Below are 72,089 nucleotides of genomic sequence, written 5' to 3' on the forward strand. Positions count from 1 at the left end.
AAATTATCTGTAGTATGATCACATTTATTCTCACTAGGGCTAATATACAATTATCAGCCATGGGATAGGTAAGACCAATCAGGAAATGTTAATTGAAGCACCAAAGTGAAATTGGCTAAGTTTAAAATGTCCCCCAAGTGAACCTATGTTGTGGTAGTAAATAGTTTTAAAAAAATACCCTTTTTAGATCACTAAGTGCCCCTCACACCTTCCGCCCCCTCCCCCCAGTCTTCAACAGCTTCCTGCACCTCTGGGTCTTCATGAACCATGTAACTAGCATATGATAGCTAACCATGTAGAGTTCCCCGCCTCCACTTGTAAGTTTAACATCAAAATCTCAATCATTCCTGCTCTCTTCCTCACTTTCATAAGACTCCTCAAATATATGCCTTTAACCTTTCCTGGGCAAATACTGTTGTACCTTACCCTATGCTACTCTCTTTTACCCCTTCATATACACACAATGCAGACTATGCCATTCCATGTCAGTCCCTGCCTCCTGCGACTTATCCTTGAATTACAGTTGTCATGTCAGCCTTTCTGTGCATAAGCACTGTATACATTGTACTCCTTTTATCATCTATAATACTTGGAACTGCACAGTTCCCTCCTTTGACTACTTTAATATCACACAGTTCTCATTAAGAGACCACTTTTGCTGTTCTCAGCCACCCCAACAGTTTTTTTTCTTTCCCCAAATTGCATTTTATTTTATGGGGACAACAATCTCTATACCTTTCCAAACTTTCTTTCAGTGCACATCTGCTTTATTTCCCCTACAATAGATTGTAAAATAGAATTGCAAACACGCTTGTCATTCATAACTGAAACACAGTTCACCTAAAGTGTCACTGCAGTACTCAAACCCACTCCATTTCCCTTACTTATACTGTCCCTTTGGGTATACAACAGTGGAAAAAGGGGGGAAAAACAATGCACTACACAGGTGTCTCTCACACAAGTATTTATGTTGCAGTGCCTAAGTTACAATGGTATGAGCAATTTTAACCTCAAAGAAATGAGATCAGGCAGAGGGAAAAAGTGAAATTGCCACTCAATGAAGATTAGGGAACCAGCTTGTTCTCTATGCATAGGTGGAGTCCATCAAGTCCTAGAATTCCTGATGGGTAGTCTGATCCCCCTATTCTTACTGTTAAGCATTTGATCAGTTGTGACTTTTGATCTCCATTGTCAGGAATGTAGCAGTTGTGCAAGCTTCCTTACTCCCTGCCTGGAAAAAGGTGAGCATGCCAGAGACCGTTTTCCATGGTTATCCTCTTTTACATGTTTTAATTACACTCTGGTCATCAGCAGTGCAGCTGAACTTCCTATATCTGTGCGTCAGTCAGGCTGGTTTTAAATATTAAAAAGTTGGGTCTCAACTGGTACATTTCCAGATACTCTTTCACCTTCTATCTACACTTGTAAAAGTATCACAGTATACACAAATATAACTCAACCAATGCATTCACATTAAAATGGTTCCCAGTAGGCAGAGGGAATTATGTTTGAGTAATATAATGGTATCAGAGTGAATAGAATGTTGAGTTTAGGCATACCTGAACTTAGCAAAACCACGATTATTATTCCTGCTACTTCATATCTAATAGTATTTCAAAACAGTAACCCAATACTGTGCAACTACGTATCACTATCATATGTAAACACATATGCCATCCTTGTACATGCTTTACCATGTTAAATACTACTGTACAGTCTGTTACTGCATTATACATGCAATGCCAATACTTGACCATGGATTTTATCATGTTAAATGCTATTGGACATATGCTGTTTTGTGGAGCTTTTCTCCCTGGGCCTACATTAAAAAAGGGGGTCTCATTCCCAGTCAGACTAAAGCAGTCGACAAAAGAAGAATAAAAATAAATATTAGCTTTGGCAAAGCTTTTAGTGCAGTTATTTTCCAACTTTTACTTATATAGATTTTTTTCCCTCTTAGCAGGCAGTTTGCTGCTAAGTGTACAGTAGGTATCATGTTGATGTGACTGAGTGACGCAGAGTCAATGAGGTGAGACGCCAAATGTTTTACATGGAGGACAAAACTGTACAAAAGCCATCAAGCAGTAAGATGTGGTTCCCTAGACCCCCCCCCCAAAGTTTTAGTGGTAAAAGCACAGGATCACAGCTCCAAGTTTGAATTCAGTCCTAACTTCTGTTAACTGTAAGTGGCATTTCACATGGTTTCACTTTGCCTGCATAGGCTTTCTACAGTTACTTCAATTTCCTCCCACCTCCCAAAAATGCTGTATGAAATGGTGTTTGTGTCCCACTATATGGTGAAAGTCTGTTAGAGCAAGTGCTCTTATAGCTATTTTTAAGCCTTTCAACTGTTTTCTGTGTGAGAACTCAGAACAAAGGGGAATGGGGATTTGCCCTTTACCCACTGTTGTGCCATCTCACAGTTGGTATATATAATATACAGAGGGTGTGGAGGTACACAGGGCTTGCCCCTGCAAATAAATAAATTAAATAAATAAATATATATTTTTTTGTTATGGATTTTTACCCTATTCAAGCTTTTGAGATTAGCTGTATATCTTTATCTACACACAAACTTATGCTTTTCCTTGTGGCCTGGATTGTGACTGAAAAGGGATTATGGAGATTAACTGGTTAATATATGATAAATATTAAAAAGGTGGCTGCTATATCTTGATTCAAATTAAATGTTTCATCAGTTTTAGCCCAATATATATTAATTTCACTCAATGTGAGGTGCCGAAGAGTAAAGCTCCACAATGTAGGATCAAAACCACTGCTAACATTGTAAACTAGGGCATTTTGATAGCACAAAAAGTGCGTAGGCTAAGTCATTAGAAAAGGATGCAAAAGTCAATCAATGGAGGGAAACTAACTCCATACAATACAGTGACAGCAGTAACAAAAAAAACAGTATCCGTAAAAATTCATAGTGAAAGTGAAAAATAATTAATGGAGAAAAACAAGACGTTACGAAGGAGAAAAATTAGGATAAAAGCTATTTTGTTTAAACTTTGATTTTATTCACTTTTTTCTTCTCCAGTGACATTATTTCTCCCACTTTCTTGGATTCAAAGTGTCAAATTCTGTTATTCTAATGTCTCTCCACGTTTTACTTAAGGATTTGATAAGCTAGCCATTGTTCTGTGATTTGCAATTCACCTGTCTACATTTGCACTCAATATTCCATTGCGCTGGTAGTCTAATTTTGATGCACTCGTGTAACTAGAGCCAACAAAACCTTTTGCCCATTTACATCCGGACTTTCCTCATTCTTTCAGCAAATTACATCTCCTTTCTATTGTGGGATACTGCAAAAACCATACTATAAATTGTGTTGTCCTTTTACCACTGGCTGTATTTAACGATTCGAAGAGCTCAAACAGGTGAACATCTGAACACAGTATATGTGGAGAATATATATATATATATATATATATATATATATATATATATATATATATATATATGAAATTTAAAGCTGTAACCACTCAAATATTGTTTTGCCTATAAAGGCACACTTATGAAGTGGAATAAGTGTGCATTTGTGCATATTTATTTTATTGACATAGGTATGGACGCATGTGTGTACACAACTTCTTTTCTTGCTACACAGGGTATGTGTTCCTGAAAGATACGACTGTATACAGCAATTCAAGTAATGTGACTTTCTGTAATTGTCTTTAAAACCGTAATGAAAGGGAAGTCACCTGATTTAATGAGTGGTACTAAGTGAGTGCATTAATTGCTTTCAGCTTCCATGAAGAAATTTAACCGGATGTATTACAAGGTTGCATTGAAAAAATGAAGGGGCAAGTGGTATATTTGTTTCAGCTTTAGAATTTTACCGAGTCGTAAATCAAAAGGTCATCCCTTCCTCACTGTATCTGCAATCTTTCCTTAACCTTTCACCTATTTTGTCCTTTCTTGACTCCAACCTTTAATTCTCTCTCTACCACCACTTTTCTTACTTTGACAGTTTCATCTGCTGTCTTGCGCCTTGTTACTATTATTGGTTAATGTCATGTCTAAAACACCAATTCATCCAAGCCACATTCAGTGAAAAGGTTTAACACTACATGTCCTTTATGTAGGTCATGGCAACCTATATACCTCCTAAATTTAACCATAACTGTAACAACCCTAAACCCAAAACTTACCCCCAAGTCTTAAATCTAACCAAAAAACACATTTGACTTCTAACCATGAAGTTATTGATTAGCATATATTGCAGAAACACATTTTACCAACCAAGTGATCTTTCCTGCAGTGTGTCGTGTGATTAAAGCAACTTTAACCCAATGGTCTTGACGACACTGTTCAAATCAGCAGTGTCGTCCTGCCCGATTCTCTGCTCCTTGTCTTACTCTTACTTGTTGTAGATGGCTTGACTATGAAGTTACTTACTAGGAACGTATGTGAAAAAAGAGTCCTCAGTAGTTCTAACTACAAATAGAATATCTTGCAAAACAGTGCTAAAAACGTTGCTGCCTTATCTTTTAAAATGAAAGTGACCCAAGGAGTGTACATATAGGTAGAAAACCTTTCAAGACATGAATACAATGAGCTTTTACTTATCACTCGTATATATATATATATATATATATATATATATATATATATATATATATATATATAGGGGTCAGAAGGAAAAGAAACATGAGAAAAGTAGAAGAAAGAGTGCTGATGGGGCAGTCGGTCAACTCGTTCTTTTACCCAAAATGTCTAATGAACAGGGACGTATGATAGAAACACTGTAGCTTGGTTGGTATTTGTACCACATCCAAATGGGGGGGGGGGGGTCCAAATAATGTTTTCCTAAAGAGTCAGAAAATAGGGACATGTCCTATGCACAAGGCATAATGATGTGGTATAGGAGGTTCTTAAAATATTGAAGCAGAGAGCAATAAAGTAGTCAGAGCTTTACAAGACTAAAACTTTTAGTGGCTTCACAGTTTTGTGCCAGAGGTGTGGAGAAACGGAAAAATGACAGACGGGAAATACAAGTGGCTCATGGTATGGTTACATGAACAGTGCAAGTAAGTTACTGGGGAACAGCATGGAAGTGTCAGAGGCTTTATGTCAGGAGCTGCCTACTTTTAAGTATGGCTAGAAAAGTGGTGGTGATACATTAAATGGTAAAAGCAATAGTACCTCTCACTGAATCCTGGGGCAGGTTGATGGAGGCATGAAAAGAAAAAAAAATCATAAGAGATGATGGATAGGAAACTCTAGAGAAAGCAGGGAAAGATAAAAGAACAGGAAGCAAGAAATAAGAAAAAGGAGACATTTGTGAGAGTGGCACTAATGTAGTCTAATGGATGAATAATACCTTAATGCGAGTCTGATTTACAATACTGCAACATAATTGCTAGTTAAAAAGACAAGGCAATGAAAAGAAAATAAAAAAAATGTACACAAGACGACATTAAGAATAGACTGAAAGAGCTTCTAGAAACTTCTGAATGAAGATAACCCCTCAAAAGACATACTACCCCAGATATTGCTATGATGAGAGAGGAAGGAGACGCCACCCTAGAAGAGGTATGAAGTGCACTGAAGAAAATGAAGTCAGGGAAAGTGGTAAGTTTAAAGTCGTGGCATATATGATCAACATGCTGGAGACATTCAGAGAGAAATGGCTCTTGAGGGTAGCTATGGAGGGAGAAGTGAATTACAGATGACTGGAAAATATTCTAGTGCAAGTATACAAAAACAAATGGATTATTCACAACCGTCTCAAAAAACTCCAGCTTTACACCCGTCGCATATTGCCTACTCAGTGATGATCCCTGCATAACATACAAAGCTGTGTCAAACCCGGAGCTGTTGGACATGTTCTACTTAAAGAAATCCCAATCCCTCCATGCTACACGCTCGAGGGACCTAAGCCTTGTCACCACAATAAATAGAACATGAATATAAGAGTTCAAACAAGACAACAGTAGTGACAGCAAATGGGAGAAGTTAGAAGAAGCCAAAAACTGAGATCGAACAGAAAGCAGTGGAACAGGTTAACACCTTCATATATCTGGGAGGAATGGCTGAGTTGAAGGAAAGCCTGAATGAGAAGACTAAAGCTAGAATTCAAGAGGTGCTGTAGCCAAATGGCATGAAGTGTCAGGGGTAGTTATTGAAATCACCACCCAGACATTACCAAAACTTTCTGTGAGGGAAAGGTTGTTTTTGCTTTCTTGTATTTTGAGTTGCTTTATTGACTTCACCTATTTTGTATATTGTGATTCATTTTCTTTACACTGTGTTTTACTTGTAGTCAGCTTTTAATTGCATATTTAAGCTAGGAAAGAGACCACAGCTGCCTTTCTTGTGAGTCACGCAGAAATACATTTTCCCCACCCATCCACTCTGGTGCTGTTGAGTTTTTAAACTGAACTGTCTTTTTAGATGCCTGTCCCTTATGTTAAATTTGACCACATATCCCCTTGTCTTTCATTGGCTATTGTAAGCACAAAATTATTTTGTGAAATCACTTCCCTTCACTTATTTAAATGTATTGACCATCACACTGTATTCCAAAGAACCAGAATAAAAAGTGTTCACCTCTTCCAATCTGTCATGCCTTTTTAAAATTATTGTCTCTCCACTTAGATGGCTGAAGCTTAAGTTACCCTCTCTTTCATATCTGTTTAGTACACACTGCAGCTCTTGGGACATTAACCCATTTTTCAAACGACTTTAAAATCTGCAATATCTTCTGACCTCCAATTATTGGAGAACCAAGATTCTGCCTCAGCAGTAATCTTGGGATTAGCATTTCTGTTTTGCTCCTGGTGAGACAAGGAGCATAGGAACAGTATTTCCTGGGGACTGCTGATCATTGGAATGTTCACTAACTGCTTCTTAGGTGCCAGCTGAGACTTTGTGCTTATATTTTGCTTTGAGTGAGAGAGAGAGCATAGTGTATTGATTCCAGAGTCTTTTCTGGTAGGGGAGTGGGTGTCTGTGCTTGACCTTCCTGATTGGTCTATTTACTATTCAAGGCATCCACCAGAAAAATGCTACAACAAGCCTACAGACTTAACTCATCTAGGACAAGAATGTGAATCAAACAGGCTGTGGCCTGTTTCACATCTTGGGATTGATGCTACTGTTTTGCTTCTGGTTAGAGAAGAAGCAAAGAAGCATTGAACCCAGCAGAGTAAAACTGTGGTGAGAATAGTAGTACACAGGCAGTAGCCATTCAGGTGACTCCACTCATTATTCTTGACAAGCTAATTCATTCTTTTCAGTAAGTGCTGCTTGATTTGCTTCTAACTTCAGAATATCTGCCTAAATACTTTATCCATAAATCATCAGGCCTGCTGATTAGTTACTCCTCAAGTGGTTGGTAGTGCCCTGTATAGCCACAAAAACTTGAATTGACATTTGTCCTGTATAAGCACCATTGAAATTTTACCAATACGTAGTTGCACACGACAACTAGTATGCAGTGACAAGCACTGCCCCCAGAGTTGCAAAATGGATACTCCTGGCATTACTTCATATTCTCATTCCAACTGTTTAATCAATAAAAACGGTCTGTTGTCATGGATATGAACGTTCTCACTATCTCCTTTACCAGCTTGGTGAATATGGGCATCCTCAGGCAATGTAGAAATTGCCTCAGTTTACTGGCAAACAGTTAATTCTCAAACTAATATGGTATGTGAGAGATGCTAAAGCCAATAAAGTTGTTAAAAATGACAAAAAACTATTTTTCGCAACAATTATCTAGTCAAAAAAATAACCCTAAAAAATTCTGGAAATCAGGCTCGTCTCTTCTTAATCCCGGGACCACACAAAACCCATTGCCATTCCCTGATAAAGACCCACAACACAGCCCACATTTTCAACTCCCACTTTATCAACAGCATTCTTAACCTTGTCAAAGAATCCCCACCAATAACACATACCTCCAACAATAACACAAGCACCTCAAATCCAGCTCACAGGAATCCTACCTTACATCACTCACTCCACAAAGAAACCACTAATACCCCAATAACACAATTATTCTTCCTAGAACCAGTGCCACCTCTCTAGTTTTTAAATTTCTCATTAAACTAAGACAATGCTCCTTATCCGCTGATAACCTCCCCTATTGGGGCTGATGCAATAGCCATCCCTATCAGTATTCTAATTAACCTTTCTATCTCAGAATCCACAGTCCCTCAAATTTGGAAGAAATCCATCAGAACTCCATTGTATAAAGGCAGAAATACTAATAATTTAACTATCGACCCATTTCCATTCTCTCACCATTATCCAAAATATTGGAAAATGTAGACACACTTAACTACTAAAACACCTCTCTGACAATCTCCTAGCCCCTATACAACATGGCTTTTGTCCTACACATAGCACTACTATGGCCTTACCATCTTTCACTGATACTGTGACAAAGTTCTGGACTCTGGTCTATTGACATTAGTCTTATTAGAAAAATCCAAAGCTTAACACAGTATCACATATTAAACAACTTCAACAACTAGCAACAATAGGATGCGCTGAACATACCCTTACCTGTTTCGCCAACTACCTGAACAACAGGCAACAATCTGTCAAACAGCAACACAATCAATCTGTTTAATAAGACAGAAGTCCCCCAGGGGCCCATTCTTGGACCTTTGTTTTTTAATGTATTTATAAATAATCTAGAGACTTTTGTTTCTAATTTATAAATCTCCACACAGTCTCCTTAAAAAGTTTTATTATTATATCCTCCTGTAGCAACTTCCCAGATCTCCTAAAAACACAAAATGCCTTCTCAACCATAGAAACCTGGCTAAATGAAGGACAATTCCTACTAAATCCCAAAACAACTAAGCTACTACTATTTTCATCTAAACCACCTCCATATGACAAACATTTTCTCCCAAAACAAGACTGAGATTGAAGTAGTGAAAACAGCAGAATTACTGGGAATTATTATAGACAAACTATCCTTTGAACATATTCTTAATACCATAAAAAAAAAACATTTTAAACTCGGCAAAATCTACATGGATAAACCCACATAAATCAAACTGGCAAACACACTCCTACTCCCTTCCATCCTCTATAGTTCCCCCATCTTTACCAACCTTCAAACTCATCTCTAAACAACAAACTAAAATCATGCTATTAAAAAATTTCAAAATTTGCCTCTGGTCTACCAAACCATACACACCATTACCAGGCCATTAGGGAATTGAAATGGTATGAATCCCCCCACTATCTTCATTCCATCCAAGTAACTCTTGCTCATAAATTAATGTACAACCCAGACAATTGCCCTACACTTCATTCTATCCTACATCCCCACTCAGTATCTTTGATCTGCTAATAAACAGCTTCTTAGCTTATCTAAACACACTAAAAGAGCTGAACAAAGCTTGTACTCCCACTCCATAACAAAATTATGGAATGCCCAGCTTTACCCCCTATCACATAACTTAATTCCATAAATAAAACCTTCAAACTCGCCCTAAAAAAAGCCACTTTCTTGACAATCAAATCTGTCCTTGTGCCCAAAATTATAGACCTCCATAAACAAATGTTAAGACTTTGCATAGTAGTATGACTACTTTCAATCTCCAGTAATAAATTGTAAATCCTTTGAACTTCATTGACTTTTCTACATCAATGTATGTCAATCGTTGTCATGGCTTTTGAATTATTATTTAGGCAAAATCCTAAATGAAGTGTTTACTAAGAATGTATCTACTGTCTTTCCATCCAAACAATGAATGCCATTTAAAATTGTGTGCATGCTACTAACTCCTACCCACTCTGTAAAAAATATTGTACTCTGAGTATTACTAATCACTAGGAGATTCTATGTAAAAATTAAAAAAAAATCTGTATTCTGTTTTAATACTGTAAACATTATCTTCTTGCAAAAATTTTGAAGTGTAACTGGAGCTTTTCTCCCCAGGCCTCCACTGAAAATGGGTTTTTGACCCAGTGGACTTTCCCTGTCAACAAACATCAAATAAATTTACACAATATTACTGAAGGCAAAGCTTTCACATAAAGGCACTCCTAATGTCAATAAGGTTTTCAGTAGAACCCACACTGCACCCATCACACACAATTCAAAGTGGGCATATATACCCACTTACGCTGATGCACTTAAATGTGAACTTTCTAAACTCCAAAGACCTCCTAGATGAAGGACACGACATACACCCTCAGCAATCCTGAATGCACTCTTTAAAATCATCATCCATATCAACATAGCCAGACACATTTCATGGAACCTCTGCTTCTAAGCCCATAAGGCAAGCCACCAAGAATCCAACTTTCAAGTCACTGGAGACTCACTTTGAGGCACACTGATGTACCTCTCACCAAGCTAAGGAGAAAGTCATGGTCAGTTGCTCATTAGGGACCAGGATCCACCACATTATGCACACACAGGTCATTGGACCACAAGTACCAGTATGACTCAGTCATACTCTGTGTAGATGGTGTTCCTTGGACTCTGGCTCTAGTGTTATTTTCTTTGAAGGTTTGGTTTTATTATAATGCTACATTTGTGTTTTTATTCCTGGTTATTCTTGTGGTTGGAGCAGGATTATGAATACCCTGGATGAATTTCCATCAGTTCTTTTCCCTATTCATTGTCAGAAAATTGCTCAGATTCAGTCTGGACTTACTATTGCAAAAGGGGAATTAATGCGAGTAATATAACCGTGTTCACAAGTCCCTGGAGACATAGCTATTCCTGACAGTTCTGTACCTTCTACTGCAATTATGGCTGGAAATTATCAGGTTAATTCTTCAGGAGCTGAAGGAGACGGTACTTTCTCCCTGAGTGACTAGAAACTGAAAATAGAGCAAGACCAACATTTTTTTTAAATAAAGCAGGAGAAAATGGCACTGATGTCAAAAATAAAGGTACTGTTTATACTCCTAAAAAGACTTTTGCAGCTGCAACCTCTTTACCAGCCTAGAATTTAAATGAAAAGGAATTGATGTTTGGTGCCCACTGGTGCACATCTAGCACAAAAATTTTTGTTGCTCAAAGTTCTGGGGATAAAATGTGTAACAGTGTTTTCTTGACATAACTTTCAATTTTAATGGTGTTGGTGAACCAAGTAGAGAATAGACTAATTCAAAATGTGAACACTTCTAGTTTTCTTAAAGGAATTCTTTTATTTATGGAAAAAAAGTTGTTTATAATTAAATCTTTACAAGTTGATGATAAATATTTCAGATGCTGCTTACATTTACAAATTGTTCATCAAGGGTTATTTGTTTTTAAACTTTCTTTTGGGCTGGATATGAAAGATGAAATGTATGGGGAATTTATAAAAATGTTTGTCAGGCATGGTTTTGAAGTTATGGAAATGCTTACAAGGTAAATAAATGAATATTAATGTGTTACTTAAACAGGTTGAAAAATTAAACAGTGACATTTAGGCTAATTTAATTTTTGAGCAATGGGAAGGATTTTATGCTAAAGTAATCTCTAATGTTGAGGAAAAATGTGGCAAAACTTTTACATGAAAGCAAAGGAAATTAGAGACATTAAACAGTATGCAAACAATGAGGCATACCCCACTAAAAATAGAGTTTTCAATAAGAACAGGAACACGGTGACTTTTGGTGCAAGTACTAGAGCTGAATATGATAATGGTGTAGATGGCATAAATGAATGGACTTCACATTTTAGTGATATCCATAATAATATTTTTCCCCAGGGAGGTCAGAAAGGCTTACTAATTGGCAGAAAAGATGTATGGATCCCAGGATGGGGTCCTCAACAAGATTTTTCAAAGTACTGGAAATAGTAAATGAAGAACCAGGCGGGATTTAAACATGAAAATGACATTTTCTCTTTTGACAGATATAATATTAATAATTATACAGATAGACCCATCACAGTAGAACATTTCATACTTTTTCAGAAATGTTTGAAGTTTGTACCTTCCAAACACTTTAATATAGTTGACTCCCGAGTGGAATTGAAACTTTTTACTAGAAAATTAAATTTAGCCCTCTGTTTTGAGGAATCACAAGATAGATTAATATCTCCAGAAAAGGGGAATTAGTTAAGAAAAAAGCACTTTTAACCCACAGTTGCATCCCTTACTAAATATCTTTGAGAAAGCAGTTACTGAATATTTATAACTTACAGTCTACCAAGAGTACTAAATTTTTTCACTCCAATTTAAATGAGAGAGAAAAATCTGTTAGAGCCCCAGAGAAATGACAAGACCCTCTGCATAATAAAACTAGATAAGGGGGAGGGTATGGTGCTTTTTGAAACATCAGAATATTCTAACATTATATTTGGTATGTTATACAACACAAACCTACTCACCTGTATCAAGGAATGAAATAAATACATGTTACCAAAGAAATGGCTCTTATTTAGAAGAATATTTATTAGATCAGAGTACAAGTCCTGAATTATACAACACCCTTAACATAGGGAACCCTACAATTCCAATTATATTCAGCACCTCCAAAAATCCACATGAATGTGAACCAACCTCTATTTCGACCCATAGTAGCTGCTCAGGGGTCAGAAACTTACTCCCTGGCAGTTATGTGGATAGGTATTTAAAACAGATATATAAAATTTCACATTTGATTATATTCATGTGGGATTTTTTGGGGATATTAAATGCTGAATTATGGGATCAGGAGTGTATCTTTCTTACAATACATGACATGGACTAATTTATGGTCATCTCGAAGGGATAAGGATTAGAAGCCTTTTATAACTTTATTGTCCAGTATACCACATTTTCAAATAAGATCAATTTAATTTTAGAACTTATGACTATGATCTTAGAAAACAACTTCATTTACTTTGAAGGTGAAATCTTTAAACAGAATAGAGGTGTTGCTATGGGGCTCCTCTTGTGCCCCCATTTTTGCAAATTTGTTTTACTGAACTGGGAGAACAACTTTGTGTTAATTCTGAGTTCTTTACTAACATAATTTTTGAAGGTATCTGTCCAGGACCCACTTCAAAGAAGAAATATATCAAAGTTTGAGTATTTGAATAACACTTCTGATTATCAAAAATTTACTTCTAATATTAGGAAGGATGAGATTAATTATCTCAACACTCTCATTTCTCACATTGACAGAGGATTTTGATGTAAAGTATATAAAAAATCAAGTTTTAGCAACTCATATCTCCATTTTTTCGAGCTGTCACCCCCTAGACCAAAAGAAAAGTTTGGTGAAAGGACACTGCACATGTATAGCAGGAATGACTTCCTACCATGAAGATCTAGGAGGAGAACTCGACAAGCTGGCTAATGTTTTTAGACAGGGGTTATCCTAGCTCCCTGGTAGAGAGCATTAGGCATCAAATGAATGAGGTGCTAGATATAAGTCACTATTGGGTATTAAGTTACCCTCAATATCCAGGCCCCACTAGCAAAAAACTATAACTCTAGTACAGTAGAGTCAATTATCCAAACTAATTGGAGCCTAGGGTAGTTCAGATAATCAAATTGTTCAGATAATCAAACATACATTGAACCAGATAAACTTCTAAAATATTGTTTTTTCTGCATGTAGAGAATTCACTTTTCAACCATTAGGTGATTCCATGGACAATAACAAATATTTTTTGCACACAAATGGGCTACAAGCTCAAAAAACATACACTAGCAAATATGCATATTTACATATTCAGACCTGATTTTTCCTACCCGAAAACTTTGAAAGGCTTAGTTTGGATAACTGACATTTCTGATAATCAATGTTCAGATAATAGACTCTGCTGTAGTTCAATACAGTTCTCAGTCAGTTGAAATTAACATTATTTGAAAAAACTGTAACATTTTTAAGGCTAGTCCAAATGTGCTGAACCACCTAGGGGAAGAACTCTTATTCTTTCACAAGACTGGATTCAATATAAAAAAAAAAGTTTGAGGGACGGTCAAATAGTCTAATTCGAACATGAAAAGATAGGTATTGTAAAATGTGGTACATACAATAAGTGCTCATTCATTCTAGGACAAAAGCTTGGTTTTAGAAAACAGTGTTCACTCAAGTATCCTGTTTTTCCACCTGAGAAATGGTTAAGAAATGACTTACAGTTTCAGAGCAGTCCTTGGTCAGTTGTGATTGTTTCTTAAAACACAAACTTGTCTTTGCTTTGTCTCATTAGCAGCAGTACAAAGAACTGCCTGCTCACACCCTTGTTCTCCCCTCCCCCTTCCCTTTTTATTAGCTTAAGACAATCCCAAAGTTAATAAATATTACCGGTGGCAGGCAAAATTTTTAAAACTACAACCACCCTTGTCACTATCATATGTTCATTTATCAGTTAACTCTGTTACCTGATTGTTTCCAGCCCCCTCATAACAACAACTAACAGGGTCACTACCCGCTACGCTCCCCACCCTGCCCCCTATTCCCTCCCACCCCCAGTGGTCCCACCTTTATTACACTCACAAACCCCTCCCATCTTTCCAGTAGCCAACCACAGCACTAACCCAACACTACCTCCTCCATCTTCCCACTACTATCACACCTCCTCAACTAACATGCACAAGCATACCTTACCTATGCTCACTGCATGCACTCTCCTTGCATATCTTACATCCTACTAAAGCTCCATCATTCCCCCACTCAACCACTACCACTGTACTATTACTCACACCACCACTCATGTCTCACCCTCGCTCAGCTCCCCTCCCACCAACTCAAGAAACATCCCTATGCACCCCCCCACATATTCTACCAACTATATTACTCAAACATAAAGCATCCCTACAACTAACACAGTAACCCTCCCACCATACCTATTACCCAAAGAGCACAATCATAATGTTTCCCTTATAAACAAACACATTCAAAAACTGAGAAAACTAATAACCTCATGCATATCTAAACTAGCCCTAACTGGAGATATCCACCCCAACCCTGGCCCTACCATCTCCAACCTCAATCCTCATAATCAGACTAGAAACCACAACTTATCCCATATTACAGCCAATAGAAAGCCAAGTGACTTCCTTCTACTAAGCCTAAATTTTAGAAGTATATCCAACAAAGTCCATGAACTCCATGCCACCATAGACTTGTACTACCCAGATATAGTCATCCTGACCGAAAATTGGCTAAAACCTCACATTACCAGTGAGCAAATATTCCCTACAGGTTATGACATACTAAGAGTAGACCAGCTAAACAAGAAAGGAGGCGGTGTAGCTATAATATTTAAACAGCATCTAAACATCCAGATCTTAAAATCAACAGCTCCACAAATAGGCAATGAAGAAATAATATATAACAACCTCAAAATAAACCAAAACAAAACCATCAACATAATTGGATGCTACTTCCCACCTGGCCAAAACATCCCTCCACTAGAAAACCTCCTCAGCTGGTCTACCCACCATCTCCCCCAAGAAACTATAATTTTAGGTGATTTCAATAATGACTGGCAATCCTGTTCTGGCAACCATCCAACCCATCATGTAAACCTTCATGGCTTCACCCAACTAGTCCAATCGCCAACCAGGATAAATAAAACCTCCAGCAAGCACACTACCCTGGACTGGATACTAGTCAGTAAGAGCCCCCAGTCATATATAACAGGCTGCTTATCAGATAGTCTCAGTGATCACTCCCCAACATTCCTACTCATAAAACACCTATACTAAGCTAAACCTGTCATCTACCATCAAATACATAAAAAACTAAACTTTAACCCACTCACATTCATCTCATCCCTCAAAGAATGTAACTGGCATTCTCTAAAGTACCTCAGTCTTGATGACGCAGTTGAATTTTTTAATACTACTTTCCTGAGCATCCTTAATTACCATGCCCCCATAAGACTTTCCAGAATCGAAGCACAACCCTTCCCATGGCTACAGAAAACCACTAAGTCAGAAATGAAAAACGGGGATAAAGCCTGGGAGCACTGGCACAAAACCAAAACCCCCTCAACTAGACAGAAATTCCTAGAACTACGCAATAGAGTCAAAAAGCTAATAAAACAGGACAAATTCCAGTACTACCAGTCTGCCCTAGACTCCTCCCAACACAGCCCCAAACAATTCTGGTCCTCCATAAACTCCATCCTCCACCCAGGAAAAGTCAGTAACCCTCCTCCTAGCATCCCTCACTCCTCAGAAAATATTGCTACCTCATTCAACACACACTTCACACAAACCATACTATCACTAGCTAAACAACACAACCCCCCTCCCCTCCAACCCACACCTTCAACTAGTAATCTCCCCACTGCCTTCTCTTTTTCTCCTGTACCTACCTCCAATATAAAAAACTCTTAACTAAACTTAAGCCCACCAGATTAGCAGCAGACAACCTCCCAAGTGAATACCTACAAATCGCAGCTGATGCTCTGGCCTACCCAGTATCCATCTTGATTAACCGATCTCTGTCAGAAAGTTACGTTCCCGCACTGTGGAAAGTATCACATATAATTCCCCTCCACAAAGGCGGACCCTCCACAGAACTAACCAATTACCGCCCCCATAGCTATTCTCTCTCCATTCTCCAAAATACTAGAGAGAGGCATACACTCTCAGGTCTCAGACTACCTCCTTACTAACAACCTCCTTTCCAATACTCAGCATGGTTTCCAACCAAACCATAGCACCACCACTGCCTTACTCTCCTTTACTAACACTATCCTTCAGCATAAAAACAATGGCTATCTCTCCTCTGCTACTTTCCTAGACCTATCTAAAGCATTTGACATGGTCCCACACAAACAACTTATCTCTGTCCTCAATAACCTATCCTTCTTACAATCAGTCACCAACTAGTTTCAGAGTTACCTGTCTGACCGCCAACAATCCGTTGTATGGCAGAATGACATATCTCCCCAACTACCTGTCTCCATAGGGGTTCCCCAGAGATCCATCCTTGGACCCCTACTCTTCTCTGTTTTCACCAATAATCTAGCCTCTGCCACCAAACATGGCATACTCATACAATACGCAGATGACTCAATCATCATCTGCTCAGCCCAGTCCCTACCCAAACTGCAAAAAGTCACAAAGGAAGCCTTTTCCTCTATTGAAACTTGGCTATCCGATGCCCAATTAATACTCAACCCAAACTAAACTACTCATATTCCAACCCACCAAATATACTCAAAACAACTCTCACTTTAACATCACAGCAAAAGACAACACCACTATATACCCAACTGAAAACACCAAATTCTTGGAGTGAAAATAGACAATAAACTAAAATTTGACATTCACATATACATGACCATAACAAAAGTCCACAAAAAAACTAGGAACGCTATACAGAAATAAGCAACGTCTCACCAAAGCAGCAAAGATTTCAATAGCAAATTCCCACCTTATCTCCACCCTACTTTTTGCCTGTCCAATATATACCAACCTAAGGCAATGCGATCTAAACAAGCTAGAGACCTTCTACAACAAAATCGTCAAATTCACCACAGGGGCATCCTACCGTAGTCACCACTGTCTCTCACTTGCTGAACTGGGCTGGCTTGAACTCCCTCACCTCCTTCAATGGTATTAACTCTCACTTGCCCACAAACTAGTAAATCATCCACTAAATGTCCCATCCCTCCAGAATCTACTCCAACCCTATCTCACCACCAGACCACTAAGATCCAGCAACAAAAATCACTTGCAGATCACTAAAGCCAATAACTCTGCTGGTGAAGCACTATTCTCTTGCACCAGAGCCAAATTATGGAACTCCCTCCCACCCACAATTACCTCCATACCATCATGCACCCACTTCAAAACTTTACTAAAAGCGCACCTAAAAACATGCTGGCTATGCCCTTGCAACTCCCACTGTAATATCACCCTCCCCATCCAACCACTACCTTTCTTTCCACTCCACTAACTACCTTGATTATAGCAAGCTCAGATGCTCATAAGCCTAGTACTTATTATACAGCAGGAAATTCTTCTTGTAACATTTGTTAATGTCTGTTATGTACTTCACAGATAAAGATTCTAGTTGTCTACTGATGTACTATGTTCTTCATCTGTAAATATATTGTAATTGCTATGTAAATTGTTAATCGCTATGTAATCCAATGTAACTACTGTCTATTTTAACTGTGGAACTTTTCTCCCCAGGCCTCCGCTGAAAATGGACCTATGTCCAGTCGGATACTCCCAGTCAACAAATATAAATAAATATAAATAAATAAATAAAGTATATTTTTGCCAAGGCAACTGCCATTCAAAACTAGTGGTATAGCTTTGCTAAAAGTTCAGGATGCCCTGCATTTTCTGTAGGGAAAACTGAACACAGTCTTTGTAAAAGAATACACAAACATTGTTATATTTCTAAGCACAATGAAAATCATGCTTTTTTTAAGCACTCAACTTGACTGTCTTTTTCAAAGTTTAAATTTGCAATTTTGGATTATGTCACTTTGAACCTCAGAGGTGGGGATGTTAAAACAGCATTAGAAGACAGAGAATAAATAACTTGGATGGCAACTTATGCTACATGCCATGCATTACCCAGGAATTAATGAGTATGCATCTATTCAGCCTGTTCTGATATTGAGAGCTACTAAACTACAGTAAAGATTCACCTAAGAGGTCATTTTTAAAGTTTATACAAGTATTGATTTAAGTGTTGGTTGAATTTTAATGTATCTAGTCATTGTATTAAAATTATATTTTATGTCTTTAAATCTTTCAAGCAATTATTCAATTAGTTACATTTCTAATCATATAAATTGTAGTCTGTATGGTATTATGGGACATTCTGATGAAGTTCTTTCTGTGAGAGGATGAAAGCCTTAAATAAACATCCTTTTTTATACCTTGAATCTTGCTTGGGAAGTTCCTTGGAAATCTGGATCTAGCATTATTTTGTTTGAATATTTGGTTTTACTATAATTCTACACTTGTGTTTTTACTATGTGGGTGGAAATAACCTGAGATATATTTCCCTAGACTAGACTGCGGTGGTGGTGCTGCGGTAGCGTTGTCGCCTCACAGTTAGACGTTGCCCGTTCGATTCTCAGAGCGTCTACTGTGTGACAACATGCGTGAATGGGCGTTCCTTCGTTGAAGGTTGTGCTTTAGGCCTGGCAAGCCAGCACGTAAAACTCTACTGCCAATCATTAGCGGACCGGAGTTCCGCTGTGGTGACCCCTAACTGGGAAAAGCCGAAAGACACACACAATACTTCCCTAGACTATACGAAGAGAGGGGTCTCCTTCAGATCGAAAGCTCAAAAGACTGAATACCTAAATATCTAAAATTCAAAATATCAAAAATGGAATTTGTCCCTTCTCCACTGTTGTGCAATCTTGGAGTTGGTATAGAGAATTAGCAGGGGGTGTGGGAGACGCAACCACCCCACCACCCCACATGAGGGGAGCAAGAGGGCTTGCTTCCTGCAATAAAATGTTTTCAATATTTTGACTTTTTGATATTTTGATTTTCACTATCTTGAACTTTTGATCTTCTGATAGAACCAGAGAGAGACATCAAGGACCTCTCAAAATGCATGAGCTAGGCTGGTATGAGCCTAGCATTGAGCAGCATTTTACCTTCTCCAGGGATGATGCCACAATATGAACAAAAGATGACTGACTTTAATAAAAGGATTAGTTTCTGGTGTCATTCTAAGGAGGTGCAATATTTGTCAGCATGGAAGAAGACTGTCAGACCATGCTTATTTGCCAGGGATGGTCTGTTCCTCTCCCCGCTAGTCTTTTGAAATTAGCTAAAAAACTGTCCTCCACCATAGTACCTCTTTTAGGCAATACCAAACAAAGTACTCCTGACATAGAAAATCAAAAGCAAGAAAGTCTAAAGGTTTTACTGATCAATGCTAGGAGTCTAAACAAAAAAAAATTCCACTCCCTAGAAGTTCTCTTCACCATAGAGACTGCCGTCATCTGTGTGGTCACTGAGACATGGTTTAAAGCCAAGGACAGCACACTGAGTGCAAGGTTATAATGCGTTCCACACATTTAGACCATCTACTACATAGACAGGGATTAAAGGTGGAGGTGTCTTGATTTACATCAAAAATACGTATACCTCAAGGCTGCTCAAACAGCACAATGTACTTGGGCTTCTAAGTGTTGAAATCACCATAGGCAAAATCCAATGCCACTTCCTAGTAAGCTGCAAGTCTCCTCTATGACCCAGGAAAACATTGCCAAGTATTTAACCTTATTGGAAACACCAGCCATCCAAACTAATAACATATTCATGGGCAACTTTAATTATCCCACTATTAACTGGGAATTATCTACACCACCAAACACAGAGGCCCACAAATTCCTGGATTCTGTAAACGTAAAGCTCCCTGGACCAAATTGCTAATACACCAACAAGGGGTGCAACCTTACTGGATCAGGTCATTATTAATATGGGAGAGTGCTGCACACCCCCTAGTGTAATGTCTTCAATGGTGAGATCAGACCACAAAATGGTCTCTTTTAAAGTAAAAATGCAACCTCAAACCCCAGCTACCACTGGAATACTCAAGAACTACTCCAAGGCTAACTTCCTACTATTAAGTGATAAACCTTGCAAAATGTCAAGCCCCCATACCCCCCCCCCCCGAGGACACTGCTGCCTTGACAGAACTGTTCACAGAAACCCTATACAAGCATTTTAATAAATGCATAGAGCCATCTATACCCACCAGGAAATAGTACAGAACTAACTCGAAATACAAGCCACCCAGGTGGAATCACATCATCCATAGGCTGTATGAAGGAAGAAAATCATGTCATAAATTAGAAGGTCCAGCACCCATCAGGATAAAAGCACACTCAAAACTAAAAACTCAGAAGACAAATAAAGTCTATCAAAGCCAAATTTGAGGTAAACTTGGCCTCTCAGGCCAGGGGCTACCACAAGGCATTCTTTAGCTATGTCAGCAACCTCAAAGGCTATACACAATTGTGTGCAAAGCTCATTGTAAGTGGAGCCACCTATATTGAGGCAGAAGATGAGGCAAACCTACTGGCTGACAAATTCAGCTCCAACTTTACCCTTCTCTCCCCCCTCAACCTTCCCTCAGGAAATACCATCAAATTCAGCTCCCCCTGGTATCATTAGGAAACAGGTCCTTAATGTTCCAAGGCTAAGAGCACTGCATCAGTGGGCCCAGACAATATCCCAGGATGCCTTCTAAATAGCATGAAACATGACCTATCAGGACCTCTAGAACTGCTCTAACTGTAGCCTCCAAACAGACTTAATATGTCTCATGAATGGAGAACAACAGTCATCCCTCTGCACAAAGGTGGGCCATCTACAGACCCGTAATTCTCACTAGTCTCATATACAAAGCCATCGAAACAATTATCATGTAAATAATCAATAATGACATAGGAAACCTCCAGGCTCTGGACCCACCCCATTTGGTTTCACATAAAGGGCAGCTCATGCCTACTCAATGTGGTTGACTTCTTTGAAAAGGTCACCAAAGCAATGGATGATGGCAGAATGGCTCACACTGTTACCTTCACCTGGTCAAAGCATTTGACACAATCTCCCACTCCAGCATTGTCAAACTTCAGAGGTCAAGTACAAACCCTTACCTCACCTGGTGAATAGTAGGCAGACTCACAGACAGGACACAGGAAGTTACAATTGGGAGTCCACCTTTACAAAGAGACCAGACAGAAGTGACATCCCTCAGGGATCAGTCCTTGGACTGCTTTTTTTTGGCATTTACGTCTCTGACATCAAGGCCAATGTTAATGGATTCTAGCTGACTAAATTTGCAGATGATTGCAAATTAGGAGTGGTCACTGAATTGCCCACTAACACAAATGTTTTTCAGGAAGGGCCAACTCAGGCAATCAAATGGTGCCAGAGCCATGGACTAAAACTAAATGCAAAGAAATGCACAATAGTATATTTTGGGAAGGCATCCACCCCTGGTAACTATCATATTGACAACACATTCCTAAGAGTTCACCCAGTACTTAGGGACATGGGGGGGGGGGCACCGACAGTAATTTAGACTGAAATATTCCCAATACTCCGATTCCAGGTGGTAAAAAAGAGCTGGGAAAGCAGTTTATTTCTGACATGGGACAAATGCACTCCAGTCCTACTAGTTGCTTAATGTCGATTTCATTAACTGCAACTTTGCAAATTTTAGCCCTCTTAAAATTGAGTCACATTAATTGCTACAATGCAGCATTCAGAATCAGATTACTATTCCCAATCCTCCCTCTTCTTAACCTTCTATACAAATCTATCACATATCTTCTGAAGGTCCAACCACTATGTTTTCTCCTAGGAAGCAAATTAAATATTTTGCTACAGATCACACCAGTGGGTATACAAATGAGTTCCCTACATTAGACCAACAGCTCGGAAGATCGACACTTAACACAGACGCCAGAAGAACGAAACCTCAAAAACACGAAAGTTCACATGCCCGACACAGCACAATCCTGACACTTAACAAAACAAAAAGTTCACTGTTACACACAACACAAGCACACTAACAACCTAAAAACCTACACTACACCTTACACAAAACTATCTATGCACTAACCTTAACCCAAACCCTAACCCTTAGGTCCGTAACTATCGCACACTCACCTTACCCGCTCCCTAACCCTAAGGTCCCTAACTATCACACACTCACTTTACCCACACCCTAACCCTAAGTCCCTCACTATCGCACACTAAGCTTACCTGCACCCTAACCCTAAGTCCCTCACTATCGCACACTTATCTTACCCACACCCTAACCCTAAGTCCCTCACTATTGCACACTTACCAGGTCGCGTTCACAAGTTACCCTTGTCAGTGTTTTTGCTGTTGGGATTACGACTTGTCAGTCATCTGCTTCGTCGTTCTTCTGGCGTCAGTGTTTTGAGTGTCAATCTAACGTAGGGAACCCATAAAAACACCCTAAAACACTATCATTTTTCAATTAACCAAATTCATTTTCCAAGCCTATTCAGCCAACACCTTTCTCAGACTACCCAATTCTTTCATGGTTCGAGATGCCTAGATCCCCAAATATTTTTATTCAGCATCTGAGATTGCCAGTCCTACCCCAGCTTTAAATTTACTTTTTTAATCATAAGCACAAACATTTCACACATCTGTTTTGTCAGTAAACAGTTTAAAATGCACAATATCTCTAAGTAAATAATTCCACATCTCCCAGCAACATTACTTTGTAATCCATCAATAGATTACTCCTACTTGTCTTCACTCCTCATCTTTACTGCCCAAGAATGCTTTGCTCCATTGTGCAAGGATCTTCACAAGTATCCAAAAAATAGCACAGATAATGCCCCTTTCCTCTTTTAAAGATACGTGATATTTGACTATGCTCTGACTACCATGATCCACATATTACGGGTACTCACAAACTTGATATATCCTGTAAAACATCCTCCTCTCAGAACTTGCTTCACTATACACAATCACGGTGGACAATGTCATGGGTGTTCAGACTTTGCATAATGGTGATATTTACCATACAGACTGAAGATGCATGGTTTGATTCTTTCTTTTGAGAAGCATGGCTATGTTTAAACAGGCTCCCTAGGGTCATTAGCCTACTAATTACCTATTAACAAATATTTATGTTTATTAGGATTTCTGTCTTCCCTTGATTTTCTGTTTCTGCCTCAGTCATAAAGTTCAATAGCAAAAGCCATTGAACCAATGAGGATCTTCTCATAACAAAGCCTACCTGATAATGGCCTATAACTCTGCATCCAAGCTGTAAGAGCAGTGGTGAAAAAGTTTGCATCAACTTTACATAAACAGACTGGTCTAAATATTACTAGGCCTTCCAGTTCCGTTTTCCTCTTTGTCAGTGCTATTGTTCCATTATAGTATCAGATAGCCACCTCTCCACCATTTTGCTGTGCAGCACACCTATCATGGACTGTCCAGTCTCTAAGCATACAACTTTACAAAACTCGAATCTCATCTCTAAGCATGCTACTTGACAGAACTCAAATCCCATCTCTAAGCATTCTACTTTAAAGAACTCAAAGCCATTCAAGCCTCCTGGCCTGCTTGCTCTCATATGTTTTATAACTTCAAGATTTCCCTACCATCATAGACTTGCTGAGCTCATCTTTCTCCTCTGATGTCAAAGACAGAACCAACAGTCAGAGATCCCTTGTTAGGTTGGCTGCTCTTTATGCAGGTCATCACAGCACTAAAACAAATATCCAGTTTCTTTACTCCTAGTGATGACATTTCTGATTCACCTCTCTCATGCAACTTTTTCTTTTCCATCCTCTTCACCATCATCTTAATATCAACATAATCTTTAATCTCCGAATGCGCTCCTCTCGCCCTGCTTGGACACAAACTGTGCCTCTTTCATACTTTTTATTCACTCTTTAAAATGGATTTGATCCTCTCCATTCACATGCTTCTAATTTCCTTCTCCTGCTCTCTTTTCAATAAACCTCTTCTCTTAATTTGCTTTGCTGTTTCTATGATGCAACTAGCTTTTTATACTGTCCTCTGCTACTTTTATTCCATTCCACTCATTTATAAATCCATCTACTGACCTCTTCATTTATCTGCACCACTCAGTTCACAAATCCTTTTAACCATGCCATCTGACCTGCACATCTCTACTTGGATTCCGTCTCCATTACTAGTCCTTATTTACGCAACCAATCATAACCATCACACAGCATGTCAGATTGCACTATAAAATGGCCACTATCTTCCCTCCTGTGTCAGACATCTACCAATTTCCCATCTCATCTCCCTGCCTCCTGTCTTCTAAGTCTTATAAATATAAATTGGCTTTATACTCCCACTTACACTTCCAGACATCTACAAATCAGAGTTAATTCATAACTTCCCTAAGTAACCTCTTGTCACCCTCTTGTGAAAGGCCACAGCTAACTAAACCTGTCAAACCCCATGGTTGTTCTGATGATTGCTTTACCTTCATTGATAGCTTTTAGAATATATTCCAAATGCCTTTCCAGCATTTTGAAGTCATCCAAATTTGGATCATCGTATGCTTCAAAGCAACCCCCCCCCCTCAAGTCTTACAACATGACACCACCCATCTGTCTTCCTAGCCAGAAAATTCTCTTCTCTTCCTATCCTAACTCATCTCTTATCACAGTCCTCACTCGTTACCCCATCCCACCCCCCATTTGACATGTATGTAATTCAGCCGTGTCTTCTTTTTTATATACTTTCCTCATTTTCATAGGCCTTATTTTTCTCTCTTAATAATGCGACATCCACAGTCTCTGTACAACCTGAATACCCTTTTCTTAATTTGATTTATTCCCTATACTCCAAGTTATAACATGTAAGATATCTTTATCTGTAGATTTGATTAAGCTCCTCACTGTGAGAAGGGCCTTAAAAGCATAGGCACTGGAACCATAGAGTGAGGGGGGGAGACCCCTCACTTTTGCAGATCATAACTATACCTCCCAACTGTCCAGTTTGAATTCTTTTTGTGCGTTTAGCTGATGTGACATCATCGCACACAGCGCGCACATATTTCCGGGCGGGAATGGACGATTTACATTTAGCTGCTGCTATTTCCGGGTTTCCGAGTGCTGTCGTTTAGCAGCTGAGAGAAAGAATGGAATTATTTGTATGCTACTGCAGACGTAGCTGCCAGGATGCATTGTCAGCTGGGAGGAATCAGAGTTGCAGACTCGAGTGAGTACACTCGGTTTTACTTATTATCAGAGGTGTGTGTGTATTTTAGACTACACCAGCTGAATGCCTGCAATCCAATCAAATCAGATTACTAATGTGAAAAGATAAAGTCTGGTTCTGAAAGCCTTCATAAACAGCATTTTCATGTTACTGTTTGTCCTTCTTTCATGCCTTTCCTGTAGACTTATTGAAATGCAGAATCAATAATGCCTCTCAGTCAGCCTAATAACTTTCCATCGATTACAAGTCCAAAGTTTTGCTTCATTTGCTGAGATGATGGTCAGCTTCAGTAAGAAGCTGAGATCCCTCATAAAATCCTCCAAAGCTAGTTATGAAAACAAAATTGCCACTGACTTTAAAGACAACCACAAAGCATTCTATAGCTATGTCAAGAATCTCAATGGCAACACTCAGATCTGCTCTGAGTTACAGTACAATGGCACTAAATATACAGAACCAACTGATATTGCCAACATCCTGGCAGATAGGTTCAGTGCTAACTTTACCCCTCTGTCATCCCCTAAAGGGCCCATCTCTATACCAGAAGAATGCAAAGTTCCTGTAATCATGGCTGCACAGGTAAAAAACACACTATACAAAGCCAAGAACACAGCATCCATGGGACCTGACGACATCCCAGGCTGTGTTCTACATGAACTACAAAACGAACTGGCACCACACCTAAGTACCATGTTCAACCATAGCCTCACCTCAGGCTATGTGCCCACTCCATGGTGCATAGCGACAGTTATCCCACTCCACAAAGGGGGAGCCACCCACCACAGACCCCAGAAACTACCTCCCAATTAGCCTAACGAGCCTGGTCTGCAAGGCTATGGAGCATATCATCATGGAACTTATAAACAATGACATTGGTAATCTCCAAACTCAGGACCCCACCCAGTTCAGGTTTGTAAAAGGCAGATCATGTCTCCTAAACCTGATAGACTTCTTTGAAGCAGTCACCAAAGCTGTAGATGAGGGTAAGGTGGTTCACACAGCCTATCTAGATCTCGCCAAGGCTTTTGACACCATCCCCCACTCTGGAATTATAGATAAACTCACTAAACTAGGTATAAATCCCTATGTCACAAGATGGGTTGCCAACTGGCTCACTGACAGAACCCACACTGTGAAAGTAGCAGACTCCAAATCCAGCTTCAGACCAGTGAAAAATGGAGTACCACAGAGTTCAGTCCTGGGTCCTCTCCTGTTTGGTATCTACTTCTCTGAAGTACAGGCCAACACAGAAGGTCCTTGGCTAATGAAGTTCGCAGATGACTGCAAACTAGGAGCCATAATCAAAACTCCAAAAGATGTGGACATCCCACAAAAGGGCCTTGCTGAGACAGATGCCTGGTGTCAAAGCCATGGCCTCAAGCTCAATGCCAAAAAGTGCATTGTCATTCTTTTTGGTAAAAACTCAGTACCCATGAACTACCACATAGGTGGTAGTCTATTTAACACCGAAAGTGTGATGAGACCTTGGGACACAGGTGGACAGTAGTCTCTCCTTTGATAATCACATCACCACAGTAGTCAGGAAATCCTTCTATGTGGCTCACCTCCTCACAAAAGGTTTCTCATCCAGGAAAAAAGAGGTCATTGTTTTCCTCTACTCGTCACTCATTAGACCCATTATAGAGTACGATGCCCCTTTTGGTATGTACCTCACAAGACATCTACAACAACTGGAAAGGCCACAGAAATACCTCACAAAGAGGATTACCAGCCTCAAAGAGATGCCCTATGCAGACCGTCTCAAAAAACTGCAGCTTTACTCCATTGCATATCGCCTACTCACAAAGCTATGTCAAACACAGAGCTTTTAGACATGCTCCACTTAAAGAAATCCCAATCCCTATGAGCTACATGCTCTAGGGACCCAAACCTTGTCACCACAATAAACAGAACATGCTGGAGGGATAGATTCCTGTCCCAGAGACTTCCCATACTCTGGAACAAACTACCTATCTATATCAAACAAAGCTCCTCATTAGCACTGTTCAAGAAAAATCTTGATGACTGAATGGGAGATAGGAAATTCACCCCGGGGATCACTTCTGTGGCTCTGCTCGACAGTGGCACAGGAAAATAATTTTCTTGGGTGGCGAAAGCCAGGGTACCTTTGGCTAGGCTTGTATAGGCCCTAGGGCCAATAGCCTAGTACCTACCTATGAACCTATGAACCTATGGTGTAAGGTTTCCAATAGGGAAGCAAAGGATTCTGGACTTTTTCTGTTCCACAACCGAATACTTTTTAATTTCTTCTAAGGTAATATCAATAATAGATTCACAAGTTTCCTATGAATAAAAAATGTTAGTAGTTTTTTTATTAATTAAAACTAGGTTACAAAGGGAGACATGACTGGGTAAAGCAACAGACACTGCTGAAATCTGTCTAACAAGGATTTGTTTATGTTGTGCTTGGTCAAAAAATGCCAACATTTCTAGAGGTAAAAAGCTAATTTTTTTGTTCCTTTTCTGCAGAAGTTTTGTTCCCAACACAGCCTAGTGCATTATTAATACATTTCTTGTTGTACTTACCCTAAAATGCACCTATACAAAGAAAGGTACAGTTAATGTTGTAAATATTTTGTCCTGCAATATTATAAATCAAGTAATCTCTGTGGTATCCCTGAAGTCTCAAAACAACCCACTAAAGTGTAGTGGGTCCAAAAACAAAACAGTGTAAGAAACTTCTCTGTGTGGAAGATTTTCAGTCCAGATATTTCTAGTTAATCACTGTATATTAATCAAATCAGACAATAGTAGTAGAAGTAGCGAACGTAAACTCATCTTAAGTCAAAACAAAACAAAAAGTAATAATAAAAAATATATAATTGTACAGCATTACTAAGTATTTGAAAGTAATCCAAGCAAGGCAGGCAGTCTGTTATCAGTCTAAAATCCTTTATTAAGTACACAGACAAGCGATCCAAGTAAAACAAAAATAGAGTAATAATTTCCTCACAAGCTTTCTAAATATATATATACTTTTTATCAGGCATGCGAGTGGTTTATTGTGCTGTAAAACAAAGTGTTATTGGTACACATGTTAAATTCACATCCCTTCCCCCATCAGTGTGACATTCAAGCTGGTTCTGCCCTACTTAGTAGCTGTCATAATAATATATAACCCTTATGTACTTTAAATAAAATTATATAATGATGTGGTACCTCTTATTTAACCAAATTATTAAGTAGATTATTAAGTCTGTGATTTTATCCAAGCAATATACTACATGGCTGGAAATATATCAACCTTAGTTCATTTGGCAATCAACAATATATATAAATATATACATATACATTTTGCATATAAAAATCAGTTTCTATTTTCATAACCTATTGTTAACAAAGATCGCTTTCGTCCTTCTAGACTTCTTCAGGTCTGTGTACAAGAACCCTAAAAACCTATATAATTGTATAATTAGTTAGTATTGTTATTACACATCATTTTGAATAAAGGGGAAAAAAAAAACAGAAAAAAAATAAAAATAAGAAAAAATGTATGCATGATGATGGAAACAAAATATACACTTAAATTTCAACTGATTTAAATGGTATTTAAAACCAATTTGTAGAATAAAATAAAATAAATGTAAACGATGTGGCAATTTTCTAAGTTCCAGTGCACTTATAATTGAACAGTAGTAGTTTAGTCCAGGCTTCCTAAAAGAGTTCAGCTTTAATTGCCACAAGTTCATGTTTCTCCAGAATGTAGGTCTATAGTTACCTGGATCAGTGGTGGGGTCTTCCTTGTGGAGTAGAATGACTACAGCAATGTTCCACACTCCCAGCACAAATCCAGCAGAGAGTCTGAGACAGAACGGTTCACTAATGAATCTATGAGGCTGTGTTGATTCTGACGTGAAGGCAGACTAGCACATTGTCTGACCCATGGAATTAGTGTTTTTGATGCTGGAGGGATCTGTCAGGACTTATTCTGGGGGGATCTGAGAGTGCCTGGACATAATGTGTGTGTGGGAGATAAGGGTGTAAAATAAGTTACATTATTCACTAATATTGTGGCTGTAAGCTCTGTGCATTACTGGGTATTGCTTTTGAGAGTTTTGTCATAGTTGAAAAAGGCCTTGTGGCTTTACTTTACATAGGTGATCATGTTTAGGTCATACTTATCTTTGAAGGATTTGATTTTGCTGCTGAATTCTTTATCCTTTTGAGTTTCAACTATCTTGTATTCAACTTTTTCAAAGGTGAGTATATGAGAAACAGTCATTTAATTTTGTATATGAAAACTACCTCATGAATAATACCCACTGCAATGTTAGAATTCTTCTAAAAATGTAGCCTTTGTTATAGCTTTCATCTGCAGTAATTTAATCTTCTTGTAAAGTGTGACCTAATTATTCTGTAAAACTTGTATTCTACGTATTCTATTTTTTCTCAATAATAACAACTATGCTACACACACAAACATTTACAACCACTGGAATGCACTTTTCACGACCAACATGTGCCCAGAGTCATAAGAAAGCCTTTTTGTACTGCACAGCTTATAAACAAATTGATTGTGACTTGAGCTAGAGATGTTGTTGTCCCCCTTTACAAATCTCTCATTATGTAGATCATTTTGTATAATGCCTGCTTTAGCATGTATCTGTCCAACCCCATGCAACAATTGGAATACCTTCAGAGATACCTTACTAAAAGGATACATGTTCTAAACAATAGGTCTTGTATGGACCACCTCAAAGATTTATTACTATACTCATTATCCTACAGAGTGCTTAGAGGTGACATGTCTGGCATACAAACCATCCTCTGACATAATACAGATGGATCTATTGAACATCAGCGAGTCAAATGGTATCAGAAATACTCAGTCCAGGTATCTAAACTGAATGTTGTGGAGAGATGGATATATATCACAGAGGCTACCACTGTTCCGGAACAGATAATCCATAAAAATAAAGCAAAGCTCATCCACCCATATTCAAATGCCACTTGGATCTAAGGATGGGTAATAGAAAATGTACTCCAGGATTTCTCCTCATGCCACTAATGGATAGAGGCAGTTCCTAAATGCTGCATCCTTTACATGGCCCCCTCAAATTATCTATGGTATGACCACAGTTGTTCTCACTAGGACTAATAAACAATTATCAGTCATGGGGATAGCTAAGATCAATCAGAAAATGTTAATTCAAGCAGCAATAGGGAATTGGCTTAGCTTAAAATGTCCTCCAAGTAAACCTATGTTGTGGTAGCAAATAGTTATAAATAAATTATCCTTTTTAGTTTACTAAGTGCTCCTGTCACCCCCACCCCCCCAGTCTTTAACAGCTTCCGGCACCTCTGCATGAAAGCCATTTTTTTTAGATCCTGTAGGACCACTTACACTATACTCATGCACATGGAAGATCTTTGGACTCTAGCAGCCTTCCCCACAAGAATGAACTCCAAATCGCTCTTCCGGTCATTTCACTGCTTCAGTGTGCGTTCCCACAACCTGCTCTTACTTCTTAGCCAAGCACTGAAGTTTTATCCTTTATCTAGCTAAATTAGCCCTTTTTAACCTAGTCTGCCCATTGCAACTGCTTTCCAATGTACCTATAACTTCCCCCTCAAAACCAGCAATCCACTGCTAGCACCTTTTCTGAAGAAAGCTGAAGTCACAAAACAATGCTCAAAACTGCTGCTTGCTACACACAAACATCTTTATACCACCTTTATTTCTGACAAAATCTGAATCACTCCTCTTTTTTAGTAAGCACATCATCCAAATCAAATTTTAGTCTGGATAATCTCCTTACTATCTTAAATGTTTCCATCTACTCCCTACCCAGCCCTTCTCTGGGACACCCCACGAGTCTGCTACTAAGTTTCTATAAATGATTTTTCCATCAAAATTTACCACCACTTTCATTATGGCAGCTCCTTCAGACTGCAGCTGCCTCCTATTAAGCCAACTGAGAATGCATGTCCTCTGGTTTGAGCCTACGTTAAGATCACTTCTTAAATACACTGGCTTCTAGACATGCTGTTCATCTTGTGCATTTCTGACACATCCATAGCTCTTGCAGTTTTGAGAATCATATAATACAGTTCCCCTAGTTTAACCCCCCAATCACTTCTTTCTTGAGAATGTCCCTTAAAATAGAGGGGTCTCCCTCACATTCTGGCCATGCTCACTTGGTTTGGATGCACTTCTCTCTTGTGCCCCATTAGCCACTTTTGGATATATCAGCCTCTTTCTGATCTGGACTGGAACTGAATTCGGACTACCTTGTGACCTTTATCTTAGTGCACTGCCTATATATGCCTACATTTGCATATCTTATCTGGCTCTAGCTTCCCACAGTTCATTATTTCCATGAAATCATTTGGTGTAACCAATAGTAACATTTGTTTGCATAATAAAGATGAATGAATAATGGATTTGGAAATAGTTTTCCTACTTTAAGTCTAACAGTATTCTTTATTAATGCAGTGATAAAAGCACTACTTCATGAAATGTATTATAACATACATTTGTTCCATAATACCCTTTTGCCCAATACACACTAATACCATCATGGTTTTGTGCAATATAAATTAAACTATTCCATATTGAAATAAAACAGCAGTATTATTCTAATGGTACAGTGCCAAAACCCAGTTTTCCACAGCAGACATACAACCATCATACTAAACTATGGGTCTGTATCGAACGCTTAGGTGATCGAACACCTAAACACCAAACTTGTAAAATTAAAAGCAAAAAACAGCAAACAGCTGATTTAACGCAGGGAAAGAATTCCCTTGGCTATTTGCCGGATTTTGACGTTTTGTCTACTAAAGAGCGATCTCGGAGTTGGTATATTTAGTTAGGGGTGTGTGTGGGGGGCACAGCCCCCCACATTAGGGTGGGTGGGTGGAAAAGCTCCCCACTTAGTTTGGGTATAAAGTTATTTTTTTCCCTGTGGCCGACTGATGTGTTTTCCTGCACCATTCAATGTTTTTGGGTTTGATATTACAAGTTTGATGTTTAGGTGTTCGATCACCTAAACATTCACTATTGTAATATAGATGCTAAACTAGGATATCCTTTAGCTAAATGCACATGAACAGTAGCATTACTTTGTACCACACAAGAATGATTTGAGCCAAAAACAAATTCAAAGTAATTCAGGAAACCAACATTTTATGGAGGAGTTCTTGTATGACAGAAAAACAATATGCAGCATTACTAAACATGCTTAAAATGTGACAAAATGGCTTCCAGATTGCAACTGCAATATTTTGTGGTCCATTTTACATTGACATGTATTTGCACTTCATGGTGTCAGGAAACAGAAATGCACTCCTTAAAAATATTTCAGGAAGCATTTTAAAATGTACAATTAAATTAAAGAAAAAATAATATACCAGTGGCAAACAAAATGGCAGCAACTTCCCTTTCAACTACATACAAGATAACTGCTCTGGAATATTAGTGCATTACTGCTTCTTACCATAACTACCAAATGTATTAAACATCCTTTGTCACAATCCATGCTGAAAGATCTGATGTTACTGTTGCAGCTGTGTGGCCGTAACTTTAAATTTAGAACTTTCAGTTCACTTTCAAAGGAATTTGTTGCTTTTTTTTATAAGTGTTTTGTGCAATTTTCTTTTTTTGTGAGTGCATGTTATAATGTCCAATAAGTTTGTATTTTGGAATTTGCTTACATGGGTTCATAGGTAGGTACTAGGTTATCGGCCCAAGGGCCCATGTAAGCCTAGCCAACAAGGTTGCCTGGCTTATGCCACCCAAGAAAGTTAATTTCCTGTGCCCCTGTTGAGCAGAGCCACAGAAGTGATCCCCAGGGTGTATTTCTTATTTCCCATCCACTCATCAAGATTTTTCTTGAAGAGTGCTAATGAGAAACTTTGCTTGACATAGATGGGTAGCTTGTTCCACAGTATAGGAAGTCTCTGGGACAGGAATCTATCCCTCCAGCATGTCCTATTTATTGTGGTGACAAGGTTTAGGTCCCTAGAGCGGGTAAGCTCAGAGGGATTGGGATTTCTTTAGGTGTAGCCTGTCCAACAGCTCTGGGTTTAACATAGCTTTATATGTTAGGCAGAGATCTCCTCGGAGTAGGCAATATGCTACAGAGTAAAGCTGGAGTTTCTTGAGACTCACTGTAGGGCATCTGTTTGAGGCCAGTAATCCTCTTTGTGACATACTTCTGTGGCATTTAATGCTGCTGCAGATGTCTTGTGAGGTACATTCCAAAAGGGGCTTTATACTCTATAATGGGTCTAATGAGTGCCGAGTAGAGGGGAACAATGACCTCTTTTTTCCTGGATGAGAACACTTTTGTGATGAGGTGTGCCACATAAAAGGATTTCCTGACTACTGTGACAATGTGATTATCAAAGGAGAGACTACTCTCCACTTGGGTCCCAAGGTCTCCTATCACACATTTGGCATTATGTAGACTGCCATTTATGTGACAGTTCATGGGTACAGAGCTTTTACCAAAAGGGATGGCAATGCACTTTTTGGCACTGAGCTTGAGGCCATGCCTCTAACACCAGACATTGGTCTCAGTGAGGCCCTTCTGTAGGATGTCCACATCAATTGGAGACTCTACTATGGCTCCTAGTTTGCAGTCATCTGCGAACTTCATTAGCCAGAGGCCTTCTGTGTTAGCCTGTACTTCAGAGAAGTAGATACCAAACAGGAGAGGTTCTAGGACTGAACCCTGTGGTACTCCACTTAAACTCCACTTGTCACTGGTTTAAAGTCAGATTTGGAGTCTGCAATTTTTACAGTGTGGGTTCCGTCAGTGAGCCAGTTGGCAACCCATCTTGTGACATAGGGATTTATATATATATATATATATATATATATATATATATATATATCAGGTTCATAAGGCATGATTTGCCTTTCACAAACCTGAACTGGGTGGGGTCCAAAGTTTGGAGGTTACCAATGTCTTTGTTTGTGATTTCCATGATGATACTTTTAGTACTTAATAAATAAGCACCTATCCAGGCATGTCTAAGGGTCAGCTCCCAGTGTTTTCTCCTGTCTACCTGATGAATCTGGGCATCTTGGGGCAATGCAGCAATTGCCTCATGTACACAGACAACCCTCTCCTCCTATCACCCAACACTACAACCTGTGAGAGATGCACTTATATTGCCAAACTGGAAGCAAAGCTCTCTTCAACCAAGACTGTACTAGACAGTCAAGAGGAGAGGGTAAACACTTGCACCACACCACACTCATCACATAGTCCCTCAAAACCTACACCACCAAAACACACATATAGAAACACAAAAACACACCTACATTCGCGGAGGCTCTCAAAAAAAATCTACCCAAGCAACAAGGACCTCCAAAGCAGAAACACAAGCAACCTCCACCCCCCAACAGAACCCAAATGACACATAGCCCACAAACTCAATGTGCCACTCAACCACAGCCCATAAGGCATAACAATGTACCCAACACTCTAGTCATAGGTGACTCTATAGTCAGGCACACTAATGTTCCACTCACCAGGCTAAACAAGGAGAAAGTTACTGTCAGCTGCCTGTCAGGTGCCAGGATCCGCCACATAACCCATGCACTCAAGTCACTCCACAACAAGTACAAATATGACTCTGTCATTGTCCATGTTAGTGTGAATGACCTGAGATGTACCTCCTTGGACTACATGAAAAGAGACATGGAGGAACTGTTTGATCTTGTAGCCCAGGCACGTATGACCCTAGCCCTGAGTAGCATCTTGCCATCACCCAGAATGATACCACAGTACAAGGACAAAATGATTGACTTCAACAATTGGCTAAACTTCTAGTGTCATTCTAAAGGGATCCAGTATCTGTCTGCATGGGATGACATGATCGACAAACCACGATGCTTTGCCAGAGATGGCCTGCACCTGTCGCCCCTATAATGCCTTTTTTAGGCAAGATTAAAATGACAAATTCACCACTGTAATAGGTACAAGCAAGCAAAATTGCAAAACAGTCTATATGTTAGTGTACAACTGTCAATCCTGTACAGACTCATATTGACATATGAAACTCACAATCTCTATTAGTATTGTGAAATTCTTCTGTATTCTGCCTTTTTGTAAGTTTACACATTTCTGTACTTATGTTGAAAATTTCTCTACTTTATAAATTTATCTATTGTTGCAAAACTCTGTATTTTTTAATATGTACCGGAGCTTTTATCCTCAGGTCTCCACTGAAAATGGGCCACAAGCCCAGCTGGACTAACCCGGTTAACAAACAATAATAAATAAATAAATAAAATAAATAAAATCTGAGGGCAATGCTACTTAATGCTAGAAGTCTACACCTCAAAATGCACTCACTCGAGGCACTCCTCAAAATGGAGAACATTGACATCTGTGCAGTGACAGAGACTTGGTTCAAGGCTCCAGAAAGCACCCCTGTAATTCATACCACACCTTTTGGCCACCTAACCTGGACTGATGCACTAAAGGTGGAGGCGTGTCCATATTCATTAAGGATATCCACACCTCCAGGCTAGTTGCTCAGCATAATGCAACTAACTCTGGGCAAGACCGCAATCCAAATTGTAGCTTGCTACAGATCCCCCGCCATGCCCCAGGATTCCCACTCCTCATTTCCTGATACACTGGAAAATATTAGGGTACAACCTAACACCCTAATAATGGGCAGTTTCAACTACCCCACCATTAACTGGGAAAACTACTCATGTACCAACTTGTTGTGCTCAACATTTTCTGGAATTCATAAATTCCAATGCCTTGGATCAACTTATCCACACCCCCACCAGGGGCAGCAATATCCTAGACCTGGTCATTACCAACATGGGTGACCGGTGTTCCACACCAGAGGTCAATTCCTTGTTGGTCAGATCCGACCACAAGCAAATCACCCTAGACATCCACATCCCACCCCCACCCCCCATTAGGGAAGCCACCGTAAAAAATTTCTCCAAAGCCAACTTCACGCTTCTTAAGACAGAAGTGGCAAACTTCACAACACCCATGCTGATGGGCAATAGAGGTACGACTGCTGAATCCTATGCAATTGCATTTTATAAGCACTTACACGAGTGCATGGATCGTGCATTCCCTAACAGAATCAAGATGCTATCCTCCAAAAAAAGGAAGCCAATCTGGTGGTCCCCTACTATAAACAAGCTCTACAACAGAAGAAAGAAACTGTTGCAAAAAGTGTAAAATACCATGATTGGAGAAACTCCATGGTCAGCCTCAGTAAGAAGCTGAGATCCCTCATAAAATCCTCCAAAGCTAGTTAGGAAAACAAAATCACCAGTGATTCTAAAGACAACCACAAAGCATTCTATAGCTGTGTCAAAAATCTCAAAGGCAAAACTCATATCTGCTCTGAGTTACAGCACAATGGCACTAAATATACAGAACCAACTGATATTGCCAACATCCTGGCAGATAGGTTCAGTGCTAACTTTACCCCTCTCTCATCCCCTATCTCTATACCAGAAGAATGCAAAGTTCCTGTAATCACGGCTGCACAGGTAAAAAAAAATCACACTCTCCAAAGCCAAGAACACAGCATCCATGGGACCTGACAACATCCCAGGCTGCATTCTACTTGAACTACAGAACAAACTGGCACTCCATCTAAGTACCATGTTCAGTCATAGCCTCACCTCAGGCTTTGTGCCCACTGAATGGCACACAGCAACAGTTATCCCACTCCACAAAGGGGGAGCCACCATGGACCCCGGGAACTACCGCCTCATTAGCCTGACGAGCTTGGTCTGCAAGGCTATGGAACATATCATCATGGAACTTATAAACAATGACATTGGTAGTCTCCAAACTCTAGACCCTACCCAGTTCGGGTTTGTAAAAGGCAGATCATGTCTCAAACCTGATAGACTTCTTTGAAGTGGTCACCAAAGCCGTAGATGAGGTTAAGGTGGTTCACACAGCCTATCTAGATCTCACTAAGGCTTTTGACACCATCCCCCACTCTGGAATTATAGATAAACTCACTAAACTAGGTATAAATCCCTGTGTCACAAGATAGGTTGCCAGCTGGATCACTGACAGAACCCACACTGTGAAAGCAGCAGACAATAAATCCAACTTCAGACAAGTGAAGTACCATGGGGTTCAGTCCTAGGTCCTCTCCTGTTTGGTATCTACTTCTCTGAAGTACAGGCTAACACAGAAGGCCTCTGGCTAATGAAGTTCGTGGATAACTGCAAACTAGGAGCCATAGTAGAGTCTCCAATTGATGTGGACATCCTACAGAAGGGCCTCACTGAGACAGATGCTTGGTGTCAAAGCCATGGCCTCAAGCTCAATGCCAAAAAGTGCATTGTCATCCCTTTTGGTAAAAACTCTGTATCCATGAACTGCTACATAGTCAGTAGTCTACTTAACACTGAAAGTGTGATAAGAGACCTTGGGACACAGGTGGACAGTAGTCTCTGCTTTGATAATCACATCGCCACAGTAGTCAGGAAATCCTTCTACGTAGCACACCATCGCAAAAGGTTTCTCATCCAGGAAAAAAGAGGTCATTGTTCCCCTCTACTCATCACTCATTAGACCCATTATAGAGTACAACGCCCCTTTTGGTATGTACCTCACAAGACATCTACAGCAACTGGAAAGGCCACAGAAATACCTCAAAAACAGGATTACCAGCCTCAAACAGATGCCCTACGCAGACTGTCTCAAAAAACTCCAGCTTTACTCTGTCGCATATCACCTACTCAAAGGCGAGCTCTGCCTAACATACAAAGCTATGTCAAAACCAGAGCTGTTGGACATGGTCCACGTAAAGAAATCCCAATCCCTCCAAGCTACATGCTCTAGGGACCTAAACCTTGTCACCACAATAAAAAGAACATGCTGGAGGGATAGATTCCTGTCCCAGAGACTTCCCATACTCTGGAACAAACTACCTATCTATATCAAACAAAGCTCCTCATTAGCACTCAAAGAAAAAATCTTGATGATTGGATGGGAGATAGGAAATTCACCCCGGGGATCGCTTCTGTGGCTCTGCTTGACAGGGGCACAGGAAAATGATTTTCTTGGGTGGCAAAAGCCAGGGTACTGTTTGACTAGACTTATATAGGCCCTAGGACCAATAGCCTAGTACCTACCTATGAAGCCATACCTTCCATGGCCTTGCAGGCCAGGCTCGTCAGGCTAATAGGGTGATAGTTCAGAGGATAAGTGGTGGCTCCCCCTTTGTGGACTGGGATAACTGTTGCTGTGTGCCATTCATTGGGCACAAAGCCTGACAAGAGACTATGATTGAACATGGTGCTTAGGTGGGGAGCCAGTTCATTCTGAAGTTCATGTAAAACGGAGCCTGGGATGTTGTCCTGTCCCATGGATGCTGTGTTTTTGGTTTTAGAGAGTGCAGCTTTTAACCTGCATAGATGTGATTACAGGGACACTGCATTCTTCCTGTATAGATATGGGCCCATTCAGGGGTAAGAGGGGGGTAAAGGTAGCACTGAACCTATCTGCCAGGATGTTGGCAATATTAGTTGGTTCTGTACTTTTTTGAGCCATTGTGATGCAACTCAGAGCAGATCTGGGTGTTGCCATCGAGATTCTTGACGTAGCTATAGAATGCTTTGTGGTTGCCCTTAGAATCAGTGGTGATTTTGTTTTCGTAGCTAGCTTTAGAGGATCTTATAAGGGATCTCAGCTTCTTACTGAGGCTGACCAGGGAGCTCCTCCACTCATGGGTTTTTACTCTTTTGCAACAGTTTCTTCCTTTTGTTGTAGAGTTTGTTTATGGTAGGGGACCACCAGATTGGCTTCCTTTTTTTGGAGGATAGCATCTTGCTTCTGTTAGGGATAGATGATCCATGCACTCATGTAAGTGCTTATAGAGTGCATTTGTGCAGGATTCAGCAGTCGTAACTGTATTGTCCATCTGCATGGGTGTCATGACGTTCGCCACTTCTGTCTTAAGAAGCATGAAGTTGGCTTTGGAGAAATTTTTTACCATGGTTTCCTTAATGGTGAGTGAGGTCAGGATGCAGATGTCTAGGGTGATTAGCTTAAGGTCGGATCTGACCAACGAGGAGTTGACTTTAGGTGTGGAACACCGGTCACTCATGTTGGTAATGACTAGGTCTAGGATATTGTTGGCCCTGGTGGGGGTGTGGAGAAGTTGATCCAGGGCATTGGAATTTATGAATTCCAGAAAGCATTGAGCGAAGGAGTTGGTACATGAGTAGTTTTCCCAGTTAATGGTGGGGTAGTTGAAATCGCCCATTATTAGGGTGTTTGGTTGAACCCTAAGAAGATCTCTTTAAGCATTTCACTACTCTTACAGCCCACAAAGTATACTCTCTTACTCTTTCCTGTTTAGGCATCATTCGGACAAGTACCTTTCAGTGTGCATTGGTTCTGTAGCAGTTACAGGTTTTATGGGCTAATGTTGCTAGCCCAAGGCCCGAACCTCCTTAGAGGGTACATGACAGACACAAGCACACACTCACACCTAGGGCCAATTTAGTGTGTCCAGTCCACCTACTGCATTGTCTTTGGAATGTGAGAGGAAACCAGAGCTTACGGATGAAACCCAAGCAAACACAGAGAGTACATGCATACTCTGTACAGAAGGCACCCTAGCCAAGAATTGAACTGGAGAACTTCTTGCTGTGAGGTGACAGTGCTAACCAATACACCACTATGCCAGCCAACAAAGTATACTAGAGCAATGAATTGCTTGCACAGTGTACAAGTCCGCACAAAAAAGATGTGGCTTTATAACTCAGTACCTGCTACATGTGTGTAATTAGCTCTCCCTCTGCCTTTAAAGGAAATCTAACCCAAGGATGAAATTAAAAAAACTGCCATGTTCTTGGAATCTTTTAGATGTAGGGGGATGATCCTGACTTGGCTTGTTGTGCTTATTCTGGTGTTAGTTGAAATAATCTCAGTACCCTCCCATACCTTTTGCCTAGATTGTGTGTACACAATGGCCATTGTGTTTAATGCAAATAGAATAATCAGCTGGTTTGTAAAGACTGTACTTCAGTTGCCATCTTTCAGGTATTAAACACATGTGCCTTTGTGGTTTCTTCCTTAATGTAGAGTGCTATGCAATTAACATGGTTGTATAGGGTAAAAAAGTAAACATATTATTTAAAGTTTTCCATTAAAGGAGTCTGACTCACTTCATTAGAGTTCCTTTTATAAAAGCACATTCCAATGAGCAAAATAAATGCTGCTCGGTAATGTAACTATGCAGACCAAAAGGTCTCCTGGAGGAATAAAGCTACAGATCCAATTCATTTTGAATCAGATTGGCTAGACAGAGGAACCAAGCTAGGAAAAAATGTGCAGCAGGTAAAGGTGATAAAGGATAATGAGGGAAACCATACTTACAAGCAAGAAAAGTGTATTGAGCCGATGGAAAGAGTACTTTGAGGGGTTGACGAATGAAGAGAATGAGAGGGAGAGAAGGTTGGATGATGTGGGGATAGTGAATCATGAAGTGCAATGGATTAGCAAGTAGGAAGTAAGGATAGCTATGAAGAGGATGAGGAATGGAAAGGCTGTTGGTCCAGATGACACACCTGTGGAAGCATGGAGGTGTTTAGGTGAAATGGCAGTGGAGTTTTTAACCAGATTATTTAATGAAATTTTGGAAAGTGAGAGGATGCCTGAGAAATTGGAAAAAGTGTTTTGGTACCGATTTTTAAGAATAAGAGTGATGTGCAGAGCTGTAGTAACTACATAGGGATTAAATTGATCAGTCACAGCATGAAATTATGGGAAAGAGTAGTGGAAGCTAGGTTAAGAAGGGACATGATGATTAGTGATCAGCAGTATGGTTTCATGCCAGGAAAGTGCACTACAGATGCGATGTTTGCTCTGAGAGTGTTGATGGAGAAGTACAGAGAAGGTCAGAAGGAGGTGCATTGTGTTTTTGTAGACTTAGAGAAAGCATATGACAGGGTGCCTAGAGAGGAGTTGTGGTATTGTATGAGGAAGTCGGGAGTGTCAGAGAAGTATGTAAGAGTGGTACAGGATATGTACGAGGGTAGTGTGACAGCGGTGAGGTCTGCGGTGGGAGTGATGGATGCATTTAAGGTGGAGGTGGGATTACATCAAGGATCAGCTCTGAGCCCTTTCTTATTTGCAATGGTGATGGACAGGTTGACAGACGAGATCAGACAGGAGTCCCCGTGGACTATGATGTTTGCAGATGACATTGTGATCTGTAGTGAGAGAAGGAAGCAGGTGTAAGAGACCCTGGAGAGATAGAGATAGAGATATGCTCTAGAGAGAAGAGGAATGAAGGTCAGCAGGACTAAGACAGAATATATGTGTGTGAATGAGAGGGAGGATAGAGGAATGGTGAGGATGCAAGAAGTAGAGGTGGCAAAGGTGGATGAGTTTAAATACTTGAGATCAATAGTTCAGAGTAATGGTGAGTGAGGAAGAGAGGTGAAGAAGAGGGTACAGGCAGGATTGAGGGGTGGAGTGATTTGTGACAGACTAGTACCAGTGAGAGTGAAAGGGAAGGTCTATAAGAGGGTAGTGAGACCAGCTATGTTATATGGGTTGGAGACAGTGGCATTGACAAAAAGGCAGGAGTTAGAGCTAGATGTGGCAGAGTTAAAGATGTTAAGATTTGCACTGGGTGTGACAAGGGTGGACAGGATTAGGAATAAGTATATTAGAGGGTCAGCCCAGGTTGGAAGGTTTGGAGACAAAGCCAGAGAGGCAAGATTACAGTGGCTTGGACATGTGCTGAGGAGGGATGCTGAGTATTTTGTGAAAAAGATAATGATGAAGCTACCAGGTAACAGGAAAAGAGGAAGGCCTAAGATAAGGTTTATGGATGTGGTGAGAGAGGACATGCAGGTGGGTTGGTGTGACAGAACAAGATGCAGAGGACAGGAAGAAATGGAAACAGATGATCCATTGTGGCGACCCCTAATGGGAACAGCAGAAAGATGATGATGATCCAATTATTCATTTTGTTTGAGAAAAATCAGAACTCCTAAATTTTATTTTATTTGACATTTGTTTACCAGAAAAGTCCGGCTGGACACATGTCCTTTTTTGGTGGAGGCCCAAGCAGAAAAGCACCATATTGAACATAAAGTAATAACTAATTCAGTAGTATACATGGTACAAGTGAAATACATGCTTAGAGTAAGTTAGATAATATACGATAAGTTTAAACAATTGCTAGGGAATCACAAAATTAAACAGATAAATATAATGAACATTACAACAAATTTGCAGTGATCTCGGTTGTACAACTGTTTTTGTCAGCCTTTACACCTCAGATGAACAGAAAAACAACAACCCAACACCTGAAGGGAGTGGAAATGGATCATTGTGGGTTTATCCACTTGAGGGTGGATGTGGGGAAGCAGTCCAGTTTGCAAATGTCTCGGCATCTACTAAAAGGAAAGGTGTACTACAAACAGTATATGGATCAGAGGTATGTTTTAGGTTTTGCTAAAGCACATCTGTGTGGTAGTCTTCATGGGACTTCAGCAGAAGCACACATGTTCTCAAAAGAATGCATAGGAGGGTCTTACATTTGACAGCATGCACATCATTTTCTAGGAGTGGGATTAGAGCTGAAAACTGAAAGCTTCCTCATGGCTGCCTGAACAGCTGGGCCATAATCAGCTCTCTCTGTCTGGTGATCATGAGCAGACTGATGATTGTGGCAGAGCCTACATGGTCAGCAGGAAGACAAAAATAGGATTTACATCTACCTCAGTTTTATGCATCAAACTTACTTATGCATTGTTTCTTGCATTTTCCCAGTTGTAAAATATGTACAATATGTACTCATGGAAGCAGCATTTTGCTTTATTACTGCAGCGATAGTACTAAAACAATTTGCTGGTGAAAGTCTCATGGAAAAGTCTCTTTGATTCATCACTTTCGGGTTGGAACATACAAATGTTGTGTAAATTTTGTGTATTTCCGGTATCATGAAAAGGAAGAGAAATTGAAAATGGCAGTACTTTTCAGTCACAGTTTATGTTAGTGTGAACATTAAGTCCAGCTCTTAATTTTTACTGATGTTTTTACTGGAAAACTTAGTTTCATTGTACTAAGAGTTCTTGTAGTAGTTTCACAAATAACTGACGTAACCTTTTAGTTATTTGGTGGCAGTGGTCTGCTACTGGGGAAATTTAGACTCAGGATTAAAATATTTAAATTGCAACACTTTTAATGGCTGCAACCTTTCATACTGTCTCTGTAATGAAGTGTGAAACTGTGACAGAAAATGTAAAAATGAGGGTTTTACAAAAAACAGATAACTTCCCCTTCCAAAACTGGCAATGCTTAAACCCTCCATCCTTGGATAAAGCAATGGGCTGTCACACATCAGTTGAGGAAACCGCATTAGTTCATCATGAATTAGTAGGGGGTTCAGTTTTCTAGAAATGTTTCAGTTGCACTTGTCCTGTATTTAAGAATTCAAGCCAATATGGTTATGTTGCAATTAAAATGCCAATTGCAAACGAAAAGAGCCACAGTTCATCCCGTTTAAGCAATGCTTTCTTACGTTTCTGCCTGCCCTGATGGAAGTAAACATACTGTTTTAGTGCAGAGTTAGAGAGGATACATGCGAGACTGATAATGAAAACAAGTTAATCTTAAGTAGTAAACATGCAAATGCATGCACAGAAAAGTCAACATACACATGCACCCGAACATAAAATGTACACACCCATACACAATCGCAAGTAGTCGCACAGCACCCGAACATAAAATGTACACACCCATACACAATCGCAAGTAGTCGCACACAAATACTCAAAATTACAAGCTCACTCAACATTAAGCTAAAATACTTGCTGGTATCAGTGAAGATCAAGATATCAAACCTCCTCTCCCAACTTCCCTTTCATTGTGATGCATAAACGGCTAGCTACTTAAACTCCTTATTAACGCCCTCTCTAAAGAGGCATGGAATTATTGCTTACTCTTGTGTTCTCATTATAGAAATCTAAATCTTGACATACCAACTTAGACTCACTACAAATACATAAAAAAACAAAACTAGAAATGTTTAAGTAAAATGAACTAGTGGCTTGTGTTCTTTGAGATGCTGCTTTCCACTCACTCGTCATAGTAATTTAATTAGGTCTTACTTTGCTTGTCTACTCCATATTGCAATGAAAAACTATGGCAGTCATTTAAGGCCATTTTCCATCATTTCCTGATTTCGGTACCACCTTCCAGATATTAATTTCTTTGTCATCTCAGACAGGTTCACAAAGGTGATGAACATCGTAGTATAGAATGTGCAGTCCAAATCTTTCTTAAAGAAATGTGTCAATGCATCCAGCTAATATGGACACTGTCAAAGCACTTGCAGACAGAACATGGCTTGGCAAACTAGACTCAACAACTAAATGGCAGAAACAAAAATGTAACTGTTTAAAGAATATCAGGCTGTGGGATTTCCTGCTAATTACTCACTACTGTATCAATTTGGTCTTCTGAGTGGTCATTTTATCTGTGAGGACAATTCTTTGCTATTCAACTGAATTTACACACCCACAAATTAGAAAATAATGTTCATATGCTTATGCATTCATTCCCCGATGGCCATTTAATCCAATTTGTGATGCAGGAGGACAACTAGAGACTATCCTGGTGCTTGAGGCACCAGGTTTAGAAGCTCATCCTGAGTGAGGTTTGACAGCCAACTGAAGAGCAATACTCATGCCTATGAAAAACCTAAGGCTTGCCAATGTTCGTCCAGCAGAAGCAAAACATAAATTATTTGTGTTGCAGCACATCTCCTTTACAGATACAACGCTGAATGAGATAGATGAGAAATACAATATAGGTGATGCTAATATTAGTGCCACATTCTGGATGGAGCAAAGAAAACATTTAAGTATTCTGCAGTGACAAAAGCAGGGGCAGGTAGTTCACAACAGAATGTTATGTTGATGTCAGTAGAAGAAAAATGCAAGTTTAGGTCTTCATCTTAAGTAATTTAAATTAAATCCCATGAGCTGATCCGCCATCTGTGTAGCATGCGTCACCGCTGCAGCAGAAGACAAATCTCAGCTCCATGGCAGTATGATATCCAGTTCTCCCTCGTCCCACTACTGCCAACTCTGATCAGGCATTAGTGGTACAATCAGTGGAGTTTGATTAATGTACTTTTGTACATATACTTCTAAAGGTAAAATGGACACTGGAGACACGTCACTCAAAGCCTCATTACTCAAGTGAATCACAAATGAAATGAGCAGAATAAAACCATACATAAAGATGATGTATACCACAAAAACAAAATGAGAACTAGATTTGAGAATTTAAAAGCAGATACAAAACTTTTCTGTTTTGTCATTTACGAAACAGAAATATAGTACCCTATAACTATCTTAACATGGGTTTACTGTGAATATATATCTGTGTGTGTGTGTGTGTGTGTGTATGTATGTATGCGTGTGTGTATGTATGCGTGTGTGTATGTATGCATGTGTGTATGTATGTATGTATGTATGTGGGTGTGTGTGTGTGTGTGTGTGTGTGTGTGTGTGTGTGTGTGTGTGTGTGTGTGTGTGTGTGTGTGTGTGTGTGCGTGAATATTCACCTCACCAGCACCCTTCAGACAAGAAATGCTTAATACTCATCTGTTCTAAAAGCTCACTGTAATTGGTAATTTTTGACCCATACATACTTACCTAGCAGTTGTGTTACCGCACTGCTCCATGATGTGCAAATACAAATGTACCCACATTGTACAGCCAGTTACAAGAAGATAAACATAACAGTTTATGCATGGTCTGAGGAGTCGCACTCAGTGTGAATAAGCTGCGAGATGGAGAATGTGACCCACACGTGGAGGTGAAGTCAGAGCTAAACTCTAAGAACATATGGGCTCCACTATTCAGTTATCTAATTCCATGGAATTTAGCTTTCATTTTAAAAAAAATGGCAGAAGCAAATTCAGCCTGCCTTGCTATGGTTGTGATCATGGTAGATGTAGTTAAAAATGGGATAACGCAACTGCTTAGGGTATGAATATACTGGAATAAAGCTTGCAGACAAAATCTAGTAGAAAGAGAATGACAGTGAGCTGGATTAGTAAGAAAAAACAAATTAAGAAATGCCATTAGAGTAGCCATGAGAAGTATTTTAGGGATTAGTAATAAGAGAGTGATTTTCTTTAGATATTGCAAGTCTTTTGACTCAGTAATGCCTAATGGAAAAGGCACAAGGATCCCACTCTGTGTTATTCTGTGGGGTGTGGCAATTTACTGGAAATGCTATTTACTTGCTACTGGGTGATTGTATCTGGCAGATGTTTGGTTTCATAACAAAACATAATTGGCAAGTTACTAAAAATGTCAAGAGGGGGTAGAGCCATTTATGACATTGTTCTTGAATATGCAGAAAATACAGTAGATAAAATTGTTCGTGTTCCTTTTGAATTGTCAATTGAGTACCAAATACTTTTGTTCTTCACTGCAAGCTATATTTTGTAAAGTCCTAATAAATACATAGTTCAGCAAGTTCCACATTTTCAAGATGTTCAGATTACTGTATGCCTTAGGTATCCTGCTAACATGCTATGAAGAACTTGCAGAAATGAGAGAGATTTTCTGGCAAGCATTACAGCCATCACAGTAGTCTTCAGGTTGAACTTTCCTGATCTTACTCAAATACCTTTACTGAGGACTTTTAATAGAAACTACATATCAAAGTAGACAATTAACATGGTCAGAATGAAGCACAGACTAAATCTGGATAGATTTGGTGACTGGTACATAGTTTGATATGCGTTACTCCCATACATCTAAAACCCTGTTGTGTGCTGCCCAACTGAGTAATGGGTTTCAAATGGTACTTTGCATATTGAGTTCTCTTTTTTCTGTGCTTATGGCACCATTTCTGCTTTTCAGATGGATTATTTATTGGCATCTGTTGACCGAGAAAGTCCAATGGGAAAAAAAAACATTTTCAGTGGAGGCCTGGGGAGAAAAGCTCCATATTTATACAAATAAAAGCAAAATATTATAGAGTTTAAAAATACAGGTCTGGGGAGAAAAGGCTCCACAGTTAAGACAAACTAATATCACAGAACATAATTGCAAACATATGTTATACAAATTAATATACAAGCATATCACAGGTAAACTATATCACAGAAAATAGTAACATAGTAATAGACAAAAAGTATTTCAACTCAATGGAGTCGATTAGAAACATGAATACAAATACATATAAAGCAAGAAAACCGTGCTAAATAAACGCACTGGAAGATGAAAATGGAAAGGATCAGTAAACAGTTCCATATGAGGTAACGATGTATAGCTTAAAGAGGCTCGGTGTTATGATTTTATTGTGTACAGTCTTCCTCATTTGTTAAAATCTTTCTGCTTAAGGTGAAAAATAATCCTGGGCTTTGGGACCAGAAACTGGCTGTACTGCAAAGGCACCACTGTCTGCTCTTTTTTTCATATGAAATACTGTTGCACAAGAAATGAAGGCACAGCTGGCCTGCCTCACGGAGATTTGCCTGGTATTAATTTATGCTTAACTAATAATGCATAGAATCAGAATGAAGCATTCTGCAATCAGTTTTCTTTTTTGGTGTTATTTAAGGGCAAGTATTTGAGTGCCTTGGGAGAAGTTATAATACATGGCTCTAGCTGCATTCATATCACATGTCATGGAAACTCTGAGCTTCACACAGTAAAACAACTTGTTTTTTTACTAATGTATTTTGAAACGGAATTTAAACACAAAACAATGAGGGAAGTACCTTTCCAAAGAGTATATTTTAGTACAATGCCAGATGAATGAGTAATACAAGAAACTGAGAAGACTGTATAAAACAAAACTGACAAAATGGGAGCTGATCTGATATAAGATATAAACTAAGGATGCCACGATCTTCCAACAGACAATGATCCTTTGGCTATAAATGCATCGTCTCCTTTTGGGAGCAATAATGTTTAATGTGAGTTCTAAAGCACAGCAAGCATCTATTTATAGGATATTGATATGTCCTGCAAAAAACAAAAATGAAGCACCAGTTATTAAATAAATCATATACTCCTGGATGTCCATTGAAATCCTATACATTTATTAAGCATTGTTTTCTTATTCACTATTGTACACGTTAATAGTTTCAATAAAATTTAAATGGGTTGAGAATGGAAATCTCTTTTCCACAAAGAGAAGTAAATCAAATGGAGTTTCTCATATCAAATGAAATGTAAAATTTCTTGTTAGAATTTTTATAATTATAAATATTGTTTTAAACACCCTCCAAAAAAAAGCTAACATACTGAAAATGTGTTCGACTTTTAGTGATTGTGATTAGCAGAACTTTGAGTCCATAGTGTTGTCTACATTGTGTCATTCTGGTATAATGTAAACAACTTTTTCCCCAGTCACTAGCAAGCTGTATTTTTATATTTTATATAGATATATATATATATATATTTCTTTTTTTGTTTTGTAAGGATTGTAAACTTCTCAAAATTAGTTGTACACCATTTTCCTTTTGCAAAGGTTTTGCAGTTATACACCTGTACTTCTGTACAAGAAGATACCTATTGAAGTGACCAGGATCACATAACACATAATGCACTTTTAATTTATTTTGCACAATGAGTTGTACTAGAAAAACAAAAACTTAAAAACTTGATACATTTGTGATGGTTTTATGTTAAGCTAAATATTTTGTTAAATTACATTTTTCCAGAGTGTTTGCTTGACTAAAATTTTTTATTCTGTTTCATCCTGTCATTTATTTTATTTACTGTAAAGGCAATATTCTGAAGACAAGTATATAGTTCCAAAAAATCTGTCAAAACTCATCAGGTAAACTCTTGTACACAATAGAACAAATTTCTTTATTAGCTTTTGCTCCACAACCTTTAACTCAAACACTTCCAAGAAAAAAACATCACCAGTGGTAATTCTGAGCTATGCATGAATCAATGTTCATTTCATTTTTCTTGTTGGGTCTTTGTGAAAAACGTCTAGAAAAGGATTTCTAAAACAACCACACAGATTCAAATCTTACATACATATATACATATGTATGTATGTATGTAAGATTTGAATCTGTGTGGTTGTTTCAGATATCCTGTTCTAGTTCACGAACACTTGTTCACCGAACCGGACCAAAAAAAAAAAAAAAAACAATGCAAACACACTTCTGCAGGGGGCAAGCCCCCCTGCATCCCCTATATGGGGGGATGCAACCCCACACCCCCACTACTTACATATACTAACTCTGAGATCACACTACGGTAGTGAAACGGGTATATTTCCTTAATCCCACTGTGCCATGCTTTGGTGATGCATTTTTTTTTTAATGTCTGGTTCTGTGAACCGGTGTTTGCAAAACTATACTTCACAAAAGTGCACGTTTGCTGAAATGGGGTCGTACTTCTGTTATTCGAAAAAACGTGTTTTCGATTAACAGAAATAGACCTCTATATATATATATATATATATATATATATATATATATATATATATAAATATATATATATAAACAATATACATACACAAACACACACACAAACAGACACAGACACACACACATATATATATATATATATATATATATATATATATATATATATATATATATATATATATATGTACACACACACACACATGCACACACACTTGCATGTATATATATATATATATATATATATATTTAGAAAGATCGCCATTACACACATGCACTCGCACTCTTATTTGAAAATTTAGCAGAGCCAACACTGCAGATGCTTGTCATTGGAGTAGCAGTGGCACATGACAGTCAACGATGCTGATGAGTAAAGATCGTGATGTGGTGCTGATTTTCCAAAGGAAATAAAAGTAAAGCTGATAGGTGGTGCAGAATGACAACAGAAAAAAGAAGACATTAAGAAAGGCTAGCACTAATGTGTACACCATGACCCAATTACAAAACACCATCTTTACACAAAGCAACAAGTATAAGGAACTTTGGAGACATCACTGTTAAACTAGATTCAGTGCTAACTTTAACCACCTCTCACCCCCTAAAGGGCCCATCTTTATACCAGAAGAATGCAAAGTTCCTGTAATCATGGCTGCATGGGTAAAAACCTCACTCTCCAAAGCCAAGAACACAGCATCCATGGGACCTGACAGCATCTCAGGCTGCCGTCTACATGAACTACAGAATGAACTGGCACCCCACCTAAGTACCATGTTCAATCATAGCCTGACCTCAGGCTTTGCCCATTGAATGGCGCACCATGACAGTTATCTCACTCCACAAAGGGGGGGGGGCCACAACAGACCCCAGGAACTACCGCCCCATTAGCCTGATCAGCCTGGTCTGCAAGGCCATGGAACGTATCATCATGGAACTCATAAACAAAGACATTGGAGATCTCCAAACTCTGGACCCCATGCAGTTCAGGTTTGTAGAAGGCAGATCATGTCTCCTAAACCTGCTAGACTTCTTTGAAGCAGTCACCAAAGCCATAGATGAGGGTAAGGTGGTTCACACAACCTATCTAGATCTCGCCAAGGCATTCAACACCATCCCCCACTCTGGAATTATAGATAAACTCACTAAACTAGGTATAAATCCCTATATCACAAGATGGGTTGCCATCTGGCTTACTGACAGAACCCACACTGAGAAAGTAGCAGACTCGAAATCAGACTTCAGACCAGTGACAAGTGGAGTACCACAGGGTTCAGTCCTGGGTCCTCTCCTTTTTGGTATCTACTTCTCTGAAGTACAGGCTAACACAGGTCATCTTTGGCTAACTAAATTCGCAGATGACTGCAAACTAGGAGCTATAATCTAAACTCCTAATGATGTGAACATCCTACAAAAGGGCCTCACTGAGACAGATGCCTGGTGTCAAAGCCATGGTCTCATGCTCAATGCCAAAAAGTGCACTGTCAACCCCTTTGGTAAAAACTCTGTACCCATGAACTACCACATAGGCAGTAGTCCACCTAACACCAAAAGTGTGATAAGAGACCTAGGGACACAGGTGGACAGTAGTCTCTCCTTTGATAATCACATCGCCACAGTGGTCAGGAAATCCTTCTATGTGACACACCTCATCACAAAAGGTTTCTCATCCAGAAAAAAAGAGGTCATTGCTCCCCTCTACTCATCACTCATTAGACTCATTATAGAGTACAACGCCCCTTTTGGTATGTACCTCACAAGATATCTACAACAACTAGAAAGGCCACAGAAATACCTCACAATGAGGATTACTGGCCTCAAACAGATGCCTTATGCAGACCGACTCAAAAAACTCCAGCTTTACTCTGTCACATATCGCCTACTCAGAGGCGATCTCTGCCTAACATACAAAGATATGTCAAACCCAGAGGTGTTGGACATGTTCCACTTAAAGAAATCCCAATCCCTCTGAGCTACATGCTCTAGGGACCTAAACCTTGTCACCACAATAAACAGAACATGCTGGAGGGATAGATTCCTGTCCCAGAGACTTCCCATATTCTGGAACAGACTACCTATGTCAAACAGAACTCCTCATTAGCACTCTTCAAGAAAAATCTTGATGATTGGATGGTTAATAGGAAATTCACCCTGGGGATCACTTCTGTGGTTCTGCTTGACAGGGGCACAGGAAAATAATTTTCTTGGGTACCTTTTTGGCTAGGCTTGTATAGGCCCTAGGGCAATAGCCTAGTACCTACCTATGAATCTATGAAGTAGTGGCAATAATGACTATGGTATTGTGAAAACTCAAGATTGAAAGATATCCAATCACGAAGGCCACAGGATGGGTCAAAGACTGCTGAATGGATTAATGCCTTGATATATATATATAATATAACCATCTGACTCAGTCAATCAAAGCAAAGATAAAAAGAAGTCAAAGCATAGCACCTTCATGATGCACTGGCTGAAGATGATTTGCAACATCTCCAAACAGTGTTCGCTACCATATATGTATTACACTAAGATAATGTAAAACGTTCATGACCAGCACCCACTCAGCACGTATTGAACAATTCAGTGAAAAAAAAGCAGTGCACTAGCAATTAAAGGCTGGAACCCAGAATTATCCCATAAATTTAAAATTAAATTATATCAAGAGAAATTTTAGAAAACTGAACTCAGTAGACAGAAATACAACACGTAACTCTTTCAGGCTATATGAGCCATTTGTGATGCAGGTTCCCAAAGCTCTTCTCTGCTGTGATTTCAAGTCAGTTTGAGACTCGGACTGAAATGATACCACTCAAGCAGACTTCTTTACTTACTATCTGGGACAAATACTGCTGCCCTATCTATATCCGAGCACCCTTAAACAAATAGTGTCAAGTCTTCTACCTAGGAATTAAGGTTTACTGTTAAGCCAAGAACAACAAAGCTGTTGGAAAGTAGGCGTGCTGCCAGTCCCCTGATGCAATGAGGAGTTTTTAGAGGATTTAAGAAATGCTTGGCCTAGTATGAGAAAGGGACTGCAGCATTACTTTAATATACTTTATATATTCCCTACTAAAATAAAATGCTGGAATCTCACTCCAGCCAGGTCATCCTGTAAAACTATCAACATGAATTTCTTTGCTGTCATTTCTCTCAAGGGCATTGTAAAGACCATCATAAGGACCTGTAGGTGACTTCAGTATGAAAAACTCATTTAAAGGTATCGGTTGTGAAAGCTTGTAAAAGGTCATGTTTAGATTTGGCTGTCCTGCAAGTGTAAATACCCAAGGTTTCTTTGGCAAAGAGGAAACTCCTAGTGTGCATCACCGTGTTTCAATGTCTGTGCCCAATTGTCATCAAAAATGAGGTCAAGCAAGGGTGCATGATTCATTTCCTAACTTATTTCCAATCAGAACCTCAGCATAGACCACATTTTCACTTATTGCCATTTGCTGAATGGAGAGAGGTCTTCCTTCCTTGATGAGTGTGAAGAAATTGATCAGAATACTCACCAGTGGCTGAGAATGACTTTGCCATATACATGCTACCAAAATAAACAGCAGCGCAGGCCACTAAGGCAAAAATAATTGAACAACATCAGTAATGAAACCTTTCACAAACTTACCATGAAGGTACTTGCACCTCCTACAAACTCCATTTTAAAGATACATAATTCAATTGATATAATGAAGCAGTTTGTTTCTTTGTACGTTTGACCTGTAAATCAGATGTGTTTTTTTTGTGGATTCCAAATTTGCTGACCATTAACTTAGTGCTAGGACATGTGACATTAATGTTTAAGGAGTTTTCCCAGGTCTGTATTATTTGAATGAAGTTTTATAACTTTGAATACCATATGGGTGACACCATATGGTCGAAGTTATAAAACTTCGAATAGTGAAAAAAAAAAAAGACTAAACCCTAAACTAAGGGTTGTAGGTAGGGGGTAAGCCCTCCTGCACCCCCCACACCCCCGCACTTTAAATACAACTCAGAGACCGCACTATAATGCAGTAAAGGGAAGACTTCCCTTTACTTCACTGTAGTGCGATCTTGGAGTTGGTATATTTAACGAGCAGGGGGGGTATGGGGGATGCAGGGGGGGGGCTTGCCCCCCTGCTTTAACACGTTAGGTGACTTTTTTCTTTTTTTTTTTCACTATTCAAAGTTTTATAACTTCGACCATAGTTTGTATATGGTAGCAAGAATGTGGGAAGCATTTTGTTTTTAATGTTAAATGCTCATTCAGTTGAATATGCATTTTCTGAAGTGTCAGCATTTTGAGTGTTGAAAATATAATGTAATTTGACTAATATAATTATATTTCTTCTCTTGCGTTTCACTGATTGTCACTACTATCAAATTATAACTAGTGTTTTAGTCTAAATTCACTCCTATAATAATGTATTATATTTATTGGAATAATTCCTACTTGTAACTTAATATTCTTCTGTTTTTAACATGCTTTATTATATATTTTATTGCCAAATTTCTGTATTAATGTTTCTTTTTACATGTATTTAGAGCTTTTCTCCCAGGGCCTCTGCTGAAAATGGGTCTCCCTGGATCCAGTCAGACTTTCCCAGTAATCAAATGTCAAATAAATACACAGACACTCTCTCTCTCTCTCTCTCTCTCTCTCTATATATATATATATATATATATATATATACATACATACATACATACACACATATATACACATATGGATCCCCTTCAAAAGATTAAAAGTGCAAAAGACAGAACCAAAATATCAAACTAAACATATCGAAAAAGGAATTTGCTCTTTCTCCAGTGTTGCGTGATCTTGGAGTTAGTATTTTTATTTATTTTATTTTATTTTACATTTGTTGACTGGGCTAGTCCAACTGGATACATGTCCATTTTCAGTGCAGGCTCGGGGAGAAAAGCTCAAGTTAAAAGCATACTATAAAACATACTAAAAAACATACAGAAACATCTAATACAAAAATTAGAAAATGACATTATAGAATAAATCATCTTCAGTTTAACAAAATTTACAAAAGGACTGAAAAAAAATGACTGGAAGAGTTAAGCATGTTAAGTGGTACTCAGGAGTGACAGTGTTAGGAATTAAGAAGAAAGGTTAGTTTAAAGAATGGTTGCATGAAGAGTTATGTTTGAGAATGTTATGTTTTGAGGGTATCAGATAATTAGAGAATAACAGTTAGTCAGGGTTGGTACAAGAGCATAACCAGTGGTTAGAGAAGAACAGTTTTAGGTTAGTTTTAAATAGTGGGAGAGAGGTTAGGGTTGTAAGGTCTTGTGGTAAGTGATTCCATATTTTACCGAGTTAGAGAATATGGAGTCGCCTGCTAAGTTATATGATAAGGAAGTGTGAATCAAAATTTTGTTAGCGGAATGTAGAATCCTCAGATTATTATATGACCTTATGAGGGTAGAAAGAATTGGGGTGTTGTTGGGTTGGTATAGGGCTTTGTGGGCAATTATAAGTTGGTTAAATTGTAATTGGTGAGGTAATTCAAGCCAGCCTAGTTGTTTTAGATTCTGACAGTGATGAGTCCTGTATGGAGAGTTTGTAGCAAATCTGGCAATATTGTTATATGATCTAGCTAGTTTGTTAAGATTATTTTTAGAAAGATTGGTATATATGGGGGAAGCATATAATAGGTTAAAGATTAAGTGGGTTCTAGCTATTGTAATTCTAGCTACTGGTGTCAGGAAAGGTTTGATTCTATAGAGGGATCCAAGTTTTTTGTTAATAGATTTTATTGTAGTATTTATGTGAGTGTCAAACTTTAGTTGATTGTCAATTGTAATTCCTAGGAGTTTGGTGGTGGGGTCTGGAGAGATAACGGTATCATTGTTGGATGTAAGTGTGAAATGAAGAGGGGGGAGACAAATTAGAGGGTGTAAAGAGCAATAGTTTGGTTATTTTTGGGTTGAGGAGAAGACAGTGGTTGGAGAACCATTGTTCTATAGTGGTGAAGGCTTTTTGTGTGAGAGAATGAAGTTCAGTTTGGGATGAGGCAGAACAAATGATAGTAGAGTCATCAGCATATTGAATGCAGGTAGAGAGTGGAGTAGAGAGATGAAGGTCATTTATGAAAATGGAAAACAGTAGTGGACCTAAAATGGAGCCCTGTGGGACACCTAGGGAGGTGGGAAGGAGGTCTGAAAGATGGTTTTGCCAGAGAACTACTTGTTTTCGGTTTTCCAGGTAGGATGTAAACCAGTTCATAGCAGGATTATCAAGAGAGAGGGACTTCAGTAGGTGGAGGAGAAGTTGATGATTGACCATGTCGAAGGCTTTAGATAGGAACAAGTAAAAATGAAGAGCAGGAACACGATAAGAGAAAGCTTAAAATAAAATGGTGATTTATTAAATCCAGGTAAAACGTAAGCGCTTTCAGCCAGAGCAATCTCCAGCCTTCATCAGACAAACAGCATAGGAGTGTGTGTTAAAACTTTAAATAGTGTAACAAGAATTTACTTTGCCAATCAACATGAAGTGCATTTCCTAGTACACTGTTACCATAGGAACATTAAAGCAGAAATACATTTACAAAGGAAATTTTCCGAAATGTTGTTTATATCTGAAAATAATAATGAAAATATGTTAAACCTAGTTTTTAAACAATTACTAAAATCCGTAACTATTGTTTACTGTATATGGAATGTGCAAACCAGTGAACAAACAAGTGCTGTAACAATAGTTACGGATTTTCATATGGAATACCTTAGTAATTGTTTAAAAACTAGGTTTAACATATTTTCATTATTATTTTCAGATATAAACAACATTTCTGAAAATTTCCTTTGTAAATGTATTTCTGCTTTAATGTTCCTATGGTAACAGTGTACTAGGAAATGCACTTCATGTTGATTGGCAAAGTAAATTCTTGTTACACTATTTAAAGTTTTAACACACACTCCTATGCTGTTTGTCTGATGAAGGCTGGAGATTGCTCTGGCTGAAAGCGCCACGCTTACCTGGATTTAATAAATCACCATTTTATTTTAAGCTTTCTCTTATCGTGTTCCTGCTCTTCATTTTTACTTGTTCCTGTGGATTTTACCAGTTTATTCGAAGGCTTTAGATAGGTCTACAAAGAATACTGAGGAAAGAATATTATTGTTGCGATTTTTGTTGATACAGTTGGTAAAGGATAGCAAGGCTGTGGTGGTACTGTGGAATGGCCGGAAACCATGTTGACAGTTAGCTAGGAGATTATAGCGAAGTAGGTGGGTTATTAATTGTTTGTGGATGCATTTCTCCATTATTTTAGCAAGTGGAGAGAGTAGAGCTATGGGGCAAAAGTTGGAGTACTCAGTGGAGTCACCACCTTTGTGAAGAGGAATAATGTGTGAGATTTTCCAAATAGATGGGATAGTGCCTTCTTTTATGGTTCTATTGATCAATATGGAGATTGGGTAGGCAATGGCTTTGGCTCCTATTTGGAGGTATTCTGCTGGTAATTTATCAGCTGAGGGGGTAGTAGGTTTTAATTTTTGAAGTAAGGAAGAGATATAGGAGGTGGGTATAGGTTCAAGGTGGAAAGGGGGAGGAATGGAGCTTGGACTGGGCAAATTGGAGGTATCAGGGTTTTGTTGATTTGCTAGATTTAGTATAGCAGTAGTAAAGAAAGTATTAAAGGCATTTGCTGTTTGTATTGGACAGTCAGGGTTGGAGTCTAGTGGATTAGGCGTGGCTACTTTGCCTGGGGATAGTAGTGTGTTAATAGTAGACCAGAACTTTTGTGGTTGTTGAAGGGATGATTGTTGTAGTTGGATATAAAAGTTATTTTTGTCTTGTAGGATAACTTTTTTTGTTATGTTTCTTTGTTGTCTAAAAGTTTGGTGATCAATCTTGTCCTTTGTGGTACGCCATTTAGCCCAAGATTTATTTCTACTAAGGATTAGTTTCTTAGTATGATTTGAGAGCCATGGGGCTGTTTTATTTTTCATTCTTATGGTACGCATTGGGGCATGATGATCTATAATTGCTAGGAAAGTGGTATTGAAGTAATTAACTGCTTCATTTATAGGGAGGGACTTAAGCGGTGACCAGTTGCATTGTTTAAGTTCGGTTAGAAACAGTTTGTGGTCAAAATGTTTTTTGCTACGGGCAGTTCTGACTGAAGTAGAGATATTTAAACTTGTTTTATGTCTGATAATATATATTAGAGAGTGGTCACTAAGGTCATATGGGAGGGTTCCTGTTGTATAGTTTTGCTGTGGACAATTTGTTAGTATCCAATCCAGGATGCTTTCTTTATTATTAAGTTTATTTGTTCTAGTTGGAGAGTTTATAGCTTGTGAGAAGCCATACAGGTTGATCAGTGTGGATGGATTGGTGTTGTTACATAAATTCCAGTCAATATTAAAAGTCTTCTAGTAGTATTGTTTCTTGAGGGAGATTTGAAGAAAGCCAGTTTAGTAAGTCTTTTAGTATTGTAGGATTTTTACCTAGTGGAAGGTAGGTGCAGATGATGTTAACTGATTTTTGGGAGTTAAGCTGCAGTTTAGAAATAATTATTTCTACATTGTTATCTGAAGGTAGTTTATGATTTATTTTGCTGATTTGTAGTCCTTCTTTATAGAGAATTGCTACCCATCCACTTTTTTTTATTTATGCGGTCTTGTCGAAGGATACTATAGCCTGGGGGGGGGGGGTAATTTCAATATCTTTTATTGTGGGTTTGAGCCATGTTTCAGTTAAGCAGAGGATGTCGAACTGCTGAACACCCAGAAGAGCATGAATTTGTGGTATTTTGTTGTATATACTACGTATGTTTAGATGGGCTATTGAGAGTGATTTGGAGGGTTTGGTTGATGGTAAAGGGATTGTATTATATTGGTTGCAGTTAGGAGGGGATGGAGGAGGGTTTGGGCCTAGGTTGGGGTGAATGTCTCCATCTGTTAAGGAGTGGAGTAATATAAAGTTGTATTATTGGGGAAGTTTACAATGGTAGTCAAATAATTTTCTATTGTTTAGAATTGAGTATTTTTAGTTGATGATATTTAGCTTGAAAGTAACTGGGCTTGTAGATGGCATTGAGAAAGCTTGTAGATAAAGCTGGAAAAGGTGTTACAGTTTGTTTGGAAGGGATGATAAGAGTAGAGAAGAGGGGTTGTTCATAGGAGGTTAAGAGGTAAGTAGTGGTAAGAGTAGTCAGGAGTGAGAGTACTAGTAAACATTGGTGTTGGTAAGGCATGGTAGAAGAATGTATAGTAGATATTAAAGGAGAAGGAGAAGAGTAGGGGTTAACTTTTGGAAAATTAGGCGGGTGGTAGTGGGAGGAGATTTATACTTGAGGGGAGTGGAGGTATAGATGTAGGGTGTGGCTGGTAGTGATTCTATGATTGTTTTTTGGTTAAGGGGGTGTGATTATGAGGGTATAAGTTTAGAGACACTGGGGGCGGGTGAGAATTGGGGGCAGGGTAGGGGAGCGGAGTGAGTCCAAAGGGCGAACGGAGTGGGAAGACACAAGAGAGTGGATTACTAAGGAAAACAATCTATGGAATGGAAGAAACAGCAGGTAGGTCAGAGAGTGAGAGATAGTATAAATGGTAAAGTCAGCTAATCTGTAGAGATATACTAAGTTATTGTACTAGAGTGTGGTATAGCAAGGTGAGGGAGGGGAGGGTGAAAAAAGGAGAAGGTCAGGGAAAGAGACTCCGTTTAAAAGACTAGTAAGTAAGGTATAAGGGAGGTTAGAAAAAAAGTCTATGAGGAGAATATAGAGAAGTGGTGAGGCGCCACCTTGTGGCCAGTTATATAACTGCAATGACTTGTTCCTAAGCAAGGGGCTAAAAACAGTAGGGAGAGAGGAAAGATACTATAAAAAAGTAGTATATATAATTGCATTAAACATATTATGAGTTTTAGATATTTTGGTTTTCTGTCTGTTGAACTTTTGATCTTCTGACTTAGACACGTGTATATATATATATATATATATATATATATATATATATATATATATATATATATATACACACACACACACACACACACACACACACACACACACACACACACACACACAGATATAGATATATACTAGTATATATGTGGTTTCTCACTCTTGTTTGCAGTTCATGATTTGCTACTAATCCAGACAGACGAAGACAGATTTTTTTTTAAACACTGCCTTTATATTTTTTAATACTCACTTAAAATGTGCATTTTCCCTTACATATAGTTAGGGCCACTGTAGCAGATTTGGTGCCTCATACCAGTCAAGGTAAATCAACATTTTTACATATTCAAAAGCAATTAAACATGGCATAACATGGTGTACGTGCCCTTTACGGAGCCAACTTGATGATATACTTAATTATTCATTCATAACAAAGGTCAATCTATTTGAATTATAGAATACAGTTTTGTATGTTTAGTGGATAAAAATGGTCTGAACTTTGTTGGGTATCAGGTGATTCACTGGGTTTAGGCAATGCTATAATAACTGAATGGGACAGATGATGACATACCTACTTATTATAAATATACTGAAAATAAATAACAGAACAATTATCAGGTAATCCTGTAACAGCATTCAAAATTGCATTTAAGCCATCCATCCCCCAGTAGTTTTACCTCCAAGACTCAGTTTCATTTCTTAACCTACTGTTAACAGAGTTAGCTACTGAAGTTCACTGATAAAATATTTTATTTTTAAGTTTGCTTTTTATTTTAACATGGCAGATGCTTGTTTATATAAGGTTTGTAAATAAAGCTTAAGAGTCTTGCAGTAGCACATTTCTAACTGTGTTGGACTATAAATATGATTTTAAGCCATTTTGATGTACAATACTTTCATTGTCTGTTATTGATTTCCTTCACAAAAATAGCTCAGACTATTCCTCACAAGCTGTTTTCAATTTCAGAATACAATGATCAGATGTGGAAGAGATTATTTTTCAGTTGTATGTATGAGATAAACTTGATTTTTGAAATAAAAACAAATCTACTCTGCTTCCTCAAGAAGTCAAAAGAATGAAAATGCATATTTAGTATGTTGTGTAGTCTTCTGTACATCTAATTCAAGGACATTTATTTTGTAGAAAGAACGGTTATTTTATATTTTCAGAATGAGCATTGTTTATTTTATATATACAATATATATGTAATTAAAATAATCAGGAAAATGAACAGAAAGCTGATCACAGGATTTGCAGTACACTGCATTCAATAACATAAAATATATATTTTCTGTGCTAGTATTTTTGCAACACAATCATTCATCTTTCAGAGGGATGGAGTTTTCTAAAGACCATTAAGTGCTTTAGAAAGAAATCGTAGCTAGTCTCGCTTTGACAACTTTAGTCTATTCTGCAATATTCTTTAAATGTAAAATATCAGTATCAGCATTCATTTTATAGAGCAATTGCTCGTTTAAATTTGTAAATGAATCACTAAAATGCTTTACTAAACACAATGTTTACTGTTTTTAGAGACATCATAGAATTTGTTAAAGTTTTTAACAGCATATTTTTAAATAAAAAACAAGTTTACCACATTTTAAGTTTAATTTCAAGTAAAAAGACTTGTTAATCTGTACTTTTTAAAATATAAGATTTGCATTTTCATAGCGTGTTCAGACATCTGAGATTCTAGGAAGTAAAACAAACATTCATACTAAACCAAAGAAGGAAACACACACACACACACACACACACACACACACACACACACACACACACACACACACACACACACACACACACACACACACACACACACAAACTCTACAGAAGAAGAATGTAAATATCTGCAGTTGTACGAACAGTGGTGTTACGATTTATTATTACATCTTCTCTTTTCATAGACCTATCAAAAGCTTTTGATATGGTTAATCATACACTTCTTCTGCACACACTACAATCTCTGGCCCTGGATCCCTCTTCCTTAACCTGGTTTTCATCCTATCTTGAAAACCGTCAGCAAGCCATACTCTGGAAAAACTCACTATCTGCTCTCCTCCCTATTTCTTTAGGAGTACCTCAAGGGTCTATCCTAGGCCCACTTCTATTTTCCATCTTTATTAACGACCTCCAATCATCTATCCCTAACACTACCTGCATACAATATGCAGATGATTCCACTATTATTTGCACTGCTTCTTCTCAAACCGAACTCCAGATTCAAACTCAATCAGCCTTCTCAGCTGTAGAACAGTGGTTCTCCAATCGCTGTCTACTCCTTAACCCTAAGAAAACTAAGTTATTACTCTTTTCACCTACCCATAAATCGACTTTGTCAAACTTCTGTATTACAGCAACTGACAACACCATAATTTCTCCTGATTCCACAACTAAACTTCTTGGTGTTATTATCGATAATAATCTTAACTATGATTGTCAAATCAACAGCACAATAAAAGCAGTTAATAAAAAAATTGGATCTCTGTACAGGATAAAGCCCCTCCTCACACCTGAAGCTAGGACAACCTTAGCCCAAACACACCTTATCTCTACCCTTCTGTATGCTTCCCCTATTTACACTAATCTATCTAAAAGTAACCTTAAGAAACTTACTACATCTTACCATAATATTGCCAGATTTGCCACCTTATCCCAATTTAGAGCCCACCACTGTCTAAACCTAAAACAACTACACTGGCTAGAACTCCCCAACAAGCTCATTTTTCAACAACTTTTAATAGCACACACAATTCTATACCAACCTTCTAAAACACCAGCTCTTTGTAACCTCTTGACTCCCTATATTAACCTGAAACAACTACGTTCCTCTGATAAACTACTTGTTAATATTACCAAAATTAATTCTGCAGGCAACTGCCTTTTTTCTAACTCAGTAGGTAAAATATGGAATAATCTTCCATCTGACATTTCCTCTTTGCCCACTCTTCCACTCTTTAAGAAACAACTTTTAATACATCTTAATAATTTCTGGCTTTGCTCTTGTACCAACCCAGACTAACCTGTTTGCACCTTACTCTATCATAAACCTTTCTTAACCACTTGGATTTCCTCATCTACCTCAACTCTTCAACTGACAAATTATCCATTTTCTTTGTAAATATTACTTTATTCACTATAATATTTCCTACCTTCTTTTTTTGCATTGCTAGTAGTTAACCTCTAACTTAATCATTTTCTGATTTAGCATTATTTTAGTTAGTTAAGATCTATAATATATGTAATAACATTGTATTTTTCCCATTGCTTAACACATTTGTACTATGTCTTCTTGTATTTCTAAAACTGATTTTACCTCTGGAGCTTTTCTCCCCAGGCCTCCACTGAAAATAGACCTAAATCTAGCTGGACTAGCCCGGTCAACAAATGTAAAATAAAAATAAATAAATAAAAAATTATGGTTAGAATCATGAAATGTAGTGTACCATTGTTGTGATGTAGGATTGTAAATTATGAGTGCATTTGTTGGTGGGTAATTGTTATCTTACCAATTTAAAAAAAACAAATGAGCACTTAAACTTACCTGAGCTCTTGATGTCAACGTTATTTTAAAAATACTAGAAAAATGTGTATACATTAAATTAGTTGGAGTTCATCTGTCATTACCTAACAAAGTGTAGTTTACATTTCAGACTTACAGTTACAAATGAAATAACATTACATGGAGTCATTTATTTGAAAGAAACTTGATTGTGATCTAGACAGGGTTGTAGTGTCACATCATGTTAGCATCACAGTAGAAACTGGAGATATACAACAAATATTACAATACAGAAGCTTCCCCTTCAGTGTCGGTCTGCAGTAACACCTAATTGCCGATACATGGCGGACTGCTGACAGAAACATATATTAACATTTTGAGTGTAGTTTAGAAACTTTTGGCTTCAAAAATGATGAATGATCAAATTACAAACTAAACAGTGACCTACATTTTCTTGCCAGTTGCTCTATGACTGAGTTAGATTTTAGTACTGCCACAATTCCAAAGAAATGTTCTTTGTCTCAGAATTGTGGCAGCCTTAGATATAACTATAATAGCAGGAGAAATCAGAGGTTAAGGGTGGAGGGTTGGTCCCACATAAACGCATGTTTTATATTATTCAGTTTGGTAGACTATGTTATGGCATTCTACCAATGACGTTTGATTGATATTCTGTTTGCAAGATAAGAGTTCATTAACAGTACGAGAGGATGAAGGTAACATATCCAATGGAGGACATATGGAAATGGTAAGAGGTGAGGAAATTTGACTAAATGTGATGAAATACATGTTTGTGGATGGCAACACAAGGGGAAGAGATATGACTTTTAACCTACACCGATAAACGAAGTGTTAATATTGGAATCACAGTGCTAAATATGAATAGATTGTAGGAAACAGTTTGGGGGGATCTAGGCAGAATCCTTAAAAATATAAAGAAGAGCCAAGATCACCTGGGGTACATGCAGAGATACCTTAAGACAAAAACTAAAGGAGCAATAACAAATGTATGGCATTTTTCATGCAGTAGGTTGGTGATAAACAAATAAAAGGGAAAAATGAATAAAGTTGGGACAAGGTTGCAAGACCACCCCCAAATGTGTATGGTACAGTGCTAAAACACATGGAATTTGCATCAAAGTTTGCTTAGTTAATCATTTAATATCCCAATAGGCATATTACTCTTGTAGACCATTTTCACTCCTGACCCTGGTCATCAAGGGCAAAGGTAAACACAAAGTATATTTGTAGAAAATCTGGAGTAGCTAATCAAACAGCAGGCTTTGGAAGCAAATCAAAGCACTCAGAAGAAATCCATGCCGGCAAGAGTGTACACTCATGGAAACAATTTCAGATCTGGAATAAATTGGAGTTTTGGAGCTGGGAGACACCACACAGATCACTTTTGTACACTTAAAGGGCCGAATACTTAGATTGAGGATACAGGAAATACAGCCAGTGACAGCAAATGCAAAAGATGGATTTGGAAGGTGGTTTGGGGGGAGCTGCATGGGGAGCATAGAATGACCACAAATTTGTGAGGAAGGAGAGGAAATGATTGAGAGTTCTGAACATTTGTTTGTGATGTTGGAGAATAAGAATTTGGGAGAAGTAATGCAAGAATAAACTGGAATGACTAATGACTGAAATCACAAAAATTCAGGAGGTAGGGGATGAAAGCAGATCTAACATCCCAGTTTTGCAAGAACTTATTCTATTTTCATGGCTAGTTTACCCCCACGCATTGTGTACCTATTTTTGGAGGCATGTTCCTATTTTCTGATTTCATTTACCCCTACATAATTTTTTGAATTCCCCTTATCACACGTAGTTTCTGAAGATGTCTAGTATACAGAAAACCACACTGCATGACCAACATACTACTGACATCAATAACGTAGAGAGGACAGCTATATAATTCCAGTTTATTCCAGATCTGAAATTGTTTCCACGAGTGTGCACTCTTGCCAGCATGGATTTCTTCTGAGTGCTTTGATTTGCTTCCAAAGCCTGCTGTTTGATTAGCTACTCCAGATTTTCTACAAATATACTTTGTGCTTAAAAAGAAAGAGGTAGCTAACTGGTTCACTGATAGAACCCACCTGGTCAAACTAAGGAAAGCCACCTCAAGCAGTAGAGCCGTATCAAGTGACGCACCCCAGGGTTAAGTCTTGGGGCCTCTGTTATTTGGGATATACCTTTATGAGGTGCAGGCCAAAACCAGTGTGTTATGGCTGACCAAGTTTGTAGACTACTGCAAGTTGGGTGCTGTCATCAATTTCCCTAGTGATCTGGACATCCTCCAAAAGGGTCTCACCCAAACAAATGACTGGTGCCAGAAACATGTCCTCAAACTGAATACAAAAAATGCATCATCTTCCCCTTTGGGGAAAGTCATTTCCCCACAAATTATCAAATTAAAAAGAATGCCCTAAGCATGCAGTCAGTCGTGAGGGATTTGGGCACCCAGATTGATAGCAACCTGACTTTTGACCACCATGTTGCTTACACTGGATGGAAAGCTTTCTACACAGTCCACCTCATAAGCGAGTGTATCTCATCCAGGGACAAGGTGGTCATAAAATCCCTGTATTCTTCTCTTATAAGGCCCATTATTGAGTACTGTGCCCCATTTGGCATGTACCTCACAAAGCACGTGCAGCAGCTAGAGACACCACAGAGGTTCCTCACCAGAAGAATCCAGAGCCTCAAAAATCTTCCCTACACAGATAGGCTAAAAGCCCTATCCTTCTACTCCATTTCATACAGACTCCTCAGAGGTGATGTCTGTCTGGCATACAAGGCTATATTAATCCCCTTCTTGATGCGACTTGTGGGTGGGACAGATGTATGCAACTCCTTATGAATTACAGAAGTCAGCTCTGGGTTCAGGTATGGTACAGATACATGCAACTTCTTAGAAATTACAGAAGTCAGTTCTGGGAACACTGCAAGTGCTATGAAGGGCACTTTTGGCCAACATCAAAGATTGAAATACTAATTTCCTGAACTTTAATCATACTTTGATTTAGGACTGGGGTCCATTCCAGTCATGGTACTTGAAACCCAAGAGACTTTGGGATAATAAGAGTACTCTTGGCTAACCACAAAGACTGAACAATAATTTCATTTATTTAAATTGTACCCTGACTTAAACCACAACACTTGGAGAAATTAAATAGAGCTAGATCCATACTATGTAGGACAACACTCATTACTCATGGTTACGCTCAACTTCTATATCAATCATTGACCAATCTCATGTCTGTCTAAAACTTCAAAATATACTATCACAATAAAGTCAAATTTGGAGCTAATTTGGCACATAAAACTCAACATTGCTAAACACTGCACCAACTAGGATTGTTGGAAATTCAAAACACACATTCTAAATCAACTTAAAGCAGTATATAATACCCTCAACAAATAAAACAAACATCCTGTTCTACAATTAGTACAAATATATAATCCTAGGAGGGTACTGATCACTTAAAACCAAACAGTTGCATTTAAATCCACTGCATAACTGCCTATACCCTAGCAGTGCTGCAAAACAATAATTTGATTCTTGCCCATATAAGTCTATACTACAAAACACAAATAACTTAACTACCACAAAGAGCAACTTTTCAACAAATGAAAATGCTTTTGTATAGAATAAAAGCCTTAACTTTTCTTCCCTTGTAGAACAGTAGTAATATACAAGCATAAACTTACTCCTGTTTCACGTCACCCTATTACTACCCACTTACCTCCACATCTTTTAATACTAAGGACTACTCTGCAAATTACTCACTTATGGTATTGCATAGTAAACAGGTTTTACAATACCTACTGCACTTAACTGCAAATATAAAATATAATTTATATACTATATATATATATATATATATATATATATATATATATATATATACACACACACACGCGCATCCTATCTGCATATATAAGCATCACCTTTATTTTTGTATTTTTGCTTTTATATAAATTTCTAATCTGTCATATAAGGAAATGTATATATATATACTACAGAGTGCAAGCATGATAATAGCATTAGATTTATTATCTGTTCTTTATGTTACTGTATTTGATGGAGCTTTCCTCCCTAGGACTTCACTGAAGAGAGGCTTTCAGGTCAGCTGGAATATTCTGGTTAACAAATGGAAACAAACAAACTTCTATAGACACCTAGAGCTATTTATGATAGTATGTTAACTTCCAGCAGCATGGAGAGCTCATACAATTAGAGATCATCCATTCACAAATCCTTTCTCCCATTTTTACACATGGAGTCGGTGTGTTAAACAAACAATGACAATCTGGAACCAATGTTCACACCACCAGGTGAGCTAACCCTGCTGTAGCACTGCAGCATTAGATGTCATCTCACAGCAAATTTAGTATGCAAGCATAGCTTACTTACCACTCCCAATGCCCAGAACTCTCAAGTCAAAAATATTCTTATTCGAGGGGGCGTGGTCAAGATGCCAAGGTGATAGCAGCACTTTTCTGATGCTCTGCCTATGAAGACTATTTCTGACAGGATTTGTGTTTATCATCTTTAAAAACTTTGAACATTTTTTTCCACAAGTTATATTTCTTGATATTGTGGATTATCTGTGAAGAAAACTCAGGTTTTCAGAGACTTTTGTCAAGAAAATTATTGTCAGAATTTCTACTGCTTAGTACAACTGGATATAGCCATGAATCACACAAGAGCCTCTCCTCAGGACAGTTCCATGAAAAAAGAACTTTACACAATTTCCAGTATACAGGACCTCTCTGTGAAAATGGATAACTTAAGAAAAATCATGGAGAGCATGGAAAAAGGAAAGTAACAAACACATAGAAGACATAAAAGAAATAATTGCTAAACACTCTGATCAACTAGCAGCCAGAGAAGAATCTGTAAATGAAATTGATGGGAGACAGATGGAAACTGATAGATTTCCTTCTAAAACAAAGTCAACTATTAGAGAAAGTTGAAGACCCTGAGTCCAGATCCAATTGGAACAATATTAGAATATATGGAGTTCCAGGAAAGATGGAAGGAATCAACATGATCCTGTTCTTAAATGAATGGATCAACATGATCCTGTTCTTAAATGAATGAATCAACATGATCCTGTTCTTAAATGAATGGATCAACATGATCATGTTCTTAAATGAATGGATCAACAAGATCCTGTTCTTAAATGAATGAATCAACATGATCCTGTTCTTAAATAAATGGCTGCCTAAGATACTGAATCTTCTTGAATCCTACTAAGTTGGGAATGAGAGGGCTCATAGGTCTCTTTCCAATTCATCTCTCTCCAAGAATCCAGCTACAGTAAAATCTATTATTGTAAAGTTTTATCAACACAAGACAAAGACTTAGTACTGAGAACAGCCTGGTGGGGGAAATCCAATACAAGCCAATGGGAAAAATATAAGATTTGATAATGACTACACTTCCACTACAATAACAAAAAGAAAATAATGTGTTACTTTTATCAAAAACTTGAAAAAAGCTGATGTAAAAGCTCAGATCTTTTTTCCAGCAAGAATCAAGATTACACTCTCAGATGGTCAAAAAGTATTTACCTTGAAGAAGCAACAGAATCTGTGAAGAAAAGCAAACTGTTGGACAAAATAGAAGATATGGACATTTCATTACCAAGTTTGAAAAGACAAGCTATTAATGGCAAATTATCCACAATTGACAAAACTAATAAAAAACAAAGGGGAATAAATTAAATAATTTTCATCTGTAACACTATCGAGCATACAGAATCTGTATGTATTATGAAACAAACCTTAAGGTAAATGAAAATCTCTTCTTTATATATATATATATATATATATATATATATATATTTTTTTTTCTCTCTCTCTCTCTCTCTCACTTGTAAATATAAAATTTGAAATTCATATGAACAGGGTGATTTAAATTGCATCCAGCTTCCCAACACTTGGTTAGAAGCATAGATAATTTTACAGCAATGAAGTAATGATGGAAGTTTATTTACACATACTCATAGTACCTTTAACTGGATTACAAACCTAAGACGAAATATGATATATAACACTCTGGGAACAAGGTTCCCCCATGGTGGTATATGTGGGCATTTAAATTTAATGTTAAAAACAATCAGACATTTATATGCTTTACACAATAGTTGAATGGGGAAGGCAATACTTTGCATTACCTAAACAATAGCTTTGTGCACCTCAGGATGAAAAAGGGGGGGAGCAGTGAAGATGTAGTTGTCAACAAATCGATTTGATTTTGTTATACTGAAAGCTGAGAGCAGAAATATAAAGAAATTAAAGTTGTTCATGTTTAGAATTATGTTTAAACAGCATGATAACTTTGTGGTGTCTCTATAGGCACATTTGATGCTATTAGAATGCATATAATTGTTGCATCTAACATGACAAGTTTTTTTTCCATCATCACGATGGCTGTATGCATTCAATCATTCTTTTTTCCTTAACGTATAAAATCATGGCTAGTGCTGCTCTCGAGACTCTGCTTGCTGGTAGAACTTTCAAAAGCTTTACTTTTTTAGAGTCTCAAGCACAGCGCAGATGTTTCTCTGCATACAGCAGCTGTTTATTGAAGCATAGCATGAAGGAACCAGCAACATGACCTCTGAACCCTCATCACCACTCTATAACACTATGCAATGGAAAAGATGGAGGAACCTTGCAATCATGCTTCAACAGAAAGCAGTACGGATAAATCCAGACACCAGAAATGTAAACTCCTAAGAAAACAAACAGTTAAACGTATGAAAAAAAGATGTGACATTAGTTTAATTAGAAATATAAAAAAGGTCATCCTAAATACAAAAATAACAGGATTGGATAATTAAATAGAAGCATACAACAGCATACAAGTTTACAATGGTAAAACTGTTATGGAAAACTGAAGTTAAGCTATTGGTAGCAAATAGACTGCTGTATATAGGGGTTACAAACACATACTGTTATTTATTAAAAGTAAAATACATTTATTCATTTGGAAATGTATGCAAGTAATGTTCTAGTCAAATATAAACAAATTTAATGGATATGTGGTACTAAGCAAAGCTGTATGAACAATTCAGACCTCAGAATTGTAACCCCCTACGAAAAGGAGCAGATAAAGATTTGGAAAAGAAAACGTGATACTACTTTGACAGAAATATAAAAAAGGTCATCCTGAATATGAAAAATATAGGATCAGATAATTAAATAGATACATATAGCAGAGCACGAGTTTACAATGGTTAGACTGTCATGGCAGATTGGAATTAAGTTATTGGCAGTAAATAGAATGATGCGGTGTACAAGGTTTACAAGTACATACTGTAATCTACGAAAAGCATAAGCATTCACCTATATGCTTAGAAATGTATGTAAGTAATGTCCTAGTTAAACATATACAAACCTAATAGATATGTGGTAATATGCAAATTCAGATTATAAAACTTAGACATTTGCCCCCCCCTTTCTCTGGGGAATGGGAGGAGGAATGAAATGGAGCAGAAGTCACACAATGGCTTAACTCATATAAATAATATGCACTGCCAACTTTTTGGTATATATGTGGTATATATAAAATGATGAGACGTGAGGGGGAAATTTGAAATAAGCCTCATACAAACGAATGGTATGATATGAAAGGATCAAAGCTATTAGAAGTGTTTTGTTGAACCCTTACAAATGCCTTCCTCTGATAATATACTTACTGTTGACTTAAAAAGTTTTGACTAACATATAACCCTCACAATAGTCACTTGGAATCTGTATTCAACACTAGCTTTGTTAAAACAAGGAGGTCATTATGCTTACTACACTCTATTATGACAATAATCTGTCAGTTGAAATAACAAATTTAGTTGGTTTGATATAAAAATGTTAGTCATCTAAAATAACCAGTATAAAATAAACACAAGGTTTTGTTCATTCCATTAGTAATGAGTAATAAATGTTATACTACCCGGAGATTTAAAATCTTCACCATTTGAAATAGAGTGGCTTCATGATATTGTCGATAGCTACTACACTTACTACTTATGGTTGTCTATTAGAGATAACTAATAGTTAATTTAATGATGATAAAGCTGATCAACTAGCTGTCTTATACATATTAGGAGAGATGTTATTTTTTGTTATATATTGTACTATTGGTCAAACCAAGGCAGAAGCATTAGGCTGATATAGACTAATTACGGTAAGATGGAAGAAGTGGTTTTGATGACTTGTTCATCAAACCAGGAATATTATACTTCATGTTTGGAGTTGTATATAGTTTCGAATATACATTAGTTATGTTTAAAGTTAAATTCTTGTCCATGACAGAATTCATAACACAAAATTGCATCTATAAATATGTCTTCATATAAATGTTTTTCACTTAATGTCAATGGCCTTAATAATAATATAAGGAGAGGAAGTTTAAGTACTTAAAAATAAAGTGGATATTGCTTTTATACAAGAAACTCATAATAGGAAAAGAAGTGAACAGAATGTCTTAATCGATACTCGATACTTGTAGAATCTCACTACCAGACCAAGAGAAGGGGCACTATGATCTTGTGGGGGAAAATCTTTGCCTGTACCAATTATTGATTCATATTCAGACAAAACTGGTATGCTGAGTATGGTAACATTGAAGATAA

Source organism: Protopterus annectens, chromosome 16.part0, assembly GCF_019279795.1.
Source record: "Protopterus annectens isolate FY-2018-M chromosome 16.part0, PAN1.0, whole genome shotgun sequence".
Classification (NCBI taxonomy): domain Eukaryota; kingdom Metazoa; phylum Chordata; order Ceratodontiformes; family Protopteridae; genus Protopterus; species Protopterus annectens.